Genomic DNA, 66,035 nt, shown 5'->3' on the forward strand with positions numbered 1-66,035 from the left:
ATTTTCATTTATTCAGTTTACTATGTTATGACTTAGAGAGAAACAGATCCAGACAAAAAGTATAATTTTATTTCAGACCCCAATTGGGATCCTTCCACGCCTGGGGTCCTCGATATTCAATCCCACTTTTTCCTCCCACCACGACACCCACGGTTGATGCTGCTGGGTTTTCTGGAGCTGCATCTGGTCCCCGGGTGACAGACTCATTGATCCCTTTAGTCTGTCTTAAAATAGTGTTCCATAAATATTCTACAATATGTTACACGTTTTGATTTTTTGGGACCAAATATTTTATTGATTTTACATGTAGTGTTTTTGTATGTCCTTTGTATTGTTAGGTATAATTTTGGGTGAATGTCTTTGGGAGCTGATGGAGCAGCCTGGCCTCTAATAAGCCGACTAATATGCGTCACCTGCGAGTGACCCTGGAGTTTGTTTGTTTGCCTGAAGCCACTGAAGAAGGGTCGTACCCGAAGAGTCTGCGGCAATAAAAAGAGAAAAAGAGTCAATGTGGTGCGCTGTCCTGAAATACTTTTGATACATTTTTTTTGGTTGAGGATTCAGCACCCACATAAGTTACTGATGGTGAGCGTGTTTTTTTATTTTAAAGTTTTGATTTACCAATAAAATTATGAATTAGTCCTCTAGGTAACAATAATCTGAACTGTTTGCGTCTGTTTTTGTCACACTTAAAACTTACCCATTCATAAAACTCATATCAGTAGTGCTGATTAGATCATAAGCAAGTAGTCATTACAGTATCACATCAGAAAAGATTAGCATTAACATGTAGCATTCATTATTAGTAGTAGTTCAGATGTCTTTATGTGTATGCCAAAGTTGAGCTTATTTAAATTTTCTTCTTCTTGATGTAATATATTGTTGAAAGTGTCAAAATAGTGAGATTAAGAGTTTATGTTTTCCATCGGTAAGATAACAGATGATTTAAATGTAACAAATAGGATCAAAATGCAAAACTTCACTGGATTCAGCCGCTCTCCCTCGCTGCACATTTATAAGTAATAACATGAGTGATGGCTCAGTTTACTGTTTATCACTCTGGATCTAAATAGATTTGGGCCTTTATTAATACCTAAATGAAACCTGTTTTATTCTCGCTATATGCATATTAAATTCGGCCTACCCCAGATCATGATGCATGTGGATGCTCAATTGTTTAAATCCATATAATGAATTTAAAGTCTTTTTTAAGGGGCTGCCAAAATGTTGGTGCAGACAAGATTTCCCTCTGCAGGAACAAAACTAGAAGCACCAACAGAGAAAGAACAAGCAGAGACAATAATGCCCTCTAGTGGTAAAGAGAGCTTTGTGGGGCATCAGCTCCAACACACCTTGGATAGATAGTTAACTTCCATTCAAGTACATTTTCTATGCTGATTTGGCTTTTTTGGGGAGCCTGTGTTGGTGTCAACCCCAGCAAGCATCGGTTAGGAGGTAGGATACCCCCCTCTGCAGGTCGCACCTTCACCATTAGGACAGCATTGGGCACAAAAAGAGAACTGTGATTTGTAAGTCTATTTGATTATTTTCTTGTTGCAACCTCTATTTTTGTCATCCTGCAAATACCAAGTATGAATGTATAGAAAATGTATCTCCAATATAAATTGTACCAGTGTTTGTCTTGCAAAATAAAAAGGTATCGGCAGGGGTCTATCCCCGAGAAGAGAAGAGACGAGACACTTTAATGGTGCAAAAGCTTTATTAGATATACTATAGATTTGCTATAGCATTTCATACACCTTTGGTGTTAGAATAAAAGAAACATAACAAGCTGACCTGACTATATGAAAAATATAAAGACCTCTTAATTACACGTTCTCGTTTGCAAACAATACTTCGCTCTAGCTTTAAAATCAACAGCAAAGTAAACAGGAAGTGTGCAGTGGATAGTGTTAAAATAGTGTGACACCAAAGTAAAAGCCTTAAATAATTAAGTAAGCCGTCTAAGAGTGCAAAAATAGCTTTTAAAAAGACATAAAGCTTCAGTATTCTTTCGTATAGTTTCCATACATTATTGTGTATATCTACACATGCGTACTTGCACAAGAGAGCAATATTTATTTTAAGCACCAGGAGTATTATTATTATTTCTGTGAAAACAATGAAATCACCTCTCTTTATATCATGTGTCTGCTCATCCGTTATTACCTGAAATGCACGATAAACATGTTCCTCAGATGCAGCATTACTATCACTTCACAGCTGCAAAGTTATTTCATAAATCTGCATGTTTTTTTAGTTTTTTTTTTACTGTGGACAGATAAGCATCAAAGCACTGAGTGAAACACGGTGTACATTAAAGTGCTTTTCCACAAAGGGACAATCATTCCAGTCATGTTCTGTACGAGGTCTATTGCTGTAAAGGGGAAAACTCTGACACTGCACTTAAGACTACGTATTTGCTACAAACCTCACATGGAGGTTTCGGATTTCCAGACTTTCAAAGGTACTGAAGGTATCGGAAATGATTAGCATTTCAAGCAGGAAAGGCAGTGTTTGAGCATTTTTTATAGTAGGCTAAAAAGCGTTTTCAGCCACCTGAATACCTGTCTATAGGTTATATGTTAAAGAGCAAACTCGAAATCTAAATAATCAAATTAAATGTAGAGGTTTAGCTGACAGACAATAAGCTGCAACATAACTGTTCTTTGCTGAATCCAATCATTCTGCTCTCTATTATTTTATAGTTTGGATGTCAGTGCTTTTAATCAAACTCATTTTTTTTGTTCTGAATAGCAATAAGATGCAATATAAATCTAAAGAAGGTTTTTTTTTCCTTTAAAAAAATACAAATGAATTCTTTATTTGGACATAAACGAAAGTATTGTTTATACAGATAGGTCCAAGTCGATCTTATTTACAAGGGAGACCTCATAGAGCCGTTGTTATAATACAAATGAGCTATGATCACTGTAGCACATGTTTGCAGTTTCTTTTCCTTTACAAAGTCGGGACTTCTAATCCCCTTCGTGAGCATTGTGCGACAATGTTGATCAAGGTAGAGTGGTGAGAGTGACGTCTCTTACATTAAATATGTCACGCCTCCTGCTCAAGAAATGTCCAATTCTAAATGAGAGGTTGAAAAATGGAAAGTTTATCATACTTTTTTTTCAAGATTAAGTGCATTTTTATCTTTTACTTTGAGACATTTTCATGGCTTTTATTCTTTAGCTAAATGGAAATATAATCAGAGTCGATCACCAATCATGAAACCAGAGTGAGCAACACGTCATATGAAAAAGGTCCATGACGTTGTTATCCTGTGGAAGTGACAGGTCAGGGACTCAGGAGACCCACAGCAAAAGGAAGTGACATCACCACAGACAAAAGCCAAGGCGCTGATTTGAACATTACACTGATTGCAGAGCAGATTGGAAGAATCCCTGTAACAGAGCACAAGGTGATTCAGATGTTGTTTCAGGCAGTGTTTGAAAAAAAACAAAAAAAAAAACAAGGCCAAAGTGAACTCTACTCACTGTGATGGACAGCCATGCTGTTCTCCTTCCAGGCGTTGCCCTGGTAAACCCTGCAGGTGTAGGTGAAAGGCCTCTCATCAGCCAGCGGGGCCCAGGTGAGGCGGCACAGGTTGGGACTGACCAGGCTGACGTTGCTCCTCCTTCTGTCCTCGGTGGAAACATAAACGACCGCGTTGGGGTAGGTGCTGCCCACCAGCCGGCTGTCCTGGCGATACTCACAGTAGGGTCCGGGGACCTGGAAGGTTTCCGGAAACTCACAGTCCACCCTGACGTTTCGCTCCAGGTATGTCAGACACGGGAACATCTGAGGCCCGCGAGGAGCGAACAGAAACGTGGACACTGGGTTCACTGAAAAAGATGCAAAATAAACAAATAATTAAACGTAACTTATTATAATTATTATTGTTTTTTAGTGTGGTCATACCCTCGTTCAGAGGTGTGTTATTAAATATTCTGTTAAACAGATTTAGTTTGGCACAGAAAAACTGAATATGAAACCATTTAAGATGCTAAAGACTCTAGGCTTCGGGAATGATGTAATGTACAGTAGCCTGGCTGCTCATTTCCCATCATACCCAAAGTCCATTCACTGTAATTGAGAGAAACAACATTCAACAAATTCATGATCTTATTTGTTAAAAACCTCTACATTTGGATGAGATTATCTGAATGTAACTTTACTGATCCTTGTGGTGATATCTGGCAATTACAGGTTTGCTGCAGTATTATTTTATGGAGAATATTCAATTGACTCTTTATTCAGAACACTTGCATTTTACAGCCTTTAAACAACAACATTTAACCCATACTTTATTTTTTATAAATAGATGATTGCCTAACATCAACCTGACTTTGGCTACAACTTTTCAGACATTACAGCAAACCTCTCTACACTAGTCTCATTGAACAGTGACAGTCTGAATATAAGTAAATATAAAAGGAATGACACATACTGTGAGTCGACTGATGCGTCATTGTTATCCTGCCAAAGAGGAGACAGGCCGTGGCGAACAGCTGCAGCTCCATGGCGACTGATATCTGTCCGAGCAGATCAATAACCTTCACACCACGTTATCACCTGGCAGAGTTCAACATGGGACACGATGAGAAAGTTTCCATGCAGTCCCATCAGATCACAATCAGTGATGCATGCATAGGCCTACATCACACGATGCTAATCATTTAGAGAAGTAACCAAGCAGGCGATAATGCACCGTATTATTTTTTTTTTAGATTACTGCACCCTCAAGTGCAGTATTAGCAGGCCTGGACTTGAAGTCACTGCCTGCAGCCCAAATGCAGATAGACTACGCCCATGCAGTGTCTCAGTGCTGCAGCAGACTGCAGAGCTCTGATATGCGCACATTTTCTCCTTTCCAGACAGCTACGTAAACATCCTTCTCACACATGCAAAACCGCCACAATGTTAAGATTTCCCACACACACATCCCATTCGACTTATTATTCTACTCCATCGTTGAGACATGCGGTCTTACCCAGACTATCTGGTCGCTGTCCGAGGTGGAGCTGCGCCCGTCTGCTGGTATGGTGAGCAGCAGCAGCAGCGCATCGCTGACTTCAGACTGAGAATGGTCCCGACTCTAACACAGTGCACACGTCGACTGCTTTCCTAAAGAACCCCAAAACTCATACCGTCTCTCTTGCCGGATGATGATTTTTGGATTCAATTAATTTTTCACATTTATTTTAGTTTAAAGGAAACAGAATAACTGCTGTATCAAGACATTTTTTGCTCATTATCTAGTTATCAGTGACTTAGTTTTAAATGTTCAAGGTGTGTTTCTTTCACTGAAAGAAAGGGGAAGTGGAACTTGTAAAGCAAATCAACCAATATATCACTTCTACCCTATAACTCCCACCCCAACTGTTTGTTTTTGGGGAGCTTCAAAAAAAGGGTTCCCTCTGCAGGAGAAAACCTGGAAGCACTGCCAAAGATATGACAAACCCACACAAATCAATGGATTGTTGATATCTACAGGAAAGAATGGTGCAAGTGAAGGGCGTCATAGCCTCACAAAGCCTCAGGCAATGGAGGAAACTTGTATTTTCAATTTGCTCCCTTACCTGATCTCCATGTCAGGCCTGTGCAGGGTTTGAGCTCATTTAAAGTAACCAGACCTACACCTCTCTAGAAGTTTCTCAAATGCAATACACTTCTGCACGGTGGCATGATCAGAGTGAGTGAGTTTTTTTTTGTTTTTTTTTGACATTGTCTGTCTAGATGTTTAGAGACTGGAAACATCTGAATAACCTGCCGTTTATTCACTGGTTGTACATTTTGTAACAGCAGGCACTCCTTCCATTGCGAGCTCATTCCCTTGACAATCAGTGGATTTTGCATAAATTCATAGTACATTTTATTGAGCATCGCTTTCAGCCAATTATGCTTTGAAAAATAGCTTTAAGTTTACAGTTTGGTTATAGAATTGATGTTTGTCAAAAGAGTTACATCACCAAATAATGAAAACACAATATTTTGGGCCGTTTAAGCCTTCATTAACAGGAAAGCTGAAGAGAGAGGAAATATTATGAGGAGCGAGTGGGGGGGTTGATATATGCTACAGCAGGGGGCTTTGGGTCTTGAGTGAAGCCTGGACTTTGGCTTCTGTACATAGAGCAACACACTGTAACCTCTGAGCTAAACCAGAAATTACAAGGATTTTAAAATCTATTCAAATTATCATTTCATCAATCTAGAGCATTTTGAGCAGGCTTGATGCTTTTTCTGCCTGAGGTTTGATGTTGGCTGCAGGTAAGACAAAATTAATGCAGTCTCTATCTGCAGTATTTTAGATCAGAGGGACCAATAAAACCATCGTACATCAGAGAGTAAGTACAACACAAGCAACAATTGAGAATATGTAGGTTTTTAAATCGAAATTCGCATGAAATAGTGCATTTTTTGATCATTATTGTAGGTGTATATGGATTAAGCCAACAGGTCACCCCTTTTTTTTTGGCAGAAAAATAACACACGCAAATAAACATAAATTTACGCTGTGTTCACACATGCACTCCTGGACATTTCTAGAACATGTCGGGACAATCTGTGGAAAAGAACATGCTAGCGATCAAAGGGTACGAAGCAGCTTAATTTCATTCACAAAGACCGCAATGGTAGCACAGCAGTCGCTTAATATATCTTCATCACACTTACACAATCACTCGCAGAGAATTTTCCTGAATATGACCTAAAAATTATCAGCTCAACCGACTTCACCCAGCTGGGGGGGGGGGTAAGGTTATGCAGCGTTACGCAGTTATGCTGTGCTACCTTATGCTGCATTACGTAATGTTACGTTACGTTACATTACGTTATGTTTTGTTACGTTATGTTTTGTTACGTTATGTTTCGTTACGTTATGTTTTGTTACGTTATGTTTTGTTACGTTATGTTTTGTTACGTTACGTTTCGTTACCTTATGTTTTGTTACGTTATGTTTTGTTACGTTATGTTTCGTTACGTTACGTTTCGTTACGTTATGTTTTGTTACGTTATGTTTCGTTACGTTATGTTTCGTTACGTTACGTTTTGTTACGTTACGTTTCGTTACGTTATGTTTTGTTACGTTACGTTTCGTTACGTTACGTTTCGTTACGTTATGTTTTGTTACCTTATGTTTTGTTACGTTATGTTTTGTTACGTTATGTTTTGTTACGTTTCGTTACGTTATGTTTTGTTACGTTATGTTTTGTTACGTTTCGTTACGTTACGTTATGTTTTGTTACATTATGTTTTGTTACGTTATGTTTCGTTACGTTATGTTTTGTTACATTATGTTTTGTTACGTTATGTTTCGTTACGTTATGTTTTGTTACGTTATGTTTTGTTACGTTTCGTTACGTTACGTTATGTTTTGTTACATTATGTTTTGTTACGTTATGTTTCGTTACGTTATGTTTTGTTACGTTATGTTTTGTTACATTATGTTTTGTTACGTTATGTTTCGTTACGTTATGTTTCGTTACGTTATGTTTCGTTACGTTTTGTTACGTTATGTTTTGTTACGTTATGTTTCGTTACGTTATGTTTTGTTACGTTATGTTTCGTTATGTTATGTTTCGTTACGTTATGTTTCGTTACGTTACGTTTTGTTACGTTACGTTTCGTTACGTTATGTTTTGTTACGTTACGTTTTGTTACGTTATGTTTTGTTACCTTATGTTTTGTTAAGTTATGTTTTGTTACGTTATGTTTTGTTACGTTATGTTTTGTTACCTTATGTTTTGTTACGTTATGTTTTGTTACGTTTCGTTACGTTATGTTTTGTTACGTTATGTTTTGTTGCGTTTCGTTACGTTACGTTATGTTTTGTTACATTATGTTTTGTTACGTTATGTTTCGTTACGTTACGATGCGCTAGGTTGCGTTGCGTTGCGTTGCGTTGCGTTACGTTACGTTACGTTATGTTGCTGTAGGTAATGGTACCTTACGTTGCTTTATGTTACATTACATTACCTTGAGTTGCGTTAAATTGAATTGCGTTACGTTTAGTTGCGTTACATTGCCATTACCTGACGTGAGTTGATGTGACCTTACGTGATATTATGCAACGTTACGTACGTTACGTTATGTGCATAAGTGGTAAAAGTTTACGCAGAGTGTACAGAAACTAAAGCCCTATAGCAATGGCATTGGGTTTGAACTTTTGTTGCATTTCACTCCCAGCTCTCTCTTTGCAACATGCCTTGTCTCTCTTCAAAGATGGCCAAAAATGTGTAAGAAATTGTTCAAATTGGACTAACGGGGAAACATTTATTCAAGGTTATATATTTTCTGATTGTTGTATGATCGTGTTACAATAAAAAGGACATTTAAAAAAAGTCATAGCTGCTGTTTGGTGAAGGGCTCACTATTATGCATGCTGAAGCTGAATGAGACACAACTTAAGAATGTGTGTCCATGACCTTAAAAACCACAGTAAACAAAAGGGCCTCATTGAGCATTGTAGATGTGTACGAGTCATTCTGTACTCTATTTCCCCCAGTGTTCCTGCTCACTGTAATTAAAGGCATAAATGAGAAGAAGCTGCACAAAACAGTACATTTGCTGTGCTTTAAGAATGGTAGTGATTGTGAGTAATGAACATAGATGAGTCGGGATCCTTGATCAATGATACCAGTTACTGATTTCCCCCCCTGGACTGTAGAGTCTGCAGCCCGGCTGTCCAACACTCCCTGAACTTTACAAACAGAGAGACATTCTGCAAACAGTGAACAACAGTAAAATACTTTGGGATCATTTATGTTTCACAACTTGAAAGCAATTCTGATGAAAAGTTGATTATTTGTCAGTGTTGTATGGTGTAAATACGTTCATATAAAAGCAGTGAATCCAGCTATGCCAGATAGAAAGTTTAGTCTATTGTTTATGACAATGATTTAAATTTGACCAATATTTGTAATTTGTAACTGTAATATTGGTCACTAACACACAACAGTTTTATACCAGTTTTGGTCTCACAAGCCAAATACATGTCTGATCTGTCATGCCGCCATTTGTTGGTACGTTGTTCCGGTGCATGAATTAAGAAGATAAACGTTAACCCCTTTTTACACATGCACTGCACTCCTGAAAATGTCCCGTCATTTTCCGAGGGCGATGCATGTGTGAATGCAACCGGACGAATTCTTCTCCTCAAATTAAAGGCATAATATGTGACATTATGAAAATGTATAAAGCACAAGTCAAATATAACCCTATATTAATATATTGTGGAGTAACAAATTCCTAAAAATAGATTAAAGTAAAACTTTCTTCTGGATTTGTTGTTTTTGACATGTTATGTTTCACGAGCCGTTTTCACATCTACACTCCTGAAAATATCTAGATCATTTCTGGAGGACTGCTCCAGATATTCTCCTGACCTGGCTGTTCACATATACACCTCACAGCGGGAGACTTATCCCTGTCAGGCAGGAGGGGGCGAGTGAGACGTTCACTTGAAGTAGAAAAAATATTTTCTGTGGCCTAAAAATACAAACAGAAAACAACAAGAGTCAACTTTGAGATGCATATCATAACTTGAAATTGATCACAAAATCTTGTTTTCAGATTTTTAGCAGCACTCGTATGCTGCTGTCTCTGCCTTACAGAACCCTGCTAGTGAAACAGGATGGGAGGGGCGGAGGAAGTGGGTCGACACATTTTTTATTCAGGACCTTAAAGTACATATTAAGAATTGTGCCATAAAATAGCATTGACAGGTAGTGACTTATCTAGACTTTGTGCAGATTGGAAGTATAACACTAGTGTTGTATGAGGGTATAATTCTTTCAAATAAAGTGTAAATCACTGACGGGGAATAGGTGATGTCTGTGTTTTAACAGCAGCATCCAGCAGAGGAGCAGCAGGGATCACAGCCACAGCATCTCTAATGAATACTTTTGGCAGGAATCACTACACCTGCTGTCTCTGTTTTTATAGTCGAAACATAGAAGGGAAAAAACGTTAAAAGAAATGCCACTTAATGAATTAACAGGAAATATAGTTCAGAGCAGCAGACATCCTCAGTGTTCTGTGGTTTGTGCCTTTTAGAGATTTCTGCTGAAGCCTCCGTCAGAGTCCTGAGAGACGCTGCTCTGCTTCAATATGGCAGTTGTTCAGCAACTGTCCAGGAAAGACCTTGACAAAATGGATGAGCAGCGTGTAGAGGATACGGAGGATACAGTAAGAGGACACAGTAATTACAGCTTAGTGGATTCGACGAGATCCAAGCTAATCAAGGTTTTTCAAGCAACATATGCCAACATTACAGAATTTTGCATCGCTGTCTTACTTAAGCCACTTTCACACATGCACTCCTGGTGACTTCTGGAAAATTTCAGGACAGACTGCCCCTGACATTTTCCTGAGTTGCTCTTTTAAACATGTCCCTCACAGCGGGAGACTTCTGCCGTTGGATGGGTTCACGTGATGTGAAAAGAACACTGCAGAAGTCACGGCCCTTTGCTGCATGTCTCCCCCCCCCCGCTGACTCTCGCCACCATTTCCAAAAAGATAAAACTTGAAAACAAACAAAGAATTCCCATTAAGCCATAATGAAAATGCTCATTCCTGTCTGATCTATATATATTTTTAAAATTGTAAATGTTGATCCAGAACCATCACCGAAAGGATGCACAATCAATTTTTAATGTTGACTAAAGAACATCATTGCCATGTTGATGCTGTAATGTTGACATATGCTATCATTGACTTATTGATCCTAGACGGTTTTCTTATGTTAATCCAGATCACCTCACTTTGATGTTGACCCCTAAGAAACAAGCCGTTGAAATGGGATTGAAGGCTAAAATAGAAAGACAGAAATTAGTCAATTTAGCCGGCTTTATGTTGAACTCCTTCAGCTCAGGTACCAATGCTAGCTGTGCTAATATTTGAGTTTATTAATGTAATTATTAGATCTTTTTTTGCAGATCACTCGACAACATGCAAAACTCACCCTAAGATCTATCATCCATGTTTCTTTAAATCTTTTTTTTTTTTGCAGATGTTAATGTAGTATAGATCCTCAATGAACATGTTCAATTGAATTATCCGTTTATCCGTATCTTATATGTATGTATTTAAATTTATGTTGATAATAGTGGCTGAAAAAAACTGCTGACACATATTGGACTGGCACACTGTAGAGCAGCTGCCGAGGTGTCTCAGCTAATCAAACCCTCATCACAATAGTTCCTGTTTCTTTCTCATTCAGCAGTTTGAATTCACTTCTACGTTTCTGTACTGACGTGTGATCCTCTGTTCTGTGGTGAAACAGCAGGTAAAGATCAATACAAAAAAAAGAAAAAAAAAGCCTACTACAATACTGAGAGATGTCCCCAAAGTCCAGCGGAGCAGCAGTTACTCCCCCCTCCCCTCCTTCTCTGTCCCCCTCCCACCCTCCCTCCCTCCTCCGTTTCTTCTATAAGCCGACCTCTACTGTATCTACCCCTGGCATCACACTGCAGAGCTGTGAGGGAAGCTCAAACTGCATCAGACAAGGTGAGATTGATTTATATACCTCTCTTTGCTGGATGGTAAAATACTGAACTGTTCTATTGTGCACATTGGTTTTCTCTTAGCCCGGGTGAATTAATTGTCTGAACACTGGAGTCAGCACTAGAGCAAATTATTTGAATGAAGGCGAGAGTAGGTTTGCATCAAGCAAACCAAACAGAGCTGAACCGTTTTATGTTTTTTTTTTAATTTCCTTTACATATTCAATACAAGTAGACGCAAACAATCAGCTCATGGTCTCGAGGGAGGCTGAGGACAGAAATGTGTCAATGTTGGCATTTCACCAGAGAAGTTTTCAGTTCATGTCTTTGCAGCGTGAACACTAGAGGCTGTACTGTTGTTTAGTATTATGGTCCAGTGACTTTTCTACAGTAACCCCCCCCCCCCCCCCGAGGGCTTTCATTGAGCTGCAAGAACTGTGGTATTCATGTCTCTGAAATCTGAGCCGGCTCTTTACAGCACAGTCAGCTTTATTTGATGAAAAACTTCAGTATGGTCAAGACATGAATGAAAAAATTGAATGGGCTCATTGTTAGGTTCTGGTATAGTTGACGGTGTTTGCTCTGAATTCATATTCTTTCCTTTTTTTTGCAGGAAAGACTGGATAATGTTCTTTTTTACCACAGTATTACTTTTCGGTAAGATCTCATTCTTTACTTAAATCATGTTGATTTTTTACAGGATTTTTCCTGATATTTGCATGTTTTTTTACTCAAACTATAAATGAGTTTCTCCTTCGAGTGAGCTTCTCATTATTGTTCACCGCACATTTCATTCATAAGTAGGTGTTTTTAATGTTTTTTTTGTTGAATATGTGGTGATGTCTTTATGTCATGCTTTGATAGGCTTGGCCTCAGCCCAGAAAATAATCCAATTAACCTACTGCTCGTTAGATGAGCACAACCTCAGGATGGACTGCAAATATGCGCTTCCCGCTGAGTCACCAGAACCGTTCTGCAAGTATACCAACGGTGAGAGACTCTTTGACACCACGGACCCAGAGGAGGAGCAGCACGCCCCCTTCAGGAAACGCGCCAAAGTCCGCATCTTTCCAGGCAACAACTGTCGCCTGCTGTTCAAAACCCTGCCCCCTGGCAAGTCCAACTTCACGTGCAACATCAAATACGCTAACTCCGTCACAGCAACCAAAACCTCAGTGGTTGAGAAAAGTAAGCTCGTGTCAGTTTTGTTTTATTGTACACACAATATATATATTTGATTGACTGCCAACCAGAACCCCCCCTCCGCTCCTTCTGAACCTGCATTATTGTTCTTATTGCAGAGCTCCTCCTCCCCTGCTCAGCGTGGAGTGTCCTGTTACAGAGCTGCAGTGGCCTACTGCTGACCTTGATGACACTTCCAGTGCTGCTGGAAATTCACTGGCTGTGAACGAGGCGCCAAATTGCTGCATACGTTAACATTGCACCCATAATTACCTGGCGACTGCTGTTGGGACGCTCCTGAAGTTGTGTGTATGCACAAAGTGCAACGAGACGAACTGAATGTCCGTATACAGTATTAATCTGGTATGTCACAGGCCTGCTTACTCTGCATATGTCTGCACTCAATACTAAGCACATGTACCTATGCATATACTTTATACTCTACAATACTCTCACATATAAAACAGCTGTCTGATTGTACGGTAGAAAATCTGTTGGATCCACGTTGGTTTCTGGCAGATGTGCCCGACAGAGTGACGAGTAAAACGCATGAATGTGACTTTACAGGTATGACTAAAGATCTATATTCTGTTATAGTCAATATTTACACTCAATATTTTGTGTGATTGTAGTCATGATATTGAGCTTTAACCTCACGTCTTAATAACGAACTATAGGTAGAGGAAATATGAATGAAGGTGGTGAATAAATCTGATTTTTATAGAGGGATGAAAACCGTCTGGAGATTTGAAAGTACCCTGCTCAAAAAGTGATGTAATGTTGTACGCCGCAAAGCGACTTTAATGCTGAGTTTCATCACTCTTTAGAGCAGGCAATCTATTTTGCCTGACTTAAATGTGTCCCCTGTGTCTCTTCTTGGCTGCCAAATGAGGAGGGCAGCTAGAGGAGACCTTGTGTCTCACAGGTCCGCCAGTGGAAGATTGTGTTGTACCTGTCGATAACAACCTGGAAGGGGATGAGAGATAGCTCTGGCAAAGAGTCCTCTAATGTAAGGCAGAGAACCGAACACTTTTAAACAGGTTCTTGACTATTTGATGCATGAGCAATAAAGTCTGTATTCTATTTTACTCTATTGTGACAAGACAATGTATTAAGTTCCTCAACTACTGTAACAAAGAGAACCCAAAGTTTTTATTTTGCCTTTCACTTGTGCCTGAGACACATGATCCATGTTCAGCTGAGGCTTGTTGTCATGAATACACAGTTTGTCTCTGAACGCTGTAAACTAAGTCAGATTCACACTGATGGCTCTGTTTATGGATTAACACTGACTATGCTTTTTATGATGCACTGATTTCTCTGGTAATAATGTAAAGGATTTTTACTTGTGTATATAGTTGAGTAGGTGGTGTGTAGCTAAAGCACAATCATTTAATTGCACTGAAAAGCACTGCTGTACTATGTACTGTATAATGACAATAAACTGAACTGAAACTTAATCATGTCAATGAAGAACATCCATCCATTATCTATACCGCTTTTTACTGTTCGGGGTTTGAGGGGGCTGGAGCCGATCCCAGCTGTCTTTGGGGCGAGAAGCGGGGTACACCCTGGACTGGCGGACAGACACACTCACGTTCACACCCGAGGGCAATGTAGAGTCTGAGCATGTCTTTGGACTGTGAGAGAAAGCAAAAGTACCGACACTAATCCCACGCATGCACGGGGAGAACATGCAAACTCCACACAGAAACAGCCTGCCCAACAGGGATTCGAACCAGGAACCGTCTCACTGTGAGGAAACAGCACTAACCACTGACCCACCATGCAGCCACTCGATGGAGAACAGTGCATATCAATTGAAACAGAACATTTAGTTAAATATGTTTATGGATGTATGCATGCCTTTTAACACTTATGACTATAAACGCATGCTATGGAAAGTGCTTTGAATGTCCAGTAGAGGGCAGCATTGCATCAAAGCAGATTGTCCTTTAAAACATCATGAAGACATAAAGGAAATTACTGCAAGGACCACAATCATCAGAAACTTAGAAGAAAGACAATTTCACTGCACAGACAGGTCAATAATTTGTTCTCTTGTTTATTTTAATATCCTGAAATCAATTCAACATGATGGTCATCGTTAGGTTGGGGTTGTCTCTGCTGCAGAAGTTCAATGATGAAAGCGTGAAACAGATTGTGGATTATCTTAAGAATTTATTCGGCCGCGGTCAGACAACACGGCAACAGAACACACATGGCTGACAAATTGCTGACCAAGTATTCATGTTCACAGCGTTGTTTATATTCTGTTAGAAGGTGCAGCCTACAAATTATTTTCCATTTGGGTACATCTCTAAAAGGCTAGAAAGAAGACATTAGCTTGACGTGTAAATGTCAGACATACATTTCAGTCACATTTCCTTTTCAGCTCACAGCATAGACTTGGCTCCAATCCAAATATAACTCTGCTGCTATGAGGTCTCTTACAGATATGTTTTACTGCTACACAATCCTAAAAGAAGAATTCACCTAAGATGGTTGAACAATTAGACAATTAAACAGTTTTGTAAGATTGGCAACTTTCTCCAGCGCAACAGAAGCATCTGCCCCCCTCTTCAAAAAACTAAACATTCTTTCAGTTTGTGATATCAACATACATCAGATATGTGTGTTTATATATAAATATATGTTCGTACCTTTTTCTTTACCATCATCATTTCAACATTTTTTTTAAACTGAATTCCCAGATTCATTCATATCCTACCAGACAGATTGATCATCTTCATCTTCCTTTTTATGAAACCAAACACGGTCGGTTTTCCATCAGATATCGTGGGGTTCAAATATGGAATTCCAAAAGACACGTTGTTAACGGCTCTTCGTCTACAGAGATTTTTTAAAAGGAAACTGTCTTCACATTTAATCCATGAGGTCAAACTTTTGCATATATAAAATACTTTTTTTTGTTTTTCATCAACTCACTCATTCACTCCCTTTTTAATAGATCAATGCCTGTTTCATTTAGCTGATAGAGGGTTAACACTCTCAGTCTTTCTATTGTATGTATTTGTCAAGTGTGTGTGTGTATGAATACGTGTACAGGTTACTGTATATGTGTTTATATTTAATTTTGTTTTGAAATTGTGTAATTCGATTTGCTGAGTTGATTTATTTGTCTCTTAAGAGGTGAGGTCCCTTGTATAAGCCTGTTGGCTTCTTGACCTCTCCTGACACACCTTTCATGTTTTTGTTAATCCTATTTTGATGTATTCTTATATGTGTGCTAATAAATAAAATAGTTATTAAATGATATATCCACAAAATTACCAAGATGAATGAATTCATGAAAGTTCTTACTAACCGCCATCATAAATGAAAACTGCAACGCCACCACCACTCCTCAGCATAATGGGGTTTAACCTGCAGAGCTTAAGTGGCGTTCATGTGCACGCATATTTAATGTAAAATTTGGGTGTTTGAGTGGAAAAACAATGATGCTGTTGTTTTCAGAAGAAGTAAGAGGTTGATAAAAAGTGGAGGAATGCTTCATTTTGATTTTTCTTTTGTCCTTTCCCGCATTTCATTCCCAACTCTCTCTCTCTCTCACTGATTTCCAACTCTATCCACTGTCCTATCTCCAATAAAGGCATGGGCGGTTCTAGGCAGGGGCCAACAGGGGCCAGTGCGCCTGTAACACCGAGCTTGGTCCCCCCTGTGGCCACCCCTCCAAAAGGAGTGAACATGCACAGTATTTGACTCAACAACCGGACTTACAATCTAGTATTAAATACAGTTACTGAAACAAATATAAATCATGGTATTTAATGATGTGCTCTATTTTTGGCATAATATATATTTTTTTTTCAAAGCGATCATCTTTGTCTATTTTTCACCTGGGTTTAATGTTCCCCTCTGACAAAACAACTGGCCCCAGTTTGGCCCCCTCAGTAAAAGTGGTCTAGAACCGCCACTGAATAAAGGCACAAAAAGCCCAAAAAAAAAACAACAACATTGTGGAAGCTGAGTGCTAATATTTAATTCCCCAAATGTTCAAACCCGCTGACTACTCCTTTAGGTTGGCTCATTTATAGGTAACAAATTAAATGTGCACTGCTGATTTCATTTTAGGCAACAAATGCCGTATTCTTTAAAGTCATTTATCACACAGTAGTACAAGACGTGTCATACTGATGAAAATGTGACATAGTTTATGTTTTCATTCATTCATTAATACTGCCTGTATGTGGTGTACTCTGGGGCAGACAAACATTAGCTTAACTAATTCAGCATCACATTTCACATGCACATCTGCACATTTACATTTAATCTTCCATATTTAAGACTAGTAATGCTTAGTTAAATCCTGATTGTGTATATTCACATTCTTAGTTTTGATATTTTTAGTACTTATTTACTTTGTATTTAATATTATATTATGTTTAGATTTACTAACATTGTGTTTTTTTTACTCATATTGTGTGTTTGATAACCTGCTGCTGTAACACCACAATTTCCCAGTTTGGGATCATTAAAGTAATTCTATTCTATTCTATATGCTCCCTCCATGTTTAAACATAAACTGAGAGCAACATGCTCAGTTAAAGGGACTACATAGGCAGAGATGTTATTATTATTATTTACGGAATAATAACGAGTTAAAATGACCTAACCCTAGAGACAAAAAAAATAATCGAGAGACGAGGTTAAATCAATACAAATCTTAACTTTTGTTTGAAAGATCCACTTTATATTTCTCCTCAGAGGAAGATGTGTTACTGCTGGTGCGTTCACTGTTCCTTCTAAACTCCTGGTCAGTCATTTTGGATGTAACGCCCTTCCTTTTCAGACATCCCAATAAAAAGAGGATCTTAAAGACGAATGTTTTGAACAAGCTCAATTTCTTATCAGTAATAGCCTGACAAATAATAATTAAATAGATTTTTTTTATGTTCATGTTTTGTAGATTAGATAATAATGTTTGAATAATTTAGTATTTGTAAATGCTCATATCCAAGAACAAGGTTGTTGCTTTACTCATGGGGCCCCAAAAAGCCACCACCATGGCGAATATCTTACCATGAGTCAAGACGGAACTGAAAGACGGAACTAAATTCCCAAACGCACATTGTGGTTATATCCTGTTTACCCAATGAGAGAGAGAGGTCAGTAACCCCAACTGTTCTGTGTCTGTTTAGCTTATTGTCTGGTTAATAAACTACCAACACGCTTACCCACCTCCTCCTGTTTTCTTTGAATGTAAATCATGATGTAAATGCGCTTTCTTTCTCACCGTCGAACCTGTTTTTCCACTCTGTCGTCACTCAGGCACCTGAGAGGATCTTATTACCGGAAGTTACCGAGGTTGTTGTCACCTGGGCGGACACTTCAGGTGAGGGCACTCAGTCGTTACGGAGAGAAACAACGACACAGTTTTTTTTTTTTTTAAAGAAGAGTTGGAAATATAATCGACTGGCTGTTTACTCGACGCTAGACATATTTTGCGTTGTTTTTTTTGGTTTGATTTGAAGTGAAGCAGTCGTGCAAAAAGAGAAAGGACCGAGCGGGTCGACATGTTTGTCAGCGGGCTGGTTTCGGTGGCTTTGTTCCTCCTCGCAGCGACAGGTGAGTAACTTAAGCATTACGTTTATTTGATTTAAAGAGCTCAAAAGTTTCACCTGTTGTGAGGTTCAACCAAAACAACAGTGAAATAAGCTTCTTGTCCACCAAATTCAAAACTACCATTTATGTCGTTGCTGTATTTATCCTCAAATAAACCTCGGGCCTTGACACTACAATGGGCCTGTTCTGTAGGCTTTCTGTGTGAGTTCAGGAGGTTTGTCACAACGAAACATTAACATGGTTCTCTTTTGAAGTTAGCCAGTTGCAGAATATTTCTAACTTTTTAATTTACCTTAAATTTGTTAATATTTTTCCTTCTATTGTGTTAAATAATAAAAAAAAAAACCTGCACCTGTAGTGACCTTTTTAAATATAAAAGTATTACAGAGTAATGTTAACAAAATAAGTTGGATTAGATAAAATCAGTAAAGTGTACACTAAGATCTCAGAAGAATTTTAAATGGTTTTTTTTGTGCAATTTCTGAACGTCAATTCAGAAAGTAACATTCAGTATGAAGGAAGCAATCCCAGTTTCTTTTGGCTTTCCATGAACTTATCAACGCAGTAGGCCTATGGGTGTCACAAAAATAGAATTCCTATGTACACAAAAATGGGTAATTTCTTGATTACAGATATAAAAATCTTAAAGCAAACACATGTACACAACTTAGGCAAAGTTTTGTGAATTGTACACATTTTTTTGATAGAATAGAATTACTTTATTGATCCCAAACTGGGAAATTGTGGTGTTACAGCAGCAGGTTATCCAACACACAATGAGTAAAAAACACAATGTTAGCAAATCTAAACACAATATAATATTAAATACAAAGTAAATAAGTACTAAAAATATAAAAACTAAGAATGTGAATATATACAGCCAGGATTTAACTTAGCATTACTAGTCTTAAATAGGAAGATTAAATAGGAAGATTAAATGTAAATGTGCAAAAACAGAGTCGTAAATGGTTGTAAATTAAATATGAAAGATTAAATTGATTGATGGAGTCATTCCTCTCCTGATGCACCTTTCATATGAAATGGATACGTTTTTTAGAGCCCTCATACTTTTCCATACTATAAATCATTAAAATAATCAAGATAGTTAACCCTATTCAAACACCTGGTGTGAAAAAGTTTCATGTCATGGATAATTCTGATGGCAGTTCAGTGCAGTAGCTTTTATTTTTTGTCTGTATTACAGTAACATCCATATTTATGAATTCCAAGAGTTCACAAACTCATCAGCTAATCTTTGTGCCAGTGAGATTTTTGACTGTAAACTTGCAGCATCAAATATGACCCTGTATAACTGGTACCAATGAATCCCATAAACATTGTGAAACCTGCAGTGTAATCCCTCACTTATCTCTTCTTGGTGGCAAAAAGCCCAGTTTGGGACTTTGTCTATAAGGCCACATAGCAGAGTACTTCAACTGGTTTTGTTTTGATAAAGTGAAAATTCCTCCTGCCGCACCTCAGACTGGTCTCTCTGCCTTAAAGTCTCATCAGCACACCTGCAGCGCAGTCTGCTGTGTGGAGGAGACGTCGTAAACAGCTGCTCACAGGCAGACCTCTTTAGACCTGTTGCACTAAAACACAGACATGCAGCAAGCTGAGTTTCCCCCGAGCACCCTGAGTCACAGACATTCACCGTTCTTTACCTTGGGAGAGGTGTGTCATTACCTCAACCCAGAAACTCGCAGAGTATGCAAACAAAGAAGTCATGCAGAGCCATGGTTTCATTTTACACCAGCGGCTTATCTCACCAAACCAAAACTGCGATTGTGCTGCTTTATCTCCTCTGAGACGCCTCTGAGAAACAACTGCAGCGTGTAGAAGAATGTCATTCAAGTGTTGCTGTTTGTAAATTTGAATACAAATATAAAGTAGGGTACTAAAATGGCACATATGTTTAATTTGAGTAGCTTGCTTTAGAGTGTAATTGTAAGTCTTGGCTCAGAGTTAACTTGCCCCGGCTGCTTATCTCTGCAGAGGAAGTTTGTCTGAATGTCATAGGAGGACTACCAGACAAGCTAGTGGTTAAGTCCTTAAACACCCAACAATTACAATAATAGCAGTGTGGTAACGTTGCATTCAAAGGATGTAACTGTGATGTGTCTGTCAGGTCAGTGACTCCATAATGGATTAGTCAAGTGTGTGTGTGTGTCTTCTGCTGTTCCGGGTTTCTGCCTCAACATGACAGTTTCACCTGAAGTTGTCTGACTCAGCAGTCAGGAATGAGACACGATTTATTGTTTGTTCGCAGCCAGAAGGCTTGTGAGCATGCTCAGAGAGTTTAACAAGTTGTGTTCCCCCCCGCCCACCCTCACTAAACTTTTTTATGGCTCATCAGCATCTGAGTTTGAATGGTACTCTTTTATAGATGGAAAACACAGTAGCTGGGTTTTCTACAAACAAATCCCAGTTTTGGTTTAATCGTGCTAAAACACTTTGTTTATAGGGCTGAAGTTCATCTTTTTTTTTTTAAGTTGGCAAATATCCGCAAATGATTTTCTCACTGATTTAATGTCTAACTTAGTCCATAATGTAAGAAAATAGAAATAACACAAAAAAACTCTGAAACTTTGAGTTGGTTAAATTGCCTTATTCAATCTGCTGGTTTCTTCCCCCCAAGAGTCTAAAACCAAAATGTTCTGTTGTGACAAGTCTCGCCATTAGAATATGAAGGGTGACAATATTTTATTTTCAGTACTGTGATAGATAAAATTAGAGTGCATATTAGCTGTAACTCAGTTTGATGTTTTTCTTCATATTTTTACATGAATAATAATTCAAAAATAATTTCAAGAAGTTTTTTTTCCCCACCAAAACAAAAGTGCAGATCTGAGTGTAGCTTCTAGTGGAGCTGGGTATTATCCACAACCTCACAATTCAATTCTTTAGGTAACGATTCAATTCGATATTGATCAATATGCTCCAATATTGATTTAATAATACATACAGCTGACAGGAATACTCAGATAACTCATCACAGTACCTTCTGATATTTGTTGAATAATTATGTGTGCATTGTTTGTATATGTTTAGAATAAACTGCCTCAAAATGCATTGTATCGTTGCATTATTCTTTAATACACAAAGAATAAAACATTTAAATACAGTATAATGTGAAGTGCTCATTTGTGCCTGATCTGAATTCACAGCACCCACAGTGCCCCCAGTGGAGAGGGGTGTCATTACAACGAAAAAAATCGATCTCAGGATTTCCCCCGAATCGATATTGAATTGTGAAAATAATAATTGCAATTCATGATGAATCGGTATTTTGAACCAGCCCTAGTTTATAGCTAGCTTAAGCGTATTCTGAGTGCATGGTATAAAAGCATGTTCATTATACACAGGACTTCATCTGACAGGTATAATTTACACGTGGTGAGTGAGAAAACATAACTTCTCTACATCAGATCTTGATTTCAGATGGTGGGTTTCACGACTTATTTCTCTTTGACTTCATTATATTTAATAAAACATGAAATACCAGTAATCATAACATGTAACTGCGCTGTGTGCTTTGGACTGGTGTAACCACGGATTTCACTTTAGTCCAGACTGAATGCAAAAGCAGAAGTGAAAAGTGCTGAGTCTTAAATTCTCAATTCCTTTTAGTGTCTGATGTTTAAATCTTTAGAGGTAAAATTATATCCTAAGAATCTAGAACAAAGACTGAATCAGTAAAGAACCGATCTTTTGAATCTGTTCAATAATTCATGCTTTCCCATCCCTCCTGTACAAAATGTTTATATTATTTCCATTTTTTCCCTCCTCTTCTATTTATCTTCAGTTTTCTGTATCGTCTGTTCATCAGTAGAAAGTATCGGCTGTGTTTATAGCCACAGCATGCTGTTAAATTGTCTAATTGATTGTTGTATTATATTCTGTGTGTCCAGGTGTGAGGGGCTTCACAGTCAGTACCAGCAACGCCGATGTGCGGGTGAAAGAGAATTTAGGTGAGTCCCAACTATAATAAATAATGTGAATGAAAAAAAAAAAATGAATACATCAATATTTCATCAGTTGAGTGTTTGCTGAACAGTTGAAAAAAGATAACTACATTTTTTTAAATAGAAGGTATCAAGTACGACAAAGCTGGAACTAGCTTTGGTAAAGTGGTCTGTAGTTGCTTTATGTTTCAGTTAGTGTAAGGATGAACCATATCGATACGTTCTAATGTTTAATAAGGTCAGTGTGTTACCTTTCATGCGCGGCTGTTTTCTTCTGATTAGAATTATATTGACTGTCTCTCGATTCGATTTCGATTCTTGGGGTCACGATTCGATTCAGAATCGATTTTCAATTCAAAATGATTCTGGATTCATTTTGAGTTCACGAGTGAGAATAGTGTGTGGGATTTTTTCATCCTAATGTGATAGTTTGAAGTCCCACTTCATTCATGTGATAGTTGGATGTGCGAACACCTCCTCTGAAACCTAATGAGTTACAGAATACTATTATTTGTTATTTCTTAAATGTAAATGGATGTCTTCACTGTATCGATGTAAGTGGAAGATAATAAGCTGGCAAGCAGAGAATAAAGATCATCATCACCCCTTCCCACTCACTCACAGTAAATGTTCCTGAAATGTATCTGCTTTGTTCACACATCAGCTCACTTCAACTTCACATTAGGGAGCTGGCAGCAAAGTCTGGATAAAGTTTGGCTGAAATTTTGCCGTTTGTGTTCACGCGCGCAGCTCTAAAAATTTGTGCTGCGTGGTAATCCTGCTCATAATCTGTTATCAAGTCAGTGATGGTGAGTAATGCTCTAAGACAGAACAGGCATTACTAAATGTGTAGTCCTTAAAACAGAGAGTGTAACCGAGTCTCTGTGTTGTCATTGTAAACAAAAATCCCTCCTCCATCCAACCTCGACTTGTTTTAGGTACTTTACCTCTCGATTTACTAAATGTGTATGACCTAGAGTAGGCACATTTACAGGAAAACTGGATCCTGACTGAGGGAAACTTTCTTGACACTTCATGTTGTCAAGGTTATCTGTGAATTTCTTTATTTCTTATCATTAGGAGTGAATGTCTGTGATTTTAACTCTCGGAGCAGAGTTTAGTTACGGGTTATTTCAGTCTAAAAGATTGTATTGCAAATTAAAAGTGAAGTAAATATCCAAATAGTTATGTTTCTTTTTGTATTAATTTACATTTTTTGACATTTCAGGGGTCGACCTTTCATGCACCTTTTCTGGTGACTTTGGTTCAAATGCCAGAGTGGAGTGGAAGTTTAAAAACCTGAAGCAGTCACAGGTGTACGTGATTTTTAATGGGAAACCAACAAGTACGTAGATTTATAATCTTTGTGTCCCTGTCTCTTTCAGTGTGTTGTGTGTGTCTCTTCAGTGTGTTGTGTGTGTCTCTTCAGTGTGTTGTGTCTCTATCAGTGTGTTGTGTGTCTCTTTCAGTGTGTTGTGTGTGTCTCTTCAGTGTGTTGTGTGTGTCTCTTCAGTGTGTTGTGTGTGTCTCTTCAGTGTGTTGTGTGTCTCTTTCAGTCTGTTGTGTGTGTCTCTTTCAGTGTGTTGTGTGTGTCTCTTCAGTGTGTTGTGTGTGTCTCTTTCAGTGTGTTGTGTGTGTCTCTTCAGTGTGTTGTGTGTCTCTATCAGTGTGTTGTGTCTCTTCAGTGTGTTGTGTGTGTCTATCAGTGTGTTGTGTGTGTCTCTATCAGTGTGTTGTGTGTGTCTCTTTCAGTGTGTCTCTATCAGTGTGTTGTGTGTGTCTCTATCAGTGTGTTGTGTGTGTCTCTTTCAGTGTGTCTCTTTCAGTGTGTTGTGTGTGTCTCTATCAGTGTGTTGTGTCTCTTCAGTGTGTTGTGTCTCTATCAGTGTGTTGTGTGTCTCTTTCAGTCTGTTGTGTGTGTCTCTTCAGTGTGTTGTGTGTCTCTATCAGTGTGTTGTGTGTGTCTCTTCAGTCTGTTGTGTGTGTCTCTTTCAGTGTGTTGTGTGTATCTCTATCAGTGTGTTGTGTGTCTCTTTCAGTGTGTTGTGTGTGTCTCTTCAGTGTGTTGTGTGTGTCTCTATCAGTGTGTTGTGTGTGTCTCTATCAGTGTGTTGTGTGTCTCTTTCAGTGTGTTGTGTGTCTCTTCAGTGTGTTGTGTGTGTCTCTATCAGTGTGTTGTGTGTGTCTCTATCAGTGTGTTGTGTGTCTCTTTCAGTGTGTTGTGTGTCTCTTCAGTGTGTTGTGTGTGTCTCTATCAGTGTGTTGTGTGTCTCTATCAGTGTGTTGTGTGTGTCTCTTTCAGTGTGTTGTGTGTGTGTGTGTCTCTTCAGTGTGTTGTGTGTGTCTCTTTCAGTGTGTCTCTTCAGTCTGTTGTGTGTGTCTCTTTCAGTGTGTCTCTTTCAGTGTGTTGTGTGTCTCTATCAGTGTGTTGTGTGTGTCTCTATCAGTGTGTTGTGTGTGTCTCTTTCAGTGTGTTGTGTGTGTGTGTGTCTCTTCAGTGTGTTGTGTGTCTCTATCAGTGTGTTGTGTGTCTCTTTCAGTGTGTTGTGTGTCTCTATCAGTGTGTTGTGTGTCTCTTTCAGTGTGTTGTGTGTGTCTCTTCAGTGTGTTGTGTGTGTCTCTATCAGTGTGTTGTGTGTCTCTTCAGTGTGTTGTGTGTGTGTGTCTCTTCAGTGTGTTGTTTGTGTCTCTTTCAGTGTGTTGTGTGTCTCTTCAGTGTGTTGTGTGTGTCTCTTTCAGTGTGTTGTGTGTGTCTCTATCAGTGTGTTGTGTGTGTCTCTTTCAGTGTGTTGTTTGTGTCTCTTCAGTGTGTTGTGTGTGTCTCTTCAGTGTGTTGTGTGTGTCTCTATCAGTGTGTTGTGTGTGTCTCTATCAGTGTGTTGTGTCTCTTCAGTGTGTTGTGTGTGTCTCTTCAGTGTGTTGTGTGTGTCTCTATCAGTGTGTTGTGTGTGTCTCTTCAGTGTGTTGTGTGTCTCTTCAGTGTGTTGTCTCTTTCAGTGTGTTGTGTGTGTCTCTTCAGTGTGTTGTGTGTGTGTGTCTCTTCAGTGTGTTGTGTGTCTCTATCAGTGTGTTGTGTGTGTCTCTTTCAGTGTGTTGTGTGTGTCTCTTCAGTGTGTTGTGTGTGTCTCTTCAGTGTGTTGTGTGTGTCTCTATCAGTGTGTTGTGTCTCTTCAGTGTGTTGTGTGTCTCTCTTTCAGTGTGTTGTGTGTGTCTCTTCAGTGTGTTGTGTGTGTCTCTTTCAGTGTGTTGTGTGTGTCTCTTCAGTGTGTTGTGTGTCTCTATCAGTGTGTTGTGTCTCTTCAGTGTGTTGTGTGTGTCTCTTCAGTGTGTTGTGTGTGTCTCTATCAGTGTGTTGTGTGTGTCTCTTCAGTGTGTTGTGTGTGTCTCTATCAGTGTGTTGTGTGTGTCTCTATCAGTGTGTTGTGTGTGTCTCTATCAGTGTGTTGTGTGTGTCTCTATCAGTGTGTTGTGTGTCTCTTCAGTGTGTTGTGTGTGTCTCTATCAGTGTGTTGTGTGTGTCTCTTCAGTGTGTTGTGTGTGTCTCTATCAGTGTGTTGTGTGTCTCTTTCAGTGTGTTGTGTGTGTCTCTTCAGTGTGTTGTGTGTCTCTTTCAGTGTGTTGTGTGTGTCTCTTCAGTGTGTTGTGTGTCTCTTTCAGTGTGTTGTGTGTCTCTATCAGTGTGTTGTGTGTGTCTCTATCAGTGTGTTGTGTGTCTCTCTATCAGTGTGTTGTGTGTGTCTCTATCAGTGTGTTGTGTGTGTCTCTATCAGTGTGTTGTGTGTGTCTCTATCAGTGTGTTGTGTGTGTCTCTATCAGTGTGTTGTGTGTGTCTCTTTCAGTGTGTTGTGTGTCTCTATCAGTGTGTTGTGTGTGTCTCTATCAGTGTGTTGTGTGTGTCTCTTTCAGTGTGTTGTGTGTGTCTCTATCAGTGTGTTGTGTGTGTCTCTATCAGTGTGTTGTGTGTGTCTCTTCAGTGTGTTGTGTGTGTCTCTATCAGTGTGTTGTGTGTCTCTTTCAGTGTGTTGTGTGTGTCTCTATCAGTGTGTTGTGTGTGTCTCTATCAGTGTGTTGTGTGTGTCTCTTCAGTGTGTTGTGTGTGTCTCTTCAGTGTGTTGTTTGTGTCTCTTCAGTGTGTTGTGTGTGTCTCTTTCAGTGTGTTGTGTGTGTCTCTTCAGTGTGTTGTGTGTGTCTCTTCAGTGTGTTGTTTGTGTCTCTTCAGTGTGTTGTGTGTGTCTCTTTCAGTGTGTTGTGTGTGTCTCTTCAGTGTGTTGTGTGTCTCTTCAGTGTGTTGTGTGTGTCTCTTCAGTGTGTTGTGTGTGTCTCTTTCTGTGTGTTGTGTCTCTTCAGTGTGTTGTGTGTGTCTCTTTCAGTGTGTTGTGTGTGTCTCTTTCAGTGTGTTGTGTGTCTCTTCAGTGTGTTGTGTGTGTCTCTTTCAGTGTGTTGTGTGTGTCTCTTTCAGTGTGTTGTGTGTCTCTTCAGTGTGTTGTGTGTTGTGTCTCTTCAGTGTGTTGTGTGTGTCTCTTTCAGTGTGTTGTGTCTCTTCAGTGTGTTGTGTGTCTCTTTCAGTGTGTTGTGTGTCTCTTCAGTGTGTTGTGTGTTGTGTCTCTTCAGTGTGTTGTGTGTGTCTCTTTCAGTGTGTTGTCTCTTTCAGTGTGTTGTGTGTGTCTCTTCAGTGTGTTGTGTGTGTGTGTCTCTTCAGTGTGTTGTGTGTCTCTATCAGTGTGTTGTGTGTGTCTCTTTCAGTGTGTTGTGTGTGTCTCTTCAGTGTGTTGTGTGTGTCTCTTCAGTGTGTTGTGTGTGTCTCTATCAGTGTGTTGTGTCTCTTCAGTGTGTTGTGTGTCTCTCTTTCAGTGTGTTGTGTGTGTCTCTTCAGTGTGTTGTGTGTGTCTCTTTCAGTGTGTTGTGTGTGTCTCTTCAGTGTGTTGTGTGTCTCTATCAGTGTGTTGTGTCTCTTCAGTGTGTTGTGTGTGTCTCTTCAGTGTGTTGTGTGTGTCTCTATCAGTGTGTTGTGTGTGTCTCTTCAGTGTGTTGTGTGTGTCTCTATCAGTGTGTTGTGTGTGTCTCTATCAGTGTGTTGTGTGTGTCTCTATCAGTGTGTTGTGTGTGTCTCTATCAGTGTGTTGTGTGTCTCTTCAGTGTGTTGTGTGTGTCTCTATCAGTGTGTTGTGTGTGTCTCTTCAGTGTGTTGTGTGTGTCTCTATCAGTGTGTTGTGTGTCTCTTTCAGTGTGTTGTGTGTGTCTCTTCAGTGTGTTGTGTGTCTCTTTCAGTGTGTTGTGTGTGTCTCTTCAGTGTGTTGTGTGTCTCTTTCAGTGTGTTGTGTGTCTCTATCAGTGTGTTGTGTGTGTCTCTATCAGTGTGTTGTGTGTCTCTCTATCAGTGTGTTGTGTGTGTCTCTATCAGTGTGTTGTGTGTGTCTCTATCAGTGTGTTGTGTGTGTCTCTATCAGTGTGTTGTGTGTGTCTCTATCAGTGTGTTGTGTGTGTCTCTTTCAGTGTGTTGTGTGTCTCTATCAGTGTGTTGTGTGTGTCTCTATCAGTGTGTTGTGTGTGTCTCTTTCAGTGTGTTGTGTGTGTCTCTATCAGTGTGTTGTGTGTGTCTCTATCAGTGTGTTGTGTGTGTCTCTTCAGTGTGTTGTGTGTGTCTCTATCAGTGTGTTGTGTGTCTCTTTCAGTGTGTTGTGTGTGTCTCTATCAGTGTGTTGTGTGTGTCTCTATCAGTGTGTTGTGTGTGTCTCTTCAGTGTGTTGTGTGTGTCTCTTCAGTGTGTTGTTTGTGTCTCTTCAGTGTGTTGTGTGTGTCTCTTTCAGTGTGTTGTGTGTGTCTCTTCAGTGTGTTGTGTGTGTCTCTTCAGTGTGTTGTTTGTGTCTCTTCAGTGTGTTGTGTGTGTCTCTTTCAGTGTGTTGTGTGTGTCTCTTCAGTGTGTTGTGTGTCTCTTCAGTGTGTTGTGTGTGTCTCTTCAGTGTGTTGTGTGTGTCTCTTTCTGTGTGTTGTGTCTCTTCAGTGTGTTGTGTGTGTCTCTTTCAGTGTGTTGTGTGTGTCTCTTTCAGTGTGTTGTGTGTCTCTTCAGTGTGTTGTGTGTGTCTCTTTCAGTGTGTTGTGTGTGTCTCTTTCAGTGTGTTGTGTGTCTCTTCAGTGTGTTGTGTGTTGTGTCTCTTCAGTGTGTTGTGTGTGTCTCTTTCAGTGTGTTGTGTCTCTTCAGTGTGTTGTGTGTCTCTTTCAGTGTGTTGTGTGTCTCTTCAGTGTGTTGTGTGTTGTGTCTCTTCAGTGTGTTGTGTGTGTCTCTTTCAGTGTGTTGTGTCTCTTCAGTGTGTTGTGTGTCTCTTTCAGTGTGTTGTGTGTCTCTTCAGTGTGTTGTGTGTCTCTATCAGTGTGTTGTGTGTGTCTCTTTCAGTGTGTTGTGTGTCTCTTCAGTGTGTTGTGTGTTGTGTCTCTTCAGTGTGTTGTGTGTGTCTCTTTCAGTGTGTTGTGTCTCTTCAGTGTGTTGTGTGTCTCTTTCAGTGTGTTGTGTGTCTCTTCAGTGTGTTGTGTGTCTCTTCAGTGTGTTGTGTGTTGTGTCTCTTCAGTGTGTTGTGTGTTGTGTCTCTTTCAGTGTGTTGTGTCTCTTCAGTGTGTTGTGTGTCTCTTCAGTGTGTTGTGTGTCTCTTCAGTGTGTTGTGTGTTTCAGTGTGTTGTGTGTCTCTTCAGTGTGTTGTGTGTCTCTTTCAGTGTGTTGTGTGTCTCTTCAGTGTGTTGTGTGTCTCTTTCAGTGTGTTGTGTGTCTCTTTCAGTGTGTTGTGTGTCTCTTCAGTGTGTTGTGTCTCTTTCAGTGTGTTGTGTGTCTCTTCAGTGTGTTGTGTGTCTCTTTCAGTGTGTTGTGTGTCTCTTCAGTGTGTTGTGTCTCTTCAGTGTGTTGTGTGTGTCTCTTTCAGACTTGAAGGCAGGGACAATTTAAAATGTCCTCTTAGTCCCTTTAAGAGGATTCCTTGTCACTGTTTGTTTCTGATTTAGAGTGAAAGTCTTCATCACCTTGTGTAATGCTGCAATTCTTCCTCAGCATCATATTCCAGCAGAGTGACAATGTACAACAGCAATCTGAGATTTGCAACTGTGACCCGCGATGACAACGGGATGTATGATTGTGAGGTGTCTGGAAACGGCCAGTTTGGGGAAGCCAGAGTGAAGCTGACTGTACTTGGTAAGGATTCCTTTCTAATTAGGTTCCACATACCCATCTTCTCATGTATAATCCAGCCAGACTATGACCACTGCAATAAAATAACCAGTACTCTGGTAAATAGAACTATTACAGTAAATCTGTCCCCGTCAAATAAACCAATTTAAGCACTGTAATGAAGGACGTGAGCCTCTTAAAAACTATTTTTTTTGTCCTTTCAGTGCCTCCCTCTGCACCCTTGTGTAGGATCCCCTCCTCAGTGACGACTGGCAAGTCAGCCCTCTTGACCTGCCACGACATGGATGGCTCACCTCCACCCAAATACAGGTGGTTCAAAGACAACGTGCCTCTGCCCACTGAACCCAGAATGATCGCAACCTTCAAAAACTCCACCTACAAGCTCAATGTTAGCAACGGCAACCTGGTCAGCTACAAGCTTTTACGTTGCATCATCTTCACTGTGACACTTTATGTGCTCTTTAAATGTAAAATAAAACCTATCTGTCTCCTCAGGAGTTTCGCAAAACCGTCAAGACGGACTTAGGTAACTACTACTGTGAGGCTTCCAACGAAGCAGGTCCTCCTCAGCGCTGCAAAGGCGCAAAAATGGAAATCCGTAAGTACTCTTTCTCGGATTAAAAACAGGCTTTAGGGTCTGCTTCTTCTTTTTTTTTTTTACAAAAGAAAATGAAACAATCTGTCATTCATACGTGTATTCCTGCAATGACCATTTGCAATACTACCTTTACTTTATAGAAACTATACATACATATAAATACAAGTTTGCTTTGGCAATTTAAACATGTCTCCCATGCCAATAAAGCCCCTTTGAATTTGAATTTGACACAAATTCATTGTCAGTTAGTTACTTATTAAAGAAAAGGGTTATTGTTAAACCAGTTTGTGCTGCACACAGACTTTTTAAAGCACTGTAAACTGGTTTGGCCGCATCAAAGGATTATCATCCGGATACAACCTTCATGTGTAATTTTCCTTCATGATCATTTTTAATTTTTTTAATCGATGTAGATTATCAAATTAACCACACAATAATATTAGACTGTTCTTCATCTAATGAACTATAACGTGATGTTTTCCTGAAGGTGACCTCAACACTGGAGGAATTGTAGCTGGTGTGATCGTGGCTCTGCTGCTAGTGGCTCTGCTGGTTTTTGGTATTTGGTATGCAAACAAGAAAGGATACCTGCCAAGTGAGTAATACACATACAAGTCATACTGTGATTGTCTATATATATATTTTTTTTACATTAAAGGAATTCAAATGAACTGAAAGAAATAGCTTTCATCTTAAGTAGCACATAGCTAGATTGTTACCTCGTTTAAAACACATTTCCAAGACAAAAATCATGGATAAACTATGTCCCGGTTATTAGGTGTGTTAAAATCTCAGTGTCTACAATCTGCAATGATTTAAAGCTGAGTCCAGTCCCAAGCCTTATATTAACATCAATGACTGATTTACATAAAATGATCAAAGCCATGAAATCAAAGAATCTAAACCGAAAGATGTAAAGATGCTTAAAATTGTAAAAGGTGTGATAACTGACTGATAATTCCTAGAAAAAAGAAACAGGATCAGGAGTACAAAATATGTTAAGTCAATTTGAGTATCCCAATGATATTTTCCATAATCTTAAATTGAACAAAAACAAATCATACATTTGATAACGGAATAATCTCTGATAGATAGTTTAAAGGAGATATATTATGCTGATCCATAGATATATGATATATTTTAAACGTAAGGTACACAGTTGTTGGCCTAATCCTCTGACGTGGTTTCCTGCTGCTCTGAACGAGAATTTGCAAGACTTGGCCTAGAAGCTGACGTCAGGTTCTGCCGACGTTTTACAGCAAAGCGTAGAGCAAAGTTGTAGGACACACTGATTGCTATTTCAAGGCCACGGCGACTCGGAAGCTCACTCAAATTTCCCTGCGACTGCAAACAGAGCTGGCCAATCGAGTGTGGGAATGTGGGGAGGGCGGGGCCTTAAAGAGACAGCAGCTGAAATTAACCGTTTTAGGCAGAGGCGGAAATGAGGGATTTTATTTTTTCCAGTATCAGATCAAAGTCATTTAGGACTACATAAGCTTTAACTTTTATTGTTAAATAATCCCCAAGCATTTAACTCAACATTCTGGTAGAAGTATAACACGAAAATGGAAATTAATAAGTAATTTTCCCATATAAAAACAATTCAATATTTCTAACCAGTTCCTAAGTTTCTACCAAAAATACAGTCTGTTGCGTATCATTTGCACATGTATATACTCTATCCCACTGATGTTCTTTCTTCTCTTCCCTTCACAGAGAAGAGCGAAAGGTAAGAGGATTTTCCCTTTTTTATACTCTGAAGCAACAAGCCAGTCTATGGATTATCTGATAAAATCCATTACAGATTTTTCTCTGTCCTCAGATTACATGTATAAACTCTTCTGATCGCTCTGTGACTATCTCAGCATGTTTTTTTAAATTTTATTTATTCTTCCCGCAGCAAACCAAAGCCCAGCGTGGTGTACCAGCCCACATCACTGTACGGTGGCGGTGGTGAAGATGATGATGTAAGTATGGGGCTGTCTCTTTTTCAGTTTGAGGCGTTGTTGAGTTTGGATCACACTCTTGTTATGTATACGCCTTTTCACACATGCACAAAACGTGTGACCTGTATGTGTGAACACAAACGGCCATATTTTACCCAGAGGTTTTCCTGACAGCCTACTAGTAAAATTTGTTGGAAGAAGAACCGATGTTTGAGCACAGCAGATAATCAGGAGAATTCACCACGAGCAAGTGGAAGGGTGTGATACCGTTAATATCATGAGACCGCTGTGCAGCCGGTTTGATCCATGTGCACATATGAGGCTGCGTCATAATCTGCTGTGACTCTTGTGGTATCCTTTTCAACTCATGTTTTGCCTCCTGACACTCCCCCAGCTTGGGTCAAGGGCCTGTGTCCACTTAGGCCATTTTTTTGCACTGGCTATTTTCAATACAAAACCAATGCAGTTCCGCTTTTCTCGCTCAGCGTCCCGGGCGAAAACACCCTCAGCATCAGGTGTTTTTTTTGTTGTTGCTGCTGCTTCGCTCAGAGCACTCTGATTAAAATAGAGAAGTTCAACTTTTGGAACAGCACCCTGCTCGTCAATGTCACTTCTCCCTCATTGACCAATCAAAATCAAGAAGGGGCTGACATTTCAGGTTTAATTGGTGATATTTCCTTGAGTCCCCTCATTAAGGCAATAAAGAGTGCGAGTAGGAAGCGCTCTGAAACTGAGGTTCTGTGTGCTAGGGAACACAGGCCCAGACAGTGTGAGAGTTGCAGGAAAAATGTTCCAGTTGTGATTTTTGATGTGTTCGTTTCCAGGGGGAATTCAAACAGAAGTCGTCCTTCGTGGTATAGTCAACAACGAACAGCCCCAACAGGAGAACAACTCTGTTTTAAATGTCCGTCAGCGTGGGATTTCCCTCAAGTTTTTAGTGTGCTTTTGGTTGATGATTAATTTGAAGTTTCTGTTTTTATAGACCAGTGTGATTGTTTAAGCTGACCTGAACTGTGTGCTTTAGTGTCTCGGGATACATTGACTTGAGCTTCACGGTTATATGAAATTATTTCCAACAAACAGGGTAATGTGACGTCTTCTATATGTGCAAATACTGTCGGAGGGCCTTTGGATAGCATTCACACATTCTTAGCCACGGACATTTGACTTCAAAGTTGTTGGTGCGTGTCTATTCTGTTCTAAAAAAACACCGCTATTTTTGTAAGTGTTATAATGATTCATCTTAACGCTAACATGTCAAAAAAACTGTAAAGAACCAATTACCTATAACGATAAGAAGAACAGAAAGAGAAATTTTAGTTTTTCATGAAAATCAAGCACATGCCTTTTGAATCGACAGAATTTCCTCTCGGAACACAGTGCCTTGAAAAACACTCAATAGAGTTGTATCATATTTACTGACGCATCACCTTAATTGTTTTATATGTGTTTATCTTATCTGAAACATTGATGTGCCCAGAATAACATGGCCGAGTTGCTCTGAAAATGTATAACTTTTTCTAACAAATACAACTTTTTTTTTATGGACAGTACTCTTGCTAACAAATCTGTCACTTTCTCTTTCTTGTAAATAAAATGCTTTTACACCTGAAACATTGAAAAATCTCTTTAAGTTGTCTATGAGCTTCCCGACATTTTCCTCTATTACTGCGTTTAATGGCAACACCATTGAAGGTGCACACTCACTTTAAGAGGTAGCTTAACAATTTCAGTAATGTTGTCCAAGAGGTTTGTAACCATTTGAGTGACGTTGATTAATGGTGAGAAAGGCAAAGGTACACTTCGTCTTAAAGCACACAGATGTCAGCTGTGATGTGTCCTTTTTATGAATTAGAAACTTGTGATTTGATGACATTTTGTTTAACAATTTTTGAAAGGTGCATCATGTGTAGCTTAATCATTGAAAATGCTAACTGTTCTGATATATTTGTCCTAATATCGTCTACCTCTAGACACTCAAATCACTTGATGGTTTCGACTATCCTTTACATCCACTGGCTCTCAGGTTGTGTTTTACTGGTTTGATGAAGTTGGACACCAATTAATCAATATTTATATTGGGCAAAAGGCACATTATTCTACATTGTTTGACCTTTCTTTTTTTTTTTTTTTTGAAAGTGTAAAGCTGATGAATCAGCTGATGGTTGTAACTTTGCTTTATATTTGTTTAATAAAATGTTTTGAATCTACAGTCATGTCTCAGCAAGATCATATTTCCCGCTTTATTATGAATCCAAACAAACACTAATCTTTTCATATCATATAGGTGTTAATGTGCACAGTTGCATTGATTATGCAATACTTGCATATTGACTCCTCTGATCTTAATGAAGCATAATGTAATGTATCCACAACAGCAGGAGTCCAGTTGTTAAAAAAATGCAAACACACCCTCCATATTTAAGGAATAAAATTCGCAGTGGTCCATGATGCTACCATGGAGAAGTCTTAATAGTAGCCTAAATAATTGCACTTATTTGTAAAAAGTAAATAAGCAATAAGTAGGCCTATACAGATATGCTACATCTGTACAGCATTGTAGTATGAAGAAAACTCGTTTTGCTTTAACAGTTCCAAGATTAGACTACCAGAACACAAGGAATAATAGAATAAAATAGCCTATGTGTTTTAATTTCATGTCAAAATCTTACTTTTCTTCTATGGAGATACATTTCTCTTATTATAAACAGAACCTCATAGCTTAGGCTACTTATTTGAACCTGTTTTAATATGTTACTTTAATAAAGAAAAGCAAAGGAAAGCCACGGGCTATGGTTGCTATGTTGTTAAAAGCTAAGTTTTATGTTTCTTTGATCTAAAAAACAAGAGGCAAAAGTTACAGAAACCTGTTTGCAACTCGCTCCTAAGTCGCTATGGCAACTGATGATGGCTTCGCTGCTGTCCTTGTCGAGCAGCACTGCGCATGCGAGGAATGTCGACACCCATTTACGTAGACAGGAAGTGTGACCAACTTTTTCCACCAACCAGCTCTATCTACCTCGACACTTTTTTTCCCCCCACACTGCTTCCCTTATGTGATTAATATCCGTGCAACTCTCCCGATCGAGAAGACTGCGATACTATCGGTTCGTCTTTATTTTCCTGTGCGCTCACAAACAGTGCACTGTCCCTTTAAAAGTAAATGGGGCCGCGACCGTAGACAGGCTGAGCCCCCCCCCCGCTGCTCACTCGGGATCCATTCATAAATAAGACATCGTTGGAGGAGGATGCTCATGTAATCGCTGTCTGATAGCTCTTTTACAAGCTTTTGGGACCACGCAGGGAACCAGACAATGTCCACTTCGGGCTGTGGATGCGAATCGGGGGCACGGCCGAGAGAGCAGGACTGACTTCCCATGGCTGACCCCCCTGCTGATGGTTTTGACTTCATGTGCGAGCCGTCAGGAGGCAGCTTGATCCAGATCAGAATATTTGTCCAGCCCAGAAAAAAAATGCTCGTTTCCTCGCAGGGTTTGGTGTTTTCTACGTGTTTCCGCTTAACACAAATAGTTCTAGGGTAAAAAAAAAAAAAAAGTCAACCACTTACAACCTATTTTTTTTTTTTTTTTTTTTTTTTTTTTTTGGTAATTTGTAATTCAATAAATGATAATATCTCAGTGGAGCAGAGGAGCTGACATACCCATGGAGCAGTGAGTTATGGCAGCGAAAGAGGAACTGTACGCCAAAGTGACCCCGCGGAGGCAGCGCCAGACCCGGCCGAGCACAGTCAAACATGGGTCCGCTCTGGACGTGCTGCTGTCCATGGGCTTCCCCAAGACCAGGGCGTGAGTACACAGCTGCACTGTCCCAGGACACACAGACACACACACACACACACACACACACACACACACACCGTTAATCAGGTTAAACGAGGCAGCAGAAGTTTCATGCATCTTTCTCTGTTTGTCTGCAGTGTTTACATTTCAGCATCAGATCTTTTAATCATCTAAAATAGACTGTATGACTACTCTGCTGCAAAATAATACTGATAATACAACCTTATAACTGCATTTTTTGCTCTTAAATCCACAGACATATTGAATGTGACATACTTGGATAATGCTACTAGAATATAAGGCCTAAGGTCTTAGTTTAATATTAGAGACATTAAACTAAATTCCCATTAGTTTGTATGCTGTATAAACACAATGAGGTATTCTGGCCCTTGTACAATTTGCATTTAGGAACAAAATATGCAGATAACAGAGGCCTACCAGTAAAATGTACTATAATTGTACATAAAGGCAGGAAGTTCTATATTTTCTATATTATCCCTGCACTCATGTTCACTTCATTTGTCTGTCTACTCGCCGTTATATCGTATAGTTTCTGCTTATAATATGTCTACACTCATGCACTTTAACTTGTGTCAATACTGTCCATTTACAACTCTGTTTTTGCACATTTACATTCAATCTTCCATATTTAATCTTCCTATTTAAGACTAGTAATGCTTAGTTAAATCCTGGTTGTATATATTCACACTCTCAGTTTTGATATTTTTAGTACTTATTTACTTTGTAGTTAATATTATATTGTGTTTAGATTTGCTAACATTGTGTTTTTTACTCATATTGTGTGTTGGATAACCTGCTACCTTTATTAACTAATTATTATCATTAAAGTACTATTGAAAGCTGAAGTTAGAGAGCTGGTAGCTTTTTTTAAATTGATTGAATCATTTCTTATAAAAATAATACATCATATACATTGATCATCCAGTTAAATATACTCCATAGCCATGCATTATATCTTAAATGTGTAGTTAACACATTAAAAATAACCTTGCAAAGTTTCCAACTTCCCGTAAATTTAGTGCACAAGTCGGGTAAAAAGATACTAATCACAATAACGTAGATATTTGGTAAATATTTGCTCACGTATTACAGTACTTTAGTTCAGCAGCATTGCTTGTAAAGATATGGTGTTTGCATGTCTGTGTGTGTGCTTGTGTGTGTGTGTCTGTGTGTGTATAGCACACCTGTCCATAAAATGTTTTGATGTGTACCAACTGCCAACTACAAAAGATGAATCCAGAGATACTCTGTATTTTGAGTCATGCATTCCACTTTGCAGCCTCTTCTTGGTTTTTCAATGAAGACCTGATCCTGTGTGTATTTCTTCGTTCTCCTCTCATTCATCCCTGAGAGGAGAAGTTGCCAGGAAACAAGCAGTGAATGGTGTCTATGGATTATGTAATAAGAAGGGAAAAGAAAAGACGTGTCATGGTCTGTTTTTACTGGTGTTTGTTGGCTAAACACGACATCTCCTTTTTAACAGATCGTAATTATTGAGCATAATTGGAGTATCAGGTTAACGCAGCTGGACCTGAGTTGGTTGCTTTAAGAATTTCACAAGGACGTTTCAGCATTTGAAGCAGTATTGGGGCTGGAAGATTACATTTTTATCACCATAGTTTAACAGAAGCTTGAGATAATTTACATTTTAAATCAAAACATGCGGCTTTGTTGTTGAATTTCAGGTTTACTTGATAAGCATGCAGAATGGATCGTTTATGGTGTAAAATATTCATCGTCAAACCTTTCAGTCTCCAAGCCTTTGAGCAGAAACAGTGTATTGCTTTTGAGTCAGAACTATTATAACCAATCACTTTTTAATGCAAAGGGAATTAATTTACATTTCAATACTACCCTTGCTATGAAACATGGACACAGAATACACATGGATTTAAATTAAATATCTGCTCAGCTCTTTTTACATCTCAGCCTCCTAGCCTCTCCGAGCTCTGCCTAATCATATCATCTATAATCATAATGTCCCTTCTCATTGTCTGTGTTTTGCCATTGACTCCCACATTATAAAAAGTTATCACACTTATAATTTGAACAGCCGCATTTCACACAAAGCCTTTCTGCGCGCGGAGCGAGCCGCAACATTGTGTGTGCACGGTAACAAAAGACATCTGAAATTGTTCACTTTGAGTCTTTGTCAGCGGTGGCAGCAGTCATCTCCGAGCGCAGAGATTCACTCCCAGATCGTTGCTTCTTTCAGTGTCTGACTTGCGGGACATAAAACTGTGTCTCCATGTGAAAACAAAAGAGCAGTATTTCTCCAGTTATCTAAGTTTCGCTAAGTAGGCCAGAAGTATTTTCATCTCTCAATCAGACAGAAACAGTCTCTCAAAAACGAAGCCCTTTTATCCTCTGCACACTGACTAAGGTCATCCAGGCTTTCATCGTCTCAGACTGCAGCTCTCTCTTCTCCTGCTTAATGAACCTCTGCAGACAAAATGAGCGACTGGGTTTGGTTATATTTGCAGCCTCACATCCATTATTGATGCCAGACTAATACACTTTGATTTGATTGAGGTTATACATTTATAATGAGGCAGAATAATTTACCAGCATTACCTTTTGTGCTGTCTGGACCGGACGGTGGAGATACAACAGGAATGATATGAGAAATACATAGTTATGTAAAACAGAATATGTAAATGCAACATCAAGACTGGTGAGACTGCATGACATTTCTTTGTGTTGGTTCAGCTCAACTCATCTCGTAACAGCTTAACGCACACTACCTATTTCAGAGGCAATATTCAGAATGAAGAAATGTGCATGAGTAGGGCTGGGTATATCTTTTTTTAAACCAGTGTAGACGATTGACTGTGTAAAGATGGACGTGTCATCCTTCGTTCTGTTTAACAAAAGTGAAGCCAAACTATCTGACAGGCACTGACTACAGTATTGTTCTGGTGATGTCATTTGGAGCCACAGATGCTAAGTAGGGACACGGCAGCAATTTTTAATGTCCCGCCGGTCTTGCTTACTGGAACCCCGCCATTCAAGTTACAGATAAAAAGGCAAAAAAAAAAAAACCTCCGGTCAGCAAAGTCTGCAGCAGAACAGATTCTTGTGTTGGTTTGAAAGCACTCAGATTCTTGTGTTGGTAGTTGTTGCGATTCCCCTCCCATTCCTCCTCTACTCAGCTAATGCAGTGCAAATAACCGATTAAAAATAGGGATGTTTCTAACTGACTATTCTTCTAGTGAATTAAATGGAAATTTAAATTCAGTTTCAGTCAATATTGAGCATGATTTATTTAAAATTGGCTCCTGTTAAACAATGTTATTTGGTTTGCTGAGTGGGGCAAACATCAGCATTGCTAGGGCCACCAACCTTCGGCCCTCCTTGCACGTTAGGGTCCACATTCCTGTAGTTACACGTTGCTCCGGTCTATATGCCAGTTTAACCTGACATACTCTACACAATACAAAATACAAAATTTTATCTAAATTTTCTTGATCAACATACAGCCTAACTGCGCTGCTCCTATGAGACGCTACCTCACCGTGCTTGTTTACATCTGGGTAGTAGAGCAGGCGAGAGTGGGCTCATTAACCGGAGCTACAGCCAGTCAGTGGCTACAGCCCCAGCTAGTGGCTGGCAGCTGTATCGAGTTTGAGGAGAACATCTGACCAACAAAAAAAATATTATTAATTTGTTTTTACGACTAGAAATTCGTAATTGTGTTGTCTTGCGAGTGTGATGACATCTAACTGGTTAGTCGACTTAACATCCCTAGTTAAAACTTTGTGGAAAAATAAACACTTAGACATAAAACACAATAAAGACCATGTTTGAGAATAAAACAATTTAATGTGTATTTTAATTGTCTAGCGTGACCTATGTCGTATCTGTTAACATGGAGGAGGCAGATCTCATTACCTGTACTGCAGCATGCCAGCAGGGGGAGCTCCAAATGTTTTGGCCTTACTTTTTGGGAACTCTTGTCATGTGTCATCCATCTTTATACACAATACAGTCTATGGTGCAGACCAACACTGAGCCGAAAGGAGAACAATAGATTTAAAATAAACTCTGAATGTATTCTTTTGTTGTCCCATTTCAACGTATAAACAGACCAGTCGTTGCTCAATCATTTCCAATGGACATATTTAAAATGTAACATCATGGTTTATTGTTGTACTGTTCCTATGTTGAATAATCCTCAAATGGCTATTCAGAAACATTTTCAACTTGAAATGCATCTGAAATGAGCACAAATATTATTTTAATCATAAAGTGGCTGATCTTAATGTCCAAGTAGAGAACGATTCTGAACGCACATTTTCTCCTCATTGTCTTGTTCTGCGTCTTCTGCTCAGCAACTAACTCACATTGTAGTAAATATAAAAATAAACATCTAATTGAACTTTGTGCCATCAGGCCCTTCCCTAAACTGTGGTGGGAGAGGAAGAAGGAATAATAGGAAAATCAGTTATCAGTCATAGCTTCAGGGAACAAGGCCTTCATTGTGTTTGAGGGTTTTTTTCCTGCCAGAAGGGAACATAATTCATGTACACAAACACACGCACAACAACACACACACACATACACAAAGCCCACACACTCACAGACAGCCTCTCTCTCTCACTCTCTCTCTCTCTCTCTCTCTCTCTTTTTAATTGGGGATATTTTCTGCTGAGTCATTCAGGAATTGAATGGTGTCATCTGATAGGAGCTGGATGGACAGTGGTCTCTCTCTCTGATCTGATCTTATCTGATAATCAGAAGCAGAAAATGAAGCTTGCTGTTCTTTATTTGGAATCAGTTTTGTTTTGGAAGCTGTATAATGCTCGGACAGGACAAAGTAGAATTGGGTAATCTTTGTCTGGACTAAATTTGTCCAATGACACATAACGTATAAAAGCAAAAACTGTACTCATAGTGTCAGACTCTGTTGCTTTGTCTGCTGTCCTACCTCCTGATCACCACCCCGTCCCACAGGGAAAATCTCCCACTATTTGTGGCATGAGTGAAAAGGAAACTTTTGAAAAATGTAGGGGCAGTATGTTCTAAAATATTCTATAAAATTTGAGTGGTGCATGTGTGAAAGAGGCTCAGAATAAGTTTTTAGTTGATCTGGGCTGTTACCACAGGCCAAACAGTTCTGGGGACTTTCTGAAGAGGAACTAGGGAGTTCCCTGAGACCCACACACCATGACCATGATTGTTTTTCTGTCTGCACACTGCCACTACATCCCTCAAGAAGTCTGTCCTGTGCTGCGAGAGTACCTACTCTGAGACAGGATCTAAAAAGTTCCTCTAAACGGGGGTTCTAGGAACTAAAATAGTAAATTGGTTCTGCAGGGCTTATATGCATATAAAAACAACAATTACACTTGAAGAAAGGAGAAATTAGTGCATTGGATCAGGTTAAGATGGTTGTAGTATTTACAGAGAAAGTGGATTAGTCTGTGGTGTAGTGATCAATTTTACATGATGAAGAATGTGCATTAAGAAGTGCTTTTCACCGATTGGTCTTATGAAGTTAAAACGTCATTTCCAAAGGTCTGCTGTCCTCTTCAAAGGGACTAAGAGATTGTGAAAAAAATATATCTTTGGGTAGTAGTTTTCCTAAGACCTACATTGTAGATTCTGAAATTGGATTGCTAACCAAACAAATATTCCCATAAAATAAAGACAAGACAAGATTGTCTTCAATGGCTTAACCTTCATTACAGTTGCCTATAACTTTCTTCTTCACACCATCTTTTGAACTCATTTCCCCTGAGAAGAGCCAGGCACTGTTGTGAAGCTATATCTTTGTTTGATTGTAGTGTCTTTCACTCCTGGAAACCTTGTCCCGTTTAATGATTAAATAAAAAAAGTTTATTTTTACCTCATTGGCTTGACAGCATGTTGTAGGGGGTTTCTAAAATAGCACTTTTTTTGAAAGGGACTTCCTCGTACCATTGTGACCATGGTTAAATATTAATTCCTTACTTGCCTTGACATTTTCAGCCCTGACATCAGTGAGCTTGTTCTTACCATTGTATCCAAACTCCCTGAATGGTCTTGGATTTGTCATTCCCCGTTTATCTCGATTGTAAAGTTTTGAAGCAGCCCAGACCTCCGAACAATATTTGGTTTGTCAGTCTGCTGCATTGAGAACCACCTATAGTTACTAAGATATATAAATAAACTGAACAGAATATGGGAGCAGATTTTTGTCCATTCATTTGAAAAGACTGGACGAATTAATCCAACATTTATGGTCCCATGAAACGACCTTTCACATTAAAGTTAACTGTACTGAAGTGCCGACTTTAGACATCCACACATTTATATTTTGGATCCTACAGGCGACTAAAAGCTCGTCCACCCGCTGGATGGCTTGCAGCTACAGTGTTCTCTCCTACTCAAATTTCCTTACTTTTTGTGCAATGTTGATTTTGATGCCTGTATAGAGAAATTATAGAAACACATGACGGTGTGCATGTGCACTTTTAAAGGTCGTGCTTGTTGGTAAAATACTGACTGAGCGATACACACCTGAGAAACGGAAACCATACAAATAACTTCAAGAGTTGCAGTGCTGGTTGGATGAACACAGGGACCTGGTATTGTGTTTTAAATGAAGATCTGAATTTCACCTGTAATTTAAGCAAACGAGGTGCTGAGTGGTTATAAGAAAGATTACAACACCGGAGTAAACAGACGGCTGGTCTGCAGCTGCTTCTTGTCAGCCATGCATGAAGAACAAAGCTGCCCCAAAGCAGCTGTACAAAAGATTTGACAGAAAAAAAAACACCTTTGAAAATGATGCAGGAAACACTTCAGCTACAGCAGCCTCTTTTCTTTAGTAACACAGGAATAAAGTGGGAATTGTGAACCAGGCAAACAGGATGTTGGTGACCAAAATGGACCAGAACATTGGCTCCAGTGACTAAGACATAGGAGGGAAATTCAGGATTGAGACCTTTTTTTTTTTTTTTTTTACTGTTTCTGGTTCTTACAGGATGCAGAAAGTGGCACTGGAGCAGAAGACGTTTTCTGCAATGCCATGTGATGTTTAAGGCCAATCAGGGATGTTGTAACAGTGATGCTGGTGTGTGGAAAACTTAAATACTACTGTAGTTTGTTCCGAGAGCTGGTTCCTGTTTTTTCAAACTAGAATATGACCCAAGCCATTTCTAAGAGATCCGTTACTTGAAATTGAAACAGCCTCTCAAGTTACATCATAATTCAGGACTGGTTGATTGATGTGAAAAAAATGTAAAGATTAGCTTTGGCGACATGATAGCTCCCCAAAAGTGAAGCCAAAACGTTTAGAGCCCTAAAATGATAGAGGCTGCAGTATTGTTCATAACTCCTTCTCCTCCGTGTTAACAGGGGTCAAATTATTGATACATCTTTTTCAATCATGGTTTCTATCTTTAAAGTTAGTTTGTTACATTCTAATTTATGCCATAGTGTTTATTTTTCTGAGAACTTTAGCTCTGATTGGTTATTGGATGCTATAAAAAGGGGTAAAACACCATGATTGACATGAGTTGTTGACAGATGCGGCTCCTTCATTGGGTGTGAACTGGCTTAGCAAAGAGGAAGAATGGTAAAAAGGAAGTGAATTTGAACAAAAAAGTCTTTCTATACTGGTAATTTAAATATAAGCTTAGTAAGCCCCAAGGGGCATGATGTGAAAACCGCAGCAGAGTCTATGGCGCAACTCTGATTTAAATGACGTGAGCGGGACAGTGTGTCAGCACTCGTCAAAGGGGCGCATTTCTTCTTTTGGCTTTTGTCGATGGGAGGAGGTTGAGACATGACGTCCATCTTTACAAACTGTCAAAATACCAATGCCCATCTTAACCTGGAATTATTGGCCCTTTATCCTTTTGAGGCATTTAGGGATATTTATCATATACCCAAAATGGGTAACTGTTAAAAAGTAGTTTCTGTAGAGTCCAATGTGACGCTTTAAAATTTATTTTACATTTATTTAAAGTTCATTTAACCATGCGATAACTTATTCAGATAAAGAATCTCTTTTTACAAGAGTGCCCTGGCCAAGACAGCCACAGCCCTAAAAAAGATTCAGTGAAGCAGGGAACATCCGCAAAACTGAACATCTCTTAAGTTGCAAAAACAACTTTGTTTATGCATATTTGAATCCAATTTGTATTGAAAAAAGTTCCATTTAATATTATATTTTCAACCTAATTTTTGCCCCAATAATAAAAAAAAAAAAGTTAGAATCTAATTTTTCTCCCTTTAAAAAAACATGTTTTTTGTGCTTTTCGAATACTTCAAAGCTGTAACACATTGACCACAATAACGTTCTGTTTGGTACTTAAAAAAAAAAAAAAAAAAGACATTTTGACATGGGGGAAAAAGTCCCCCATGTCAATCTGCGAAGCTTGAGGTGTGTTTAGGAGGTCGTTAGTGAATCCGTGTTCATCACAAGAACAAACTCAACGTTTTTGTTCAAGACCGCCAGCAGGAAGTCGCCTATTTCCGGAAGTGGCTTGTGACCTTTACTGAGCGCTTTGTTGAGAAGGCAGTTTGAGAGCGGCTGAAGCAGGAAAAAGTTTGGTGTACTCACTGAGCTCTCACAGGCCTGAAGACTGCAGATTGTGCTCCCACAAACACATAAAAGCCTAAATGTTTTCTGTCATAATCTTTTGACGGCTGACTTTTGTAATTTAAATGATATTGGTTTAATTTGGGTGTTAAAGGTTTTTTTTTTTAAAGATATTAACATGTCCTCAACCATAGTGACTCTCAAACTTCTGCTTTTAGCTTCTTCCTATTACACATCCTGTGACTTTAAGGAGTGCTGTGTGATGCATCATATTTCTGGCTCTGTGCCTCAGTATTCTCAGTGAAACATTTGCTTTGTGCACTTTGACTTGTTTCACTGACGTCAGGCCGAGCTTAAAATAACCCTCGTACTAAAACGACACACTTCATGTTTTATTTGACAGAAGCTTTCATAATCATTTGCGTGATTAACTTGATGTGCACAAGCAAAGAATGGTATTATTTAGTCCCACAAAGGACCACACAGTTCATTAAATGGTGTCAGTCTCCGACTTGCTCTGTCTGCCCTGATAGCAGTTGTTTTCAGCGTTCTTCTCCAGAAATAATGAAGTTAGGAATTAAGACACAAGCTGTACACAGCTAGCTATGTTAGAGTGACTGTGTGTTGCCTTGTTAGCTGAAAAGAAAAGCTTATGATACAACACAGAGAGCTGGCACTATTGCTGACCCTCAATAACATGTGGCAATAAATAATACCACAAGTCACTCCAACTATTGATGGAACAGTTTGACAGAATGTGAAATGCACTTTTAAGTCAGAGGAGATAAATACGTCTCCCATATCTGTGCAGTAGATATGAAGCTAGCACTAGTAGCTCCTTAGCGTAGTGTAGTACAAATAGAGGGAAACGGTTAGCATGAGCATGGTCCAAAATGAAAAGATATATCTGCGTACATGCTGTTTTACTTAACAGTCTGTGTTTTGAACAAGACAGAGAGAAACAGTTTAAATAGCAAGTTGCTTAGTTTGACTAGCACAGACTCTGAAGGACGCTATGCTGCTGTTAGCAAAATAACCAACAAAATAACAACAACAACATTACAGCACCCAACTCCCCACAAAACAAACACTAGCGGTATTCAAATTCATTTTTGTTCGTGTTGGTTTTACTCATGGTGTTTCATTTTTCATTTCATTCAGGTGAATTTACGAGCTTTAGCATTAGCTAGCTAGCTGTTTCCCTGTGCTTACTGTCTAAATGCTAGCTGAACTAACAGCCTCCAAATTCTAGCTCATTAATTCACACCAAGTGACAACTTCTGGTGTTGAAAAAAGAAGGAATCCACAATAGTTCATCTTAAAATGCTCAATTTTTACAGCGGAATTTCACATGTTACCAGCTCGGCACAAAAATAATTTTTGGTCTTTGTATCTTATTTATTAAATGTTAAAAGCTGTGCATATTTTTAGTGTTTTAATAACTTATCTGTTTGGACTAACAGGCAGGACTTCACTTTGTAGCCGTTAGCTAGGAGTCTGCTTCGCTCAAGCTAAATCCTATTACTGACCTTAAACCGTCAGCTCTGTTCATGTTGTTTTTATCTAGAATATGCTGACGAGAGAGATGGGTGTGTTTCAGCAACTAAGATATTCATTTGGCCAGCAACCTCTTTGCCTGCAGCTCAATTAGCCGGAAATGAGTTTGAGTCAGCAAATCCAATATGGCAGCTGCCATTGTTAGGCTTCATCACGCCTCTTCAAGAAATCAATGGGAGACGTCACTGACACTACGTCCATGTTTTAAACAATCTATGACATGCATACAAGAGTGGTCATGTGTTTAATTTAGCTTTAATAATAGAAAAGGGTAAATCTTACAAACCTTTTCCTATATTGTTTTGTTATAACCAATCTTATAAATCTTAAATTATTATATATCAAAAATACACATTTCTACTCTTTATTTTGTATTTATACATTTTGATATTTTATGCATTCAATTGAACTATTTTATGTAAATAATGCGTACATTTATTTGGCCGGGCAGGTATTACAAACACTATGTATATTGTGTATGTGACCAATAAATGTAATTTTGAGGTGAAAATATTGATCTCATTTTCAGTCAGCCCCATGCTGGATTCAAACTGTCATGCTTTTCCCATAAATCTAAATGGCTTCAGTGTCTGGTGTTTGGCTCATCGTGGGCTCCCCAGAGCACGACCACACGGGACATAGGGAAGCAAATATCCTCTTCTGATGGGTTCTCTCCTTTGGGTGCAGTCTGGTGTTGGGCAGAGAAGCATTTCTCTCAGCACTGTTAGAGCGATAAGTGGTTAGTGATGAGGGTTCGCCGCCAGCCTGTAAACAGGAAATGTTGTTTCACCCATAGAGCTTAGTCAGGGAGGGGCCATTGGGAGTTTGAAGCTGGGACTGTTAGCATGTCTACACATTTGTGTGTGTGGCGACAGGGTGGCATGTTCTTCTGTATGTTACTTCTCTATGTTTGTCACTTGGCAAGAGTTCACAATTTCCTTTTAAAGGCATCAAATTTATTGAGTCCAGTTTGGTCACAATAACTTCAGACATGATGTTTACAGAGATCCAAAGTGCTCATGAGGTACAGATTGCCTATTAGATGGGCCATTCGAGTTTAGCGAAAAGGTCAGCTGCAATAAACAGACCAAAGAATGTTTACATATATGAAAAACCAAAAGTTGCGGTTTAAACACACAGCAGCCTGCCAGAACATTTTTTTTTTTATCAGGAGAAGGGTTAAATGTGGAAAGTGGAAATGAAAACACTTCCCATGTGTGGGTGAAATGATTAAAAGGCTGTTTCCAATATGGCCTGCAGCAGTGGGGCATGTGTAAGCGAGGGGGCCTCATCTGATAATGGTCACTGTCATTTATGCAAACAGCACTGCCAGTTTGAAGCCATGCTGAATCCGGAGTTAGTTCTCTTCCCTCTCACTCGCTAATCTTTTTCATCTTTGTGGAGCTGTGAAGAGAAAATGCAGTTTATAAATAACTCGCTCAGTTCATCGCTCAGAGGCCATCAGGGTTATATGCGGTAATGGATGACAGATTGCTGTTTCGTTTATCTCGGAAAAGAAAACATGAATATTTACGGCAGCAAAGGCAAACTCATGGCGCCGGTGGCAACCTTTGGTGTGGAGAAATCAAGCCAGTGCACTTCCTCAAGTGTCCTCTTGGAGCTGGTTCAAAACCAACAAATCCCCATTGGACCCCATATTAAAATGCCAATTTTTTACAGCAGAAATCAACATGATAACAACCTGGTATAAAAGTGATTTTGGTCTCAATAGCTAATTTGTTCACCTATTATCTTGAAATGTTTTTTTTAAAAAATATAACTCTTGGGCTTTGTTGCTGTCTGTCCAGAGGCTTAAGGTCCTCCTCAGCTTCACCTTGTTGCTTCTTTCTAGATTGATCGAAAGTTAGGTCGACGTAGCATTTCCAATATGGCGGCTGCCACCGGTTGGCTTCATTTCACCTCTTTAGTAACCAATGGGTGACGTCTAGGTTTAATATTGTCTATGTGGGCGGCTGTGGCTCACTTTTTAGAGTCTGGGATTAGATCCCCAACTCCTGCAGCCACCGATATGTTCCTGGACAAGACACTTAACCCCAAGTTGCTCGCGCTGCTTTGTCAGCGGCGTTTGACTTTGTTAGAATGGGATTAGAGACTTCTGATGGTCACTTTACATAGTAACCTTTGCCATCAGTGTGTGAATGGGTAGGTGGTGTGACCTGCTGTGTAAAATCACAAGCTCAAGTCCATTTACCATTTACTGTCTGTGTAAAACAAAGGTACAGTATATGATGTTCAGCTTTCTTCCAGGCCTAAAACATCGACCAGCAACAGTGAAACTTCCTGTTGCACCTCTCGTGCTCTGTGAGGCTGACATATTTGTTGGTGTCACACCTTCCTTTGCCTGGACACATTTTTATTACTCCATTGCTATTTTAAAATGTTACACACATCTACTATTTAACCATTACATTATACTTTGTCCTCGGTGTCTGAGAGCTGAGCAGTGTCAACATCTGCCGAAAATGGAGGTGAATTCTTCTCTCAAGTTTCCAAATGTGCTGACTCAAACAAACCGTTTTTGTGGGTAATACTTAAAGCTCCCGTGAGGAACTTTTTCGTGTTTGGCATCCCCCTGTGGACAAAGTGCTACATGTTCTTTTCTTTCTTGATTTTGTTTTGTACAATCGTAAATAGTATATTCAAAAGATCTCATTCTGATTTATTTTTAAAGTCAAATGTGTCACTCATCGTGTCTGTTGTTGTTGGCCTTCAGCGTGCTGATAATTGTCTTATCTGACACCTACCATGATCAGCAGTTACTGGAATTGACATTTACAATAAAGAAATAGTCAATAATGTCACTGATGGTGTGGCTTGCTTGCTCAGGTCATAAGGATGCGTCACTCTTAATGTCAGTCTGTTTGATAATTGGTCAAAAACTTTTCACAGGGGTCTTTAAAACAGCATGGGAAGTTCTTTCTTTTTTTCAAACACAATTTACTATGTTGTACATATCATGAGTGTTAACAGTAATTTTAACAAATTGATGTTGTGAGTGGTAAAAGGTCCATTCTATCAGATCAGTTTGCTGAACAGTCACATTCAACATTGTTCCCTTTCGAAAGAACAAACTTTACATATCACCTCTGAGTTTGTGTCTTGTGGTTTGCTCAGACTTCCTCTCTGTTTGTCACTTCAGTCGGTGGCCATTTGTCTTCCTGCTGTCACGACGCACTGTATGGGTCCAAAAGAAGGTCACTTCATCGTACAGACAATCATGCTGTCCTCTCCTGTGAAAGAGTACACTGAGGAAAAAACGTTGAAGTGAGATTCAGAAGTGAAAAAGGGAAGTTGGCTGAACCAGAATTAGGATGCAAGGTGCACTGACTGGTATCAGGCAAGTGTTCTGTGGGAACCTGGGTCACATGATGCTTTGTCGACTCTACTCGTCATCTGATGGAGCCGCGAGTCCGAGCGAGATGATACAACAGGAATGGACGGATTGAAATCCAGTGAAATGTATATGTTCCTCTCTCTGTTAGATCTGCCCTTAAACCTTAGTATCACGTTCAAGTTTAAACAAAGATCATCTTGATAATGCTGAAGTTCCTGAAATACAAAGCAGTCTAAGATGCTATACAAAGATATGAATGGATGTGTGTTTCTGCAGTATAGATTTTCATTGTTCAGTTGTATATTTTGGGATAAAGTGTACTTTAAATACTGCATCTGACTTCCAAATAGGCTGATACATTAAAAGCTCTAATCATTCCTTCATTTTTTGTTTTTGTTTTTACAACTCTAAATGTTGCCAGAGACGGAGCAAACCCTTTTTTTATTTTCATTTTTGCCATGACCAGCCATGCCCAAAGCTTATTTAATTTAAAGTCTGACACATTTACAGCACAGAAGGCTAAACTCCAACCTCCTGAATTCATTTTGAAAGATTACTTTAAGGCCTACTTTAAAAAAAAAAAAAAAAAGGCTTTATTTCTATTCCTGCAGAAGAACTAGGTCCCACATTAGTAAATACAAATGGCAAGTAAAACCAAGCCGTATATCCTGCCTGATCTTCTGTTATTATTCATATCTGGAGCAGGATTTCTGGTCATTTCAATAGCCTAAAACCCAAAAGAAGCAGATTACATTCAAACCTCATATCCTCTCTGTGACAGTGGTTTGACCTTCTGTAATATTTCATGTCTCAAGGGTTCACTCAAACTACGGCAGAGATAAGAAAGAAGCAATCCAGTGTTATATCCAGGATTTGCTTTTGTGACGTCTCAGACACATCTGCTTGTAATCCCGTCATCTGAGGGAAAATCCCCTTCTTTTCCTCCTCTGCAAAACTCCAGGTGCCGAAGTTGGACGAGCCGAGCCCACAAATGACTCTCTGTCTTTGTAGCTCGTATTAAATACATGTTCGCCCTGCATATATTTGTGTGTGTTAGTGTGTGTGTGTGTTGTAGTAGAACTGTGTGAGCCATCTGTTACAATGCTGTTGCGTAGGCGTTCCCTTCCTGCTCGCTGCGCTCGGTCAGGCCACACCGCCTGCTGCCCCCGGGGTTTCAGTGACTGTGCCGTATCTAGGACCCTTTCAGTGGGACACATTTAAAAATAGCTCATTGGGTTTGGATTGTAGAGTGGCACACTGAGCCCTGTCAACAGAGCGGCATAAAGAGCAGCTGCATCATGTCTGTATTTATATCAAAAGGCTCTATGATGCTGCAGAAAGCAACACTTGGCTGTTTCGACACAACTGGTTGGACATTCAGAGCAGGGAGAAGCAGTGGTGTGTTCAGGGAGAGAGAGAAAAGTTGCTGTTGAGTTATAAGTAAGCATTTATGAGGATTTCTTATTTGATATCATGATGAAGAAGAATGTTGTTTATTTTCACACAAAGATGGGACTGAGCGGTTTGTTGATTTTTAAGAATCAAAGTCCATTTTCTGTTGCTTAATAATAATTTCCCCCCGACTCTTGTCTCTTAAACGTCCTCAGGTAAAATTCTGCTTGGACCATAGACTGTATGAAACATGGACGTAATCTCAGTGAGGTCACCCATTGGTTTCTGAGTATGATTTAAAAAAAAAAAAAAAACATGGTTCAGATTTCACCAATAAGAACGAGCTGTGTTAAACACAACAGGCTGTAAACATGTTTATTTCTTCTGGTCATTTTGAAATGAGCTCTTATGTGGATTAGAGGTAAAATTCTCTGCCCGAGCCCAATCCCCTGGCCTTTGGCCCAAAGTGGGGTCGGGCCAGGATCCCCCTCAACCATCAGGTCCAGACCAGACCGGGTTGGTCTTGCGGTCACATAAAACAGAACCTTAAATCACAGCTTAGGAATGCCAAACAGCTCGGGTTCGGATTCAGTTTGGAAAAATGTGTCGTAGGGCTCCTTATAAATAAGCTGTTTTTTATATAATACAATCTTCAGTGTTGCACTCATTAAGATCTGATCTGAACAGGTTTCTGTCATTCAAACAACTTCAAACTTTAATTCTAAAAAACCATCTGATTAAAAATAAAACTAAAGAAAGTCAGGTTTTAGTCGGGCTTGTGCTCTCGATACAGTTAACGAAGCAAGGCGGGCCCAGGTCCGTAGAGAACATGCACGATTTATTCCTCAGCTTTTGGAGCCAGCCTCAAGTGGACACTCGAGGAACTGCAGTGTTGTTGTATTTCACTTTTATCTGGAGCATCTCTGCAGGGTTTTCATGTTTTATGTATTTATGCACGTAATGTTAGTTGGATTATTTCTTAGTGTTGTCTGTGTGTTGTATGTTTCCGGCTGCAAACAAATTTCCCTTTGGGGACAACAAAGATACCTTTGACCTTTGACCTTCCACATTATTGGCTTTTGGCTATTTTAACCAGAGGTGTTGAGTTAAGTTTTTATTATTTTTCCAGATTAACTACAAATCAAAGGTACAAACGATACAGACATGATAAAGGTATTTCATCCCAATTAACATGTGTCTACTCTGCACACACATTAACTTGAATAATTTACAAAACAATTAGAAGTCATGCGCGCCAGTACCCTCGCTTTTCGTCTAAATCTTAAAATAACCTCACTGTTTCTAAAACCTTACTTGCAGTCACACATACTCTGTCTTATCAAATATTTAAGATGTAGTATTGAAAAGGTTTGTGCTCATCTCAGCTGTCAAGGCTCTAAGAGTCCAGTGCTATACATTTCTCACCGTTATGCTACATGACTGAGAGAAGGGCAGGGATGGTGTTATTGTTAAATGTAAGAATGACAGTCATGTCGAGATTCTCTCAGTGTGCCTCGCACTGCCAGAGAAAGCTGCGCGAGGCAGTGAATCCCTTCAGAGGCGGCCCGCCACACCAGAGGTTTTATAAAAAGACGCTAATTAGATTTTGAGCACTTGAGAGCAATATGCCATCATCTCACTCGTGTTTCTGAAATGAAAAAAAGTTTGAAGTGTACCGGATAGGAAATGGAATTATTATTGTCTCTTTCATTTCCTGTTTAAAACCAAAACCAAAAAAAAACAGAATTCAGGCTCAGATTCAGCTTCCTTTTAAACCCACAGTGCACCGCATGCTCACATGATTAAAATGTTTCCATAGCAGAGATGTGACCGTGTTAGGTGAGGCCAGCTGCTGTTTCATGAATCTCTGCTATATTTAATGAACTCCTGTTGCAAGTTGATGCGAGCTTGTTGTATTTTTTTTTCTTTTCTTTATTGCTCTCTCGGGATGTTTTTGCTCTTTGTTCACTGTCATGTGGAAGCGCTGCTGCAGTCTCCTTCTAATAAACACAGTCCGGAAGAGAAATTATTGATTTTGTGACTGTGCTTTGATCTCCCTTTTCTCTCTCTTTTACTTTCAGCCTGAAAGCTCTGGTTTCAACAGGAGGGAAAAACGTGCAGGCAGCTTGTGACTGGTGAGAACGACACACATTTTTACCCACATGCTGTAACACATTCACTAATGCACAGCTGGAATGCAAACAGAAACTTGAGTAATGGTAAATAAAACATCTACTCTTTAACGTTGCATTGACCTGTCACTGTGCTTTAACGACAGTGCTGCCCTCTGCTGGACATTCACAGTCCTGACTCTTATTTTCTTATTTTCTTTTCCTTGTCTGTCCCTCCAGGCTCTTCTCCCACGTGGACGACCCGTTCCTGGATGACCCTCTTCCTAGAGAGTACGTGTTGTACCTGCGACCCAGTGGGCCTCTGCTTCAGCAGCTCTCGCTCTTCTGGCAGCAGTCCCGCCTCTCCTGCGGCAAGAATAAGGCCCACAACATCTTCCCCCACATCACCCTCTGCCAGTTCTTCGTGGTCAGTGTCAGCCTTGTACTATGCCGAAAGTGCAAATCAGTAATCGTGGATCTGTCTCATTTATGAGTTTGTTTTTTTTTAAAGCCGTCCATCTTTTCCTCCTGTCAGTGTGCAGATGGGAAGGTGGAGGCTCTCTCCGATGCTCTCCAGACCACCGCTGCCAAGTGGAAGTCCCGTATACCCGCGCCCCTCCCACTGGAGCTCTACACCTCGTCCACCTTCATTGGTCTCTTTGTGGAGGAGCAGGTGGCCGAAGTGCTGAAGAGTTTTGCTTCGGATTTTGCAGCTGAGGCTGCCGCGAAAGCAGGTTTGAATTAATTAAATCACTCATTCATTATGTAAAGGGATCGTGCCGGATCGATATTTAAAATAAATGTTGCCTTATGATGCTTACACCAGAGTGAGCTAACAACCATACAAGGCAAAAATACTCACAGTATCACAAAGCAGAATATCACAAAGACACAAATACTCACCAGCAACACCAGTATGTTTGACAAGATAAAAGTAGTTCTATCAAACAGTCAATCTTAAAGTCTTCTGGCCGTGCGTTTTACACAGTTGTGGCTTTCACAGAGTGAACTGACGGCTGAAGTGCATTGAAAGGGTTCAGAACAATCTTGTAATGAAGATGTTCTTGTGCATTTTGTAGACTTCTCTGAATGAACGTGGGACTCAAAAGTTGAAAATAATCTTAAATTATCAAAGCTCAGAAGATGAGACTTCTCTAGTATCCCTCAGTGATGATATTGCATAGATTTGTTAGCCTTATCTTAGCTGCTAGCTCAGGTGTCAAACAGTGTCATCAGCATACATACAGACCATGATGCTGTTGTAGAAGGTCATCGATGTGTAGACTAAATAGAAGTCCCTTGTCTTTTAGGCACATGCACACAGGGTTAATGTTCAGAGACTGAGGCTTAGCTGTAAGTCAGAAAACTGCTCTAGTTGCCATAAATGGGGAGCATATTTTTACACTATTTTCATTGGTCTGTTGTAAATATAAACATCTGGTTGATTATGTTTCTCTCCTTTGATTTTCCAGACGTTCACATCGAGCCGCATAAGAAACAGCTTCATGTTACCTTGGCGTACCACTTCCAAGCCAGTCACCTTCCCATTCTGGAGAAGTTGGCCAAAAACGTGGATGTATCTTCAGGCTGCGACTGGCTGGCCGTGCTCTTCTCCCGGGATATTCGGTTTGCGAATCACGAGGTAGATTTGACTCCATCTGACCTGTTCAGCTCGATAATAAAAGAAATGTCACTCGTGAAAACCGCAGGTGTGCCATCTGTAGTTCCTTTTTTCTTACAGCTGTTTTCTCTCTGCCCCCCCCCCCCCCCCCCCCCCCGTAGACACTGCAGGTCATGTACCCGTATGCGCCTCAGAATGACGATGAGCTGGAGTTGGTGCCAGGAGATTTTATCTTCATGTCTCCGGTGGAGCAGAGCAGTGCCAGTGAGGGCTGGGTGTACGGCACCTCGCTGGGTACCGGGATGTCTGGCCTGCTGCCCGAGAACTACGTCAACCGTGGTGATGAGTCCGACACCTGGGTCGTTCATGGGTAAGGAATGCCATCATTGTGCTTTTCTTAAGTTCCTTTTCGGCACATGCCATCCCCAAATCGTCTGAATGGACTGCCTGTGTGATCAACCCAGACTTTAATCTGAATCTTTCCAGCCAGCCTCCTCGCTTTGTTTCCTCAAGATCACACTAGGCAATCTTAAGAAATATTCCCCACAAGCAACTACGGGGTGATGATGTGAGGGCCATGGGTGACTCAGGAAAATGTTTGGAGCAGGCTGTCCTGAAATTTTCTCTAAATTTGTCCAGTGTGAAAAGGGCTTAAAAAAATTTAAAAATAAAAACTGTGCTGAGAGACCATCACTAGTAGCGATTGGGAGTATTGGATTATCAGATTACCTCTCAAAGTATCTTCTTTCAGCAATAAAATAAATCATTGGTTTTTACCTCAGACTGAAAATCCATGAATCCTTTTAGAGTGAGTAGCATGCAAACAATTCACTGGATGTTTCTTTGCTGACTTGAAATATTAAAGATTCATCTTCTTGGCCAGCCCCCTTTCCACCACCCCTCCTGTGACCTACTTCTGCTTCTTCTTGTGTTTGTTCTGTGGATAAACTGTGTGCGGTATTTAAAACTCTGAATGTCTCTGTCTGATCCGCAGGTCTCAGTCTATTCTCAACTGTGCCTCTCCATCCATCTCTGGCAGCACTGTGGGTGGGTTACTATTTGAGGGACAGCTGAACGACAGTCTGCTAGACAGTCTCATGGATCCTCCCAGCCTCACCGGCCTCTGTTCCCCCATGCAGGTACGGCGGCTTGTTCATAATCATCTTGAACCTTACTGTTTCTGATCACATTATGTTTTCTAAGAGGATTAAAAGGGAGCTATGTATTGCTGCAGACAGGAGGATCAGTTAAAACACATACTCTACCCAAAACACAAATAAAGTCTTACATGTAAGCCAATATGTCATGTCACGCTTGTACACATGTACGCATGTTCACCCGTCACTGTGACGTGGACAGCCCTTTCCTTTCATACTATGTTTCTGTCCGTATAACAAGCTTAGCATAGCTTCTGTGCAGGAGCCAAAGTCAGCCTCTCCATCATGGGACCATGCTGACTCTTATCTACTGTGCATAGTGTACTCACTGTTGATAAGTACCTCGTTTAACCCCACCCAAAACAGAACAAGACAAACAAACTATCCCTTGTAAAACGTCCAATCATGCCATTATTTTTTAATAATTCTTCACGTCAGGTGTCGAGGCAAACCACAGAGCCGTCTCTGTCCAAGATGAGACTGTTTGTGTGTCGCCATGGAGAGAGGATGGATGTGGTGTTTGGGAAACACTGGGTCACCCAGTGCTTTGACTCCAAAGGTTAGCCCAGCACGAAGGATTAAGACACACAAATATTCAATGAAACTAACATTTTGCACTCTAATCCTGATGTGAGATTCTGTGTTTGTGTTTGTGTGCAGGCCGATACATTCGCTCTAATCTCAACATGCCATCCAGCCTGCCAGCTAGAAGCGGTGGTCACCGGGACTATGACAAAGACTGTCCGATTACTGTGTTTGGATCCACCCAGGCCCGTCTTGTAGGTGAGTATATATTATAGGATTACATTCATCTTATTTTGATGTGGGTTAAACTGATGGGGTTCATGTTTTCAAGAAAGATAAAAAGTTGTGGAGAGAGAGTAAATATCAATTCAAACTCAATAAAAGATACAAACATAAATCACTCTTTGTTTTTTGTCCTTCTCAGGTGAAGCCTTGTTGGAAAGTCACGCCAAAATAGACTTTGTTTACTGCTCGCCTTCACTCCGCTGCGTCCAGACTGCACAGCACATTCTGCAGGGTAGGACCTCGTCTCCATCATTACATGTTTACTCTCCATGTGTTCAGGTTCTTCAGCAGGCGTGTTGCTGATGCATTACATAAAATAACTGCGTCATACATCACAGTATAATGAAGCAGCCATTTCTTGTAACGCATGAACAAACATGAACCCATGGATAATAATACTGTCGGAGGTTTAGTGATAGTTTGTGGTCTGGGCTGGGATTTCTGAAGGATTTGTCTTGTATCACAAAACAAGGTTCTAATGAACAACAACAAAAAGCTCTGTGGTGCCAAGAGACATCATTAGGAAAGAAGAAAAGAGATGACTGGATTGTCAAACTTTGTCCAACTTTTTTTTTTTCCTTCAACTAATTTTTTTTTTTAACAACAAAGGAAAAAAACTACCGAATGATTAAACACAGAAAACTGCCTAATGAATGAATCTTTTGAAAGATGTGTCAGGCTTTTCATGCCTAAATGGAGAGGACAGGTCGGTGGATCGTCGGAAACGGGGGATGAGAGTTTGGAGGCGAGCTCTGGGCCGCCGCTTTGACAGCTACAGCCTCAGTACTCGCAATGTAACCAACCACTGAGCTAAATCAGCACCCTGTGTGTTTGTCTGTGTCAAAACATTTAAACTTCCAATGCCCATTAAGTTATTCACTTATGGCACAGGCGACCAAGAGGATTGCTCGCATAGCACCAAGTCAAGTGTTGTCTTCCCCCCCCCTCCCTGACAGTCTCTGTGTGTGTTTCACTCCGCGTCAGGCCTTCTGCAGGACGGAAAAACAAAAATCCGCGTGGAGCCCGGATTGTTTGAATGGACAAAGTGGGTGTCAGGCACATCTCTGCCCACCTGGATCCCCCCAGCTGACTTGGCTGCTGCTAACCTGAGCGTGGACACAACATACAGGTACATATTTACACTCAAAAAACCACAACAGCAAGCCTCGTTAAGTCTCGTCCTTCACTTGACTATATCTCTCTCCTCTCTTGTCCCCAGACCTCATATTCCCATTAGTAAATTGGCTGTGTCTGAGTCCTACGATACCTACATCAGCCGGAGCTTCCAAGTAACACGAGAGATCCTGGCAGAGTGCAAAAACCTGGGTAAAGTGAACCTTTTGAAAATACATCCACACTTTTAAATGAATACAAAACAGCAAAAAATGTTGACACAGTCGCTGGCTACCATGGCCTATTTTGTTTTTAGGATAACAATATTTTAATACTTCTCATTTTAATTAAATTCTAGTGGGCAAACACAAGTCACCAACTTAAAAACAGCAACAACAAAGCAGTGTGACCTGCCTGAATCTGGTGCTTGCTAAACAAATAAAAAAGAGGAATAACAACATTTAAAAAAGTGACATTACATAAAAGCAGGTCTGTAAAAGTGAGGTTTAAGTAGCGATTTGAAAGAAGTGACTTATTCTACACGCCTTGTCTCCAATAGAAGATTTCAAGCTGCACATTATCACCTGCTGAGTGTCCATAAAGAGAGCTAATGGTATCCATGGAATGTGGTTCTCTGCTCCATACCTCTTTCACACAGGAAACACGGTCTTGATTGTGGCCCATGCTTCCTCCCTGGAGGCTTGCACTCGCCAGATTCAAGGCCTCAGCCCCCAGAACGCCAAGGACTTTGTCCAAGTGGTCCGAAAGGTCAGTTTTTCTGCTTTCCTCACAATGCTCCTTTCATTTATATCCTCCCCTTATCTCTTTTTTATGGATTAACAAATACATCTGTCTCCTCTTTGTGCAGATTCCTTACTTGGGTTTTTGTGCTAGTGAAGAACTGGGAGAGACCGGGGTGTGGCAGCTGGTCGACCCACCCATCTTGCCTCTCACACATGGACCCAATCACAGTTTCAACTGGAGGGAAATGCTGATGCAAGACTAAAGGATGTGATTTTTTTTTTTTTTGGCTCTCTATGTTTCCGCAGACCTGAACTGCCCAAAAAAATATTTATTTTTAACCCACACTGTTCTAAATTCAGCCCTTCTACCAAAAAAACCCCCCAACAACAACAAAAACACACGTCTGGCTTCCTACAAAGACGACATGCAAAAAAATTGTACATTCAATGAAGCAAATGTATTCAAAGGCACTGCTCAGGAAGGAGAAATGTCAGTTTTTTTGTGGAGATCACAGCGTTAATGAACTAGAGATTATAAGCACTTTGTCACGTTTCCCCTCAATGTTGTGTTTCTTATCCCTGAATGTGGAGATGCTACTAGAAGCCTGGATGTTTCTTGAAGGTTGCCGATGATGAATCAAGTTTTTATGACACGAGAAGGTGTCGTCGAGACTTTTTTTTTCTGCAGCCTTCTCACACACTGTGACAAGAATTAGATGAGAGAAGCTGGTAAGACAGAAGTATTTTTTCCACGCGTCAGAAACTATTTGACTTGGAGCTATGACCCTCCGGCGGAAGAAAGCACAAAAGAAATGCTGACAATCAGACATGGGAAGAACTGATCTTCATTGTTTCTGGTGCTTAGCAGGGGAGTTTATGATTCCTGTTTTATTCCTGTAAATGTCATATAATGAGGTGATTCTTTTAAGTTAACATTCAGAGGTGGGCACAGTTAATTCACATTTTTGATCTGTTAACAAAGACGTTAACATAGATAGTTAATCCGTTAATTAATCCATTAATACTCAACTGAAGTTAAAAAGTGAACGTTTACCGGTCATATCAATAAAGAACAAAGACATCAGCTTATTCCAAAATCAATATGTGAGTTCTTAAGAGGCCCTGAAATCCCACACGTGTCTGTGTTGGATATCTACAAATTTTCATTTATCACCTCCCCTGACCCGCAGAGCTGTCTGTGTGTTTTATCATTAACACCGTCATGTTAACACCTGATGTTCGGTGTATATCACTCAAGCTAAAACGATAGAAAGCTTGGGTTCTTATGACTCTGCCCATGTATACCATTTGAAGATTCGGCCAGCACAGCAGCCACAATCTACACATCTGTCAGACCACGGAGAAACAAACAAACAATCTTATGTGAGCTAGGCTACACCTCATAAATATTCCATCAAAAACAGTCCTGCTGCAGTCCACATTACAGCTTAAGATCCACAGATTGATTCAAAACTGCCGTGCCTTTTCAGCCGTTTGTGTTCTAAGCATGCTGAACTTTTGAATGACACCTCATTTTGACCAATCAGAACCTTCCATTCACTGTTCCCCTACTTTAGCCAATGAGAGGGTGAGTAGAAACAGGACTTTCTCTCTCTTCCCTCCATGGCTGGTGTTACGACATCAAGTGACACATGATGGAGATGTGTCAGTTGAAAAAAAGGAATGACAACACGGTCGGCGGTCTCGTCTCTTGGGAGAGTCAGGAGAAAAAGGGGTCAGCTGACTTGAGTTGGCTGAAGTGAACTCAAGTAACGGAAAAGACGTTAACCGATACCAAATTTGACTGAAATTAAATGTTCAGATAATCATTTTTCAAATTAACAACCATGTTAAAAATGAATGAAAAAAACGAATGGCAATAATTAACGGATTAACGGACGTGTGCCCCGCTCTGTTAACATTTATGTGCCCACACGAATCTTTTAACATTCCTGTTACACGGTTTTGATTACAGGCACAGGTGCATATGAGTGAAAATGACAGAAGAAAAATAAATATGATGGAATAAAGATTGCTGTTAGGTTGTTAATTTAATGCAGACACATTGAACTCTTGCTTCTTTATCATGACCCACACGCTCTATGTAAGCCTGATAACCACACTGCTTTTCAAAGACTTTTCTTTCGGCTATGTCAGATGATGATAAGTGCTTACTGCCTCGACCAGTTGTTTGTTGTATGACTCAGAAAATGTATTTACACTTTCAAAAAAATGAATAAAGCAACGTTTGGGAGTTTGGAAGGCTTATACATATCAGCAACTGCAATGTCTTCTGTAAAAACACAACTTTGAATGCTGTGCCGTGCACCCCGGTGAAAGTTGATCTATTTTTCTTTCTTTTTTTCTATTTTTATTTTTTACACAAAATACAAATAGGAGGTTCTTAGGATTTGAGTATGCTGCCTTGTACCCCATAAATAAACTGTGAAGTAAGCAGAACAATATATGTATAATATGAAACTACTAACTATTTTAGTAGCAGTATCGGTCACATGTGGTACCCTATCGTGGCAACGTATTGAAAGGGAAGTGGACTAAGACCTCTTTCTCACAGAAGCAGACATTTTGACTTATAGCCTGAACAGCACATGTGGAAATAAAAACATTAACGGTGGCTCAGTTGTCAGAGTAAGGGGTTCCCAAACTTTTTGGCTCACTACCATCAAAATAACATTGTTAGAGACCGGGGACCCCCGCTGTCCTTTGAGCTTGTTAAAGCATATAAAGTTGAGCACAGCCAGACACACTTACTAATAGGCCTATCCAAACACTGGTATAAGAACAACACAAAAGAACACAGCGTCTTAAAAACATTGATATTATTTTAGTCATTCATTGTAAGAAACGCTAGAAGCAGAAGACAAGTAATCTCCATGTATAGACTGTAGCAGGTGATGTCTGTGTTTTTTATAGGTTAGGACCAACAGACATTGAAGTCATGTGCTTACTTACTTTTGAAGAATTTTCACACATTGCATTAATGTCACTAGAAATCATGCTCAACGACCATGGCTTTGTTTTGATTTGAACAACTTATTTTTTGGCTTATTTTCCCAATAATACAATTGTCAATCATTCTAAATATCTATTTGTGTGTTTGGAAGGCTCCTCTGGATCCGCCGTCTCAATGTCTCAACCTCCCAGTGGGTTCCTATTGTCCCAAACCTCACTTAAAGAAGGGAAACCGCTGAGCTTCATTACAGTGTGCCAGCATTAACATAAAAAAGAAATGAAGTAAATAGTTGTTCTATTTGTTTAATTACTACGGATCCCCTGAAGCCCAAAATAGTAAAAAAAAAAAAAAAAAAAGGAACTTTACCTTGTGTGCACAAGTTATTATCATATGCACACAGAATTTTCTCTTGTGCATGCAATATTTGTTTAAGCACAAAAAAGATAATGATAGATAGATAGATGGATGGATAGATAGATACTTTATTGATCAGGAGGGAAATTCAAATGATGCTGTATGCAAAGGATACAAGTTATTATAAAATACCTTACCTTGTGCAGGTAATACCTTATATAGGCCTATTACCTGCACAAATACAATTTTCACTCTTTGTGACTTCAGGGACTCCGTAAAATATGTGAATGTATGTAACGATATATTTTTGGATGTTGAGTTTTTAATGTTTTTTTTTCGCTTTAACAGAGCAATTTAAAGTGGCATCAGAATTTATTTTTAGAAATGTACCCTGAAAACTTTTTTTTTATTTTTTATTTTTTTTAAGTCCACCAAATCGTTACCATGACTACCGTCTGAGCAGCCGGTTCAAGAAGACGCACCGTTTAGTTGGACAGTTGGGACACTTAGCGGTATAACTGCCTCCTTAAAAAGGTGAAAACATTTCGCTTTAAACGAAAAATAAGTTATTAATACGGAATGAGGCGACTCGTGTGTGATGAGGAACAAAAAAAAGGCAACGTAAGACCATAGTGTAAGACCTTTTTTTCTTTTTGTAAGCATAACCGTTTCTAGCTTAAATGTATTCTAGCAGGAGTGTCTACTAAGTTGAGACAGTCACGTGTGTTCATGTTAATTATGAAATGGTAAAAAAATGTAAATATTTATCTTCAAAATGTTCAACTTTAGAAACCTAAGCTCTTTAAGGTAACGTACATTTTTGGCAAAGAGCTATCATTTGAAGACAGTATGATATACTGTATGTAGGAGGTGGTTCAAGAAGATAAACATATAAAGCCACTTTAGTCACAACATATTTTAACACAACTGTTAGATCCAACATGCTCAGATGTAGTTCATATACTTATCTACTTTAACATGCTCTTCAATTGATAGTAGAAGAGGCAGAATTTGTACCACTTTATTTTTGTATGAAGGTTTTTATTAGAATATTATGAATTAATATGAGAGCAGTGCTCTTGCTTTTGGTGGCAGCCACACTGACTTTGTTCAAAAACACTCTGATGCTTTTTAAATATAAGATCTAGCCATGCACTTTTGAATATGAACTACAAGCTACAAACTACTATTTCAAAACACAATAAAACTGTCAAAAAATTATAGAATAAAAGAGGAATTAGAGTAAGTTACTCTTGGAAAATGTTTAGTAGCCATGGTGTTAGTAGTTGCTTGAAAAACTTTTCCAGCTCACACACAGAGACGGTGTGAGACAAACACTAGATGGTGCTGTTTGATCACCAATATTATCTTCTGTTCTTCATAGTAAACTATAAAACCAGCACAATTGAACTATGAACCAGCAATTTATAAACTTCTCCATGTGGCTCTTAATTTAATTTAATGAAACTAAAAGTTAATTCTGATTGTATATTTGGTGATGTGATTCATCCAACTGGCAAGATGTTTTTTTTACAACACTGCTCAGAGCAAATAGCAAAAAACGAGATGTTGTTGGCTTTAAAAAAAGAACGCTTGGTATCCTAAGACTTTTAGCCAATATCAGCAAATGAATTCTGAAATAGTTATTTAGATTATTATCTCGCTGGTAGTGTGGAGAATTGTTTTAAGATCAGTCCTTCGACAACCTGCTGTCAAAATATGACATGCATCGCTCATGAATTAAAATCAGTAAAATAAACCAGCTAGGTACATAATGTTTCTGTTAGTAAACATTTTATCCGTGTGTTTCCCTTCAGGGGTCAGTGAGCTGTGAAGACCAAGACCCCAGCAGACAGCAGGTATGTGTCCTTTGATTCACTCATCTACATGGTACAACATTTTTAATTGACATTTTTTTACATATATAAACCATGAAAGACCCTTAACATGATAAAAAAATAGAACGATGCAAGTTATCTGATAACCTGACAAAGGCCATTTTAAATGTATTTTTTGTTCTGTATTTTATACGAGTAAATAAACAAAAATACATTTTTATTTTGATACATGTGATACAGGTCACTGATCGTTCAACTGGCTGTTTAGTTATTTTGTCTACCACATCTGAAATCTACTTTGAAGCTGTAAACACTGTGTAAACACCTGATGGCAGGTGACCTGAGCATTTTACCAGCCCCAGCCAATATTTACCCTGCATTTTGCAGGCGGCAGGTGCTAATTTCATTGCCTGTTGTGACTCCACTGGTATCATTTTTTATATCTGACTGTCACTGGCTCAGAAATATTGCCCTCCCAGCCGTGTGTCTTCTGAGCTCTATGATCCAAACTGATTTTTAGGCCACTATTGAGCAAATATACTATCGAAAAGAAAACTTATTTATATTTAAATTTCATTGTACAGTGTTCCCCTTGTTATTTTTATTTTTTTGTATTATACAGTGTATAACTTCTGTACAGTGTATTTTAATTTACTTAGCTGTTAATACAACTTATTTATTTTTACTTTTTTGTACTCTTTCTTTTTTTTCTTACAATGTTATTCTATTTTATATATAATTTTAACTTTTTTGTAGAAGCTGACTCAGGGAGAAACGCACAAGAATTCCAATGTACCTGTACTGTCCTGTACCTGTGCAAATGGAAATAAACATCTATTCTATTCTAAAGAGCTGTGTACCTGTCCAACCAACAAATACGAGTATATTATTCACTGTCCATTGAGCTCTGCTTTGGTCTTTGTCATATCTTTTTGGACATGTCCTAGTCATGAGTCACTAGATGGTCCACCTTACCAGCCAGTTGCTAACTGCGTCCCTCTGCTGTTTGTTGTTGAGCAGGTGATCATCATTGCTTTTATTGCTACCTGCTGCAGCTGCAAACATGTTGATGAGAGCACTGACAGTGATTTCAGAAATGATGCATGCTGTAAAACCAAAATTAGGATCTTAAAGATGCCAAAACTCTTTGTAGGTTTAGGGGTAACTGTAAAACCAATAGGGGGAATAACCCATTCATCCTTTACCTAGAAGTCTTATTCGTAGAGGGTTGATGTAGCCGGTTTAAGCGGACAGTGGGCGAGTGTGAAGACAGACAACCATTGATAATCACATTCACACCTACAGGCAGTGTGAAGAGGCCGCAATTAACTTAATGTGTATTTTCATGGCCTGTGGGAGGAAGCCTGACTGTTCAGAAAGAAAAACCTTTGAGGAATGGGTGTGGAGAACAAGCAAAACTCTACTCAGAATTGACCCAGTTAGCCTGCAGGTTTAAACCAGGAATCAACTCGCTGTGAGACAACTGTGCAAACCGCATTTCGATGACTGCTTTATAATGATTTGTATTACAAATTAACGGCATACAAACTTTCCAGACTGTGCCTTGTCCTCCAGTTTGAAATGTGTTGTATTCTGTGTCGTCTCTGAACTAAGGCTTGCACTGAGTTTGTTTGTCCTATCAGTAAACTAGGTTATAGTTGTTTTCTTATCAAGTGAGCTGAGCTGAGCTGAATCAGTGTTGTGAGGATTTTACAATCGAGAAGTAATAGCTGGAAATAATTTGGATTGAAAAACATGATTTAGATCAAGGAATGACCATAAGTCTGTTTGCTGATTTTAAAAATGCAAACTGCCTGACGTTATGTTTGCACAGAACATGTGACAGTCTTGTTTTTCGGTCCTACCCCTTATTGCTATGCTTCTATAATCAATACAGCTGTCAACACTTGTTGCATAACAGCTTACGAGTGTGAACAATTTAGTGAATGTCAATTTTAAAACACAAGACTGTGTAGAATGAGGCTTCATTGGTTGTATCAAGTCATATACAGAGTATTTATAAGAATGAGAGGCCTACTTAGTCAGTCAAGTAGGCAGTTAATAGGCAGTCAAAAACAAATAATCTGTAGACGGTGCAAATAACTTCTTAATTATTTTGATGATTTCAGATTCAGCAGTTTGCCTTTGAACAACAGAGCTAGTCATACTGACAACTAACAGGGTCTGACACAGCTGTCACGAGTTAGTGAGGCCACCTCATAGTGTTGAGATGGGTTTAACTGACTTCAGACTGCAAGAAGAAGGGAACGTGAGTGTGTTGCATCAAATCAGAAACTTTGCAGCCAGGTAAAACAGAAACAACAACTCGAGTATTATCTGCCTCATTTAGCAAATAAAACAGTCCGTGTCACTTTTATGTAACTCCCAATTTCTTGATTTACTCGACTTTAATCGACTTGTTTGATGGTGTGGCAAAAAATCCCATCTGCACCTATGGACATGGACATTACTTAGTTTTACAGAAATTGCACAAGTGAGAGCTGGCAGGAGCAGTTTGAGGCCAACTTTAGCCCAAGGGAGGCTCTAAGTACTGTTTCTCAACGTCTGCATGGGCCCTCCCCCTTTGCCTCTTTTTTATAATAAAACTTAAATATCACCATGATAGGGATTCTTGCGAGTCTTTCTGAGTTCATTATGCATAAAAACTGTCTGTTGTATAGAAATGTCTTTCCGAAGAACATTTTAT

General features: G+C 39.5%; 2 protein-coding genes across 2 annotated transcripts; both read left to right on the plus strand.

Moving 5' to 3' along the window:
• Positions 1–1,684: 1,684 nt before the first annotated feature.
• f11r.1 (F11 receptor, tandem duplicate 1) lies at positions 1,685–34,164 on the plus strand. Its single transcript, XM_061056530.1, has 11 exons — positions 1,685–1,691; positions 18,209–18,275; positions 22,184–22,243; positions 23,466–23,582; positions 29,271–29,411; positions 29,612–29,814; positions 29,904–30,006; positions 30,494–30,601; positions 31,723–31,735; positions 31,907–31,973; positions 32,777–34,164. The coding sequence occupies exons 2-11, from the start codon at positions 18,224–18,226 to the stop codon at positions 32,810–32,812; spliced, it is 900 nt and encodes a 299-aa protein (XP_060912513.1). The 5' UTR covers positions 1,685–1,691; positions 18,209–18,223; the 3' UTR covers positions 32,813–34,164.
• Positions 34,165–35,123: 959 nt separating this feature from the next.
• ubash3ba (ubiquitin associated and SH3 domain containing Ba) lies at positions 35,124–60,428 on the plus strand. The gene is made up of 14 exons (XM_061056531.1): positions 35,124–35,758; positions 52,689–52,742; positions 52,959–53,145; positions 53,254–53,452; positions 54,191–54,360; positions 54,501–54,709; positions 55,334–55,478; positions 55,935–56,055; positions 56,157–56,279; positions 56,446–56,538; positions 57,291–57,435; positions 57,526–57,632; positions 58,078–58,187; positions 58,288–60,428. Exons 1-14 carry the CDS (start codon positions 35,631–35,633, stop codon positions 58,423–58,425), a joined length of 1,929 nt encoding a protein of 642 aa, XP_060912514.1. The 5' UTR covers positions 35,124–35,630; the 3' UTR covers positions 58,426–60,428.
• Positions 60,429–66,035: the final 5,607 nt, after the last annotated feature.

This window comes from Labrus mixtus, chromosome 14 (genome assembly GCF_963584025.1).
Source record: "Labrus mixtus chromosome 14, fLabMix1.1, whole genome shotgun sequence".
NCBI classification, from domain to species: Eukaryota; Metazoa; Chordata; class Actinopteri; order Labriformes; family Labridae; genus Labrus; species Labrus mixtus.

Excerpts from the sequence above, each read along its gene's own strand:
- f11r.1 (XM_061056530.1), top strand. The coding sequence starts at position 18,224 with ATGTTTGTCAGCGGGCTGGTTTCGGTGGCTTTGTTCCTCCTCGCAGCG. Across the intron at positions 23,583-29,270 it reads TTTTAATGGGAAACCAACAA|CATCATATTCCAGCAGAGTG; the intron begins GTACGTAGATTT and ends ATTCTTCCTCAG. Across the intron at positions 29,815-29,903 it reads ATGTTAGCAACGGCAACCTG|GAGTTTCGCAAAACCGTCAA; the intron begins GTCAGCTACAAG and ends CTGTCTCCTCAG.
- ubash3ba (XM_061056531.1), top strand. The coding sequence starts at position 35,631 with ATGGCAGCGAAAGAGGAACTGTACGCCAAAGTGACCCCGCGGAGGCAG. Across the intron at positions 54,361-54,500 it reads TTCGGTTTGCGAATCACGAG|ACACTGCAGGTCATGTACCC; the intron begins GTAGATTTGACT and ends CCCCCCCCGTAG. Across the intron at positions 56,539-57,290 it reads TGCACAGCACATTCTGCAGG|GCCTTCTGCAGGACGGAAAA; the intron begins GTAGGACCTCGT and ends ACTCCGCGTCAG.